Source organism: Camellia sinensis, chromosome 11 (genome assembly GCF_055761805.1).
Source record: "Camellia sinensis isolate YWXY chromosome 11, ASM5576180v1, whole genome shotgun sequence".
Lineage (NCBI taxonomy): Eukaryota > Viridiplantae > Streptophyta > Magnoliopsida > Ericales > Theaceae > Camellia > Camellia sinensis.
In genome coordinates this window covers 53,962,230-54,034,318 of record NC_138971.1, presented here as the reverse complement: position 1 = coordinate 54,034,318, position 72,089 = coordinate 53,962,230, and the positions used below count along the sequence as shown (strand labels likewise).

At 35.9% G+C, this 72,089-nt stretch overlaps 3 protein-coding genes across 3 annotated transcripts; all 3 read right to left on the bottom strand.

The window, feature by feature from the left end:
* Window positions 1-32,441: 32,441 nt before the first annotated feature.
* Window positions 32,442-37,960, bottom strand: LOC114271616 (fructose-bisphosphate aldolase-lysine N-methyltransferase, chloroplastic-like). Its single transcript, XM_082893939.1, has 3 exons — window positions 36,391-37,960; window positions 35,985-36,248; window positions 32,442-33,080 (listed from the first exon to the last, which is right to left on the bottom strand). Exons 1-3 carry the CDS (start codon window positions 36,823-36,825, stop codon window positions 32,712-32,714), a joined length of 1,068 nt encoding a protein of 355 aa, XP_082750065.1. The 5' UTR covers window positions 36,826-37,960; the 3' UTR covers window positions 32,442-32,711.
* Window positions 37,961-40,465: 2,505 nt separating this feature from the next.
* LOC114311762 (uncharacterized) lies at window positions 40,466-49,844 on the bottom strand. Its single transcript, XM_082893938.1, has 5 exons — window positions 48,839-49,844; window positions 46,700-46,866; window positions 43,327-43,626; window positions 42,919-43,182; window positions 40,466-41,041 (listed from the first exon to the last, which is right to left on the bottom strand). The coding sequence occupies exons 1-5, from the start codon at window positions 49,257-49,259 to the stop codon at window positions 40,673-40,675; spliced, it is 1,521 nt and encodes a 506-aa protein (XP_082750064.1). The 5' UTR covers window positions 49,260-49,844; the 3' UTR covers window positions 40,466-40,672.
* Window positions 49,845-55,362: 5,518 nt separating this feature from the next.
* Window positions 55,363-56,673, bottom strand: LOC114311771 (uncharacterized). Its single transcript, XM_028257941.2, has one exon. It carries the CDS (start codon window positions 56,671-56,673, stop codon window positions 55,363-55,365), a length of 1,311 nt encoding a protein of 436 aa, XP_028113742.2.
* Between the last annotated feature and the right edge of the window lie 15,416 nt (window positions 56,674-72,089).

Here is a 72,089-nt window from a genome sequence, read left to right as displayed (position 1 = left end):
CCCGACGCATTTCATGCTCCTAGATCTGGGATTCCGTATCTTTAACTATTATCCATGCCTTTGTCATCTTGTTGGTGGTTGAGTTGAGTTGTTGGTTGTGTTTGAAACAAGTTGGGAGTTAGTTTTTCAAAAGGTTGTTGTCTAGTTTTCTTCTTGTTTGCTCAAGCGGTGTATTGGTTGCTCAAGCAATCTTTGAGATCTCCCATTATTTTGCAGCTCAACAAAAATTCTAAGAGTAGGGTGATCTTCGCTCGAGTAGTCTTTTTTGCACTCAAACAGTCTTCTTCTGTCTGCAAAACCTCTAGGAAGGGGTCATTGTGCGCTCGAGCAGTGTTTTGATCATTCAAGCTATCTCACTTATTGTGTCTGACGTTCAAGTGGTGTTTTAGTCACTCAAACGGTTTGCACGTATATCAGTTCGGGAAAAAGAGTTTTTGGATCACTTTTTTATTTTCTTTCTCTCTCTAAAACCTTTTAAACCCTAATTTCTTCACATACTCTATCTCTAGTTCTTACTTGAAACCTCAAATACTCCATCATTTATTGATTTCTCCACCATTGCTCTTTGGAGAAAAAGGTAGAACTCATTGAAAGTTTCAATCTAATCGAAAAGGATCTCATTTTGGGCTTCACCAAAGTTTCACTCTTGCTCTCTTCCTCTTCTACTCTTAAGGTAGAGATTTCTTCAACCTCTCGTATGATTCTTCGCTTAGTTATTTGCTCTTTGAACGAATTTATTGATTTGGAGATTTTGCGTTAAACTTAAGGTTTGATTTTGAAATGTAAAAGAGGGGTTTTTAAATGGGTGCTCAAGAAAGATTGTGGGAATGTATTTATGGTTGAACGAATTTATGATTCTTAGCTTAGTCATTTGCTCTTTGAACGAATTTATTGATTTGGAGATTTTGCGTTAAACTTAAGGTTTGATTTTGAAATGTAAAAGAGGGGTTTTTAAATGGGTGCTCAAGAAAGATTGTGGGAATGTATTTATGGTTGAAATATGTTGAAATGTTAGAATTTTTTTACTTAAATGTGATTTTGAAAGTAAGAGAGATTTTGTTCAAGAATTATGGATGCTTGGTTTGTGGAAAAAAAAAAAGGGAAAACAGGTTGGGTTTTGAAAAGATGAAATGAATGTACCTATTGATGATGAGGGTGGAGCTATATATGTAATATCACTTCCATTTTGAAAATGATGAGATTATATCTTTTATTTGAAAAATTATATGTTGAGTAGAAATATCTGTTTTGGGCTATCGGTGGAGGATAGTCTTGATTATTGTAGAAATTGCATGAGGATTAGGTTAAATTGAAACAAATTTCTTATACATTGTGCATCAAGCATTGTTTCATACTTGAATATTGAAAATGTATTATTTTTTAGAAAAAAGAGGTGTATACCTTGGTGAATCGGGTTAGGAGATGTGGTTGTGGTTATTATGTTGGCCTATGTGTCCTTTGTGAAAATCCAAAAACTCGCGTGGTTAGGTGTCGATCCTTCTAGTTAGTACCAATAGAATGACTTTGGTTTGTATAGCCTACTAGCAGACAGGTATCTAGAGATTCCTAGCATTTTGTATCCACTGTCCTATTTTCTGATATAAAAGGATATTTTCATAAATTGATATATGAAATCCTGGCATTGCACTATTTTGAGATAGAAAGGAAAAACGTTTGACTAATGGTATGCATATGCATTCACTTTATAACTTTGTTGAGTTTTATACATTGTGTTAAAGTATCTCTACTGGGCTTTAGCTCACCCTATGTGGAAAATAACTTTTAGATGCTAATGATATGCCTCCATCAAATACTTAGCTTGGAAGGATCGTAAAGCCGAAGGCTCATTCTTATTGTAATTATTTTTGCACAAACCTTTGGCTTTAATTGTATTTAGTCGAACTCACTTTTGTTGTAGACAAGCATTGTCTTGGAAATATGTAGCTATTAAGGCATTAACTTATCTATGTAACCTTTTATTTCAATTAACTCATATGTGACATATGCTATAGATTTAGGATTTAGGATTTATGATTTATGAATTATGAATGTATACTTGCTTATGTCACCTTTTGTACGATAAACTTATATAAATGAAAGGTTATTATTTTGCATATTGCGTTTTCATCGAGTATTATGAAATGGGTTGTCATTGTTATTTTGGGGCATTACATTTTTATTCAAAATAAATAAATTTTATTCAACAAGCAGTATGCATTATTTTGTTCATGATTCTAAAAGTCTTGTAGATTTTCTTTAGGAAGTATTTTCAATTTCTTCCTATTTTATAACAATAAGTCGGGGATTCTATTTGAACTCAAATAATAACTTAATACGTCCAATTAAAATTTAAAATTTTAATTCCTATTATAGCATAATATAAATTTACTAATAAGGATAATACATATTAAATCTTAAAATAATTTTTTTTTTCTCACGGTACCTCCAAACCACTTATACATATTCTTCATATTCAACTCTCTTTATTTTTTTTCTCCATATTTCAATTATTTTCTCATTTTCTTCCTCACTCCAAACAACAATATAAACAACAACCACTACAAAAAGCTTTAGGCCGACCGTGGAATAGAAAAAGGAGAGAACAAGTAGAGGGCAATAAATCCCAAATAAATAACTGTAATGAGAAATCTATTTAAAGGTTTTTGAAAGGATTTTTCAAAGTGGTGTAATTTGGGATTTGGATGCACATTGAAGGATAATTTGAAAAAAAAAAAAGGTGTATTAAGAGTAAATTATAATTCTAAATAATTTAATGGAAGTATATTGAAAAATTAGGCGTACTTATGATTTTTAGGTACACATAGAATTATCCTAATAAGTTTAAATACACAAAGTACCAAATATAGAATGAGATCAGGGACAGAACCAGTAATTTATCTGTGGGGGCCAAGACATTTAATAGAAAATAAGGCAAAATATAGTGGTAGTTCTTATATCTTATCCTTGTGTTATTTTAGTCATTCCACTTTCAATTGCCTCAATTTTAATTATTAATTTTTTATTTTGTGTCAATTCAATCCCATTGATAACGTTGTTAGGATTTTTGACAGAAAATTATCACTGAGTTAGTTAAGTTTGACTCATTGAGTTAATCAAATTTATAATTTTATCCTTAAAAAGTGAATGAATGAGTCTCACCTATAAAAATTTTTCCTACATAATTGATTTAAAATATTACATAAATAATGCCACGTGATGTTCCGGAATTAGTTGTAAATTGTAATGCAAGGGGGCCATCTCATTATATGGTGGTCATTTGGAGTGAAGAGTGTATTATGTCTTGAAAAAAGTATTATATAAGCGCAATTCATCACTCCAACAGAGGGGGCCTTGACCCCTCATTGTCTACACATTGTTCCGTCCCTGAATGAGATAAAGATATTTTACAAGTAAGACCTACACGATGTGAAACTTAGTACAACTCGGTCTAGTGTGAATTTGTTACATTTTTTAAAATTCATAAATTTTTATTGTGTAACAGCTTTAAATCTTGACAATTTCTTAGATGTTTCTATCCAAATTCCATGCAATTTATGCTTATATTTTGTTTATACAATACAGACAGTTGCACATGAGTTAATTCACACATTAATTTATATTTTTACTTCACCCAACTTTAATTTATTTTCAAATGATATACATGCAGATAGTACCCCGCATAAGTTGATCTCAAATTTTCTCAAAATTTTGCTTAAATTCATGAACACTACCTACTACAATTGGTTAAAAAATGAATTAGATCAAAATAGTTTGGTGTGTTACACATGTGCTTTAGCTAGTTTACTTCAAAAAAGCTAACTAATTGTATTTAGCCAAAAGTTTAAATCATACTAACTAATTTGACTTTTTTAATTTAGTTGATCCGAAAAAGTAAGACTTTGTTTAAGTCATAATTTGTTGTCTTTTTAACTTATTCGAAACTCGTAACATTATATAGGTAGAAAATTTTAAGTTTTTTAATCATAAGTTTTACGAATTTCTACAAATAAATTATGGAATAACTTATTTCATTAAATATGTCTAATTTATTAATTTTTTCATAAATTATTAGAAACAGCCCTAAACAAATTTATAATTGGTTTTAATTTTTTTTTGTTTTTTAAAATTTATAATTTGAAACTAGTAATTAAAAAGTTATAATCATGAAAACTACTAATTTATAAGTAATACAAAAAGGCCCTATGTTAGGAAAAGTTTAGCATTGTTTACAATGGAGAAATTTTGAATTTTATGTATACATATATATATATATATATATAATTTTGCAACCCCGTTGAAAAAGTCTTTGGGTAACTGGAGATGTAATACCCGCACGTGGCGGGCAATTGCTGAGGCGTGACGCGTAAGGTGCAGGCCGCAACCGACCCCCCACCCAACAAACTTAACCGCATGGAAACCTACTTAAAATTATGTTTATTATTTTAAAAATAAATGTGATATATTATATGATTACAATTATCTAATCAATTCCGTTTTTTATATGGATAATTTGTTTGGAGAACTATATAAAATAAAGGATAAATTACACTTAATTTTTTTTGAGATTTGGAAGAGAATATAGTAAATTTCATCATTTTTAACATAATTTAATTGATATCTTTTTTAATAAGATTAAATTGATTGAAACTAATACAGATAGTGTGAAAATATAAAACAAACAATGTAAAATATATATATTTTCATACAAAAGAGATGATAATATTATTTTTTCATCCATATAATTAATAAAAATTATTGATGAAAAAGAAACTAAAGTGCTACATGAAATAAAATATCGAGAAAGCTCAATATAATTATGTCAAAAATGTAAAACTTATTATATTTTTTTTATACCTCAAGAGATACAATTATAATTTTTTTTTTAAAATAAACTATTTCATTTATTAATAAATTCCATAAAAACCTTGCACGATCCAATTGGAAAATCCGACTAATGACAAATTTTGTCCATATAATAAGATAATAGAGGCCAGTGACCACAAACACAACCACATCAAAATTCTGATAATTTTTACGATATCACTTTCTGATAATTTTTACGCTGCGGATTTGAATCAGCTATCTAGATTTGTGTGGTTAATTTTAGTCTCGTTTGGGAATAGATTTATTTTAATAATTTTTTAATTTTTTATAAAAAATATATAAAAAAAATTTAAGAGAATGATATGATAATTTATAATAATTTTTAAATTTTTTAATTAAAATATATAATTAATAAACGAGACATTAATAAAAATATGACACATGGCCGGGAAAGAATTAAATGACTGAGATAACGCCACATAATAAAACAATATAAGTAGAAGATGTTGATTTGAAGAGTAAGGCATCTTTTTATTTACACGACGCCGTTTTTTGCCCTAAACGGACAAATCAATTCCGATCAATTAATTAATTAATTGATAGGCCCCCCAAACAAATAAATAAATAAATTGGTAGGCTCGCCAGTAAGAATTAAAAAAAAAAACGGAATAATGATAAATGAATAAATAAATAACACATCCACGCTAAATATTTTACATCATATAATTTATGATATAATCATAATCAATATGTATGGTTTCTAATTCTTTTAGGGTAGTCATACGTCCTCAAATACTTCAGCTTCACTTTCGACTAGCTAATAGTTTTCAATACCTGACATAAAATGCTATAAGTTTTGAATATTCAGTAAATGCACGCACACCCCGCCTTTTTTTCCCAATCCAATATGTAATAATGGCATGACCATAATATATAGCAGAAGTAAAAATCAAGCAAAGCTTGTAGTAAATTTCAATTCTCAAGAACAACGGTCAATCAAATTAGTTCTAGACAGCTCCCTGCAAAATTTCGTTCCTACCCAACCACTAATACTAGCCACATGCAATTCTGACTCCCCTTTGGTTAAACAAATACCAATGCATTGCTTATCACAGAACCACCAGTGTGTCACTTATTGCACAATTACTAATGATGCCCACGCACTTAGGTCACATGCTCGAGTTGTGATATCACGGTTTGTCCCAAGGAAACGGGCTTCCAGGAATACTTTCCCTATGTGAGATCTCCACTGCCACCCTTATATCACCTAATTCTGTTAAGTAACAAAAATAGCTCTCATGCCACGTTAGGGTTTGAAAACACACTTGCGCAATGCTTAACCCTCGAATAGGGAACACATCCCACCAATCAATGCTTGAAATCAACATGTCATTATGTCATAAAATTTACCTCAGTAATCGAAAATCTAATACCACCCTTATTAAGTTTCCCGTTATATTAGGAGTATTATGTTAAGGTTGTTACACCCAACAGTGTGTGTGTATGTAAATTAAATGTATAATTAAAATAAACAACACAATAAAATAATTCAAAAAATAATTATATAAATTAAATTTTGAATTAAACGCTTACAGAAATTAAAGTCGAGACTTGTATTGGACACAATTTCCTTAAAGTAGATTTCACTCTCACTCTAGTGCTTCGACTTTTAACTGGCGTCTACTTCCCAGGATGTAACGACTAACACTTGAATTTGCAACACTACAAAATCAAGTCTGGTGAACCAAAACTCTGTTGTGACTCTTTCTTTTTTTTTTTTTCTAAAAATTCAATGCATAACAGATACAGAAACACAAAGAATAACAGAAGGAGAATGACGAAATTCTAAAGGAAAAATCTAATGCCCAGAATTACTGGAATGGCAGGCTTTCTATAGAAGCAATAGTGGCTTTTCCAAACAGGTACAAATCTGTTCGAACAGATTGAATAAGTACAAACTTGTTTGAACAGATACAGATTTGAATTCAACAGGTATGAACCTGTTTTGAATCTGTTCAGATGGGCTTTCACAACTGGACCAATTTATTTGAATTTTGAAACCAAAATTCAAAATTAAATAAATAAAATGCAAATGTTTTTTGTCCAAATAGATAAGTATTGGGCCAGACAAGCCTAACCCAACCTTACACCATACACCCACGCTCAAGCCCAGGCCTAGCCTAGCCTGCCTAGACGGATGGTAGCAGCGGTGGGTGCGTGTAGTTTTTTGTTTTGGGTCTAATGGGTCTAGCCCACTTTACCCATAATCTCACCCTTCCACAAACTTGGGTACCCCTTGAGGCCCATTCCAAGTATCCTAAGCTAAGGTATAGAAACCCATTCAAAACCTTAAGCCTTTCCAATGTGGGACAAACCCATTTCACAAATGTGTAGGAAACCCACCTAGATCCATTTCCATGAACCCGAAAATGCGCACTGAATTCTAATTCATCCGGAAATGGTTTTGAGCAACCAAATTATTCACTACGCGGCATTAAATATTAACCCAATAAAAAACGTTAAAAATAACTCTTGGGTCCGACCTTAATTAATGCTCAAAGTTAGCAAAAAATAAGGATTTTCCAAAGCCATTTTCTAACAATCCTCCACATGAATGGAATTCAAGATAACGGACATGCAACAAGATGCAAACAAAGAAACAGTACATTAAGAAAATACACCACATCAAGATAAGTAGTTTTTGGCTTTGAACCTTTTCTAGTGAAAGCCTATCGGACCTACTGGCTAATCAGTGGACGCGATGCCTTGAACTGTTCAGCTATTTGTGTGTGCCAAGACAATAGACTACACATAGTGTATCCTCAGACACAGTTTGGTTCTTATGATTGTGTTCATTTTGGCCCTGAACAACGTTTGGTAATTGATGAGTGCTCTAGAGAATTTAGCCTTCTCAATTCTCACAGAATCAGCCTAGTTCACACTCATATAGGTGACTTCTTATTAAGAGTATCCTGCTATACCCCACTTGGATGTCAAAGCTATAAGAATCATTAAAAGTAAAGCTTATCCTACTAACGCTACAGGTATCACTCTTCTAATCATAGAAATAGGTAGGAGTAAACCTCCTTAGTGATACGTGAAGTCATCCATAATTCGGTTGTCCCTTTGAACCTAGATCTTGGGATCTCCAGTCAACTAGGTTGGATTGCCATTATGGTGACTTTTAAGTAATAAGCTTTAATCTCATTCCCCTCGATAAATGGTACACTTGATCTCTGGCTAGCCCTTTAGTCAATGGATCCGCAATATTCTCCTTTGACTTTACATATTCTATGAAAATTATTCCATGTGAGAGCAAATGCCTAACGATATTATGTCTTCAACGAATGTATCGAGACTTACCGTTATACATATGATTTTGTACTCGTCCTATTGCTGTTTCACTATCACAGTGAATGCATATAATTGGCACATGTTTAGGCCACATTGAAATATCTTCTAAGAAATTACAAAGCCATTCTACTTCTTCTCCTGTATTATCTAATATGAGAAACTCATATTCCATTGTCGACCTTGCTATGCATGTCTGTTTGGAGGATTTCCAAGAGACTACAACACCTCCCAGGGTAAAGACATATCAACTAGTGGATTTTGAGTCTTTAGTAACTGATATCCAATTTGCATCGTTGTATCCCTCGAGTATTGCTGGATATTTGGTACAATGTAAGCCATAATTCTGGGTATGTCTTAGATACCTAAGTACCCTAATTATTGCTTTTCAATAATCGGACTCTGGATTACTTGTGTACCTACTCAATTTGCTTACAACATAGGCTATATTTGGCCTAGTGCAATTTATTAAATACATCAAGCTTCCGATTATCCGAGAGTACTCTAATTGTGATATGCTTACACTTATATTTTTTGACAAATGAAGACTAATGTTAACAGGTGTTTTAGCAAGACGGTCGTCATGCTTTCCAAATTTCTTTAGAATTTTTTCAACATAGTGAGACTAAGATAAAGCATATCCTTTAGATGTTTTAGTAATTTTTATTCCTAGAATTATATCTACTACTCCTAGATCTTTCATGTCAAACTTTTTGTTCAACATTTTCTTTGTGGATTTAATCATGTCATTATTGTTTCCAATAATGAGCATGTCATCCACATAAAGACAAACTATGACATAGACTTTGTCTGTGCTTTTAACATAGATGTATTTGTCACTTTCGTTTATCTTAAAACCATCCGAAAGCATAGCATGATCAAATTTTTCATGCCATTGTTTTGGAGCTTGTTTTAATCCATAAAAGAGATTTGACAAATTTACAAACCTTTTTCTCTTGGCCGGGAACTTGAAACCCTTCCGGTTGTTCCATATAGATTTTCTCATCTAACTCGCCACTCAAAAACCTGTTTTAATATCCATTTGATGTATTTCCAGATTATACAAAGCTGCAATCGCAATCAACATGCGAATATATGTTATTTTTGTCACTGGTGAATAGGTGTCAAAATAATCAAAGCCTTCCTTTTGCTTGTACTCTTAACAACAAGCCTAGCCTTGTATTTATCTATTGAACCATCTGCTTTCATTTTTCTATTGAATATCCACTTATATCCAAGAGGTTTACACCCTTTGGAAGATCCACCAGTTCCCAAGTATGATTTTGCAGTATTGATTCAATTTTACTATTCACAGCCTTTCTCCACAATGGAGCTTCAAGACTTGACATTGCTTCCATGAAGTTTTGAGACTCATTTTCTAACAGGTATGTCAGAAAATCTAGACCAAATGATTTAGAGATTCTAGCCCTCTTGCTACGTCTAGGTTCATCTGTTTCATTATCATTGTGGTCTTCACTACTACCCATAGCAGTATCAAAAGTTTTTTTTTTTTTGAACTTGTCTTTTCAGTTTCCTTGCATGGAAAAATGTGTTGAAAAAATGACGCATTCCTTGACTCAATAATAGTGTTTACATGCATATTAGGATTTTCATATCTATGAACTAAAAATCTATATGCACTACTATTATTTGCATAACCAATGAACACACAATCAACGATTTTTGGTCCTATCTTAGTCATTTTAGGACTAGAGACTGCCACCTTGGCCAAACACCCCCACACTTTGAGGTAATTATAGGTAGGTCATTGACCTTTCCATAATTCATAAGGTGTTTGATTAATTTTCTTGTGAGGTACCCTGTTAAGGATAAAGTTAGCAGAGAAAATCGTCTCCCCTTACAAGTTCTGAGGTAACCCTGAAATAATCAACATGGCATTCATCATCTCTTTAAGAGTTCGATTCTTTCTCTCAACAACTCCATTTGACGAAGGAGAATAGAGTGTAGTGGTTTGGTGAATAATATTATGTTCAGAACAAAATTCCTCAAAGGGTGCATCATACTCACCACCTCTGTCACTCCTCACTATCTTAATAGTTTCGCCAAGTTGATTTTCGACCTCAAGTTTATATTTCTTAAAAGTTTCTAAGGCTTCATCTTTACTTCTCAATAAGTAAACATAGCAATATCGATTGCAATCTTTAATAAAAGTAATAAAGTACTTCGTACCTCCTCTAGTTTGAATAAATTTTAAATCACAAATATCTGTATGAATTAAACTTAGAGGTGTAGTACTTCTTTCTACTTTATTAAATGATACCTTAGTGAGTTTTTTCTCAACAAAAATCTTACATTTATGATTAGGATCAAACTCTAAGTTTGGTAAACAATCTAAAGCAACAAGTATACGCAAAGAATTAAAATTCACATGTCCTAATCTACCATGCCATAAAAAAGAAGACTCAACAATATAAACAGAATATGTGTTATTATTAATAGCCAAATTAGGTACAACAGTATTTACATTGAGCTTAAAAAGTCCATCACTCATATAACCTCACCCTACATACATTCCACACTTGGAGAGTACAACCTTGTTAGACTCAAAGACTAATTTAAACTCATTCTTGATCAACAATGACCCAGAAATCAAATTCTTGCGAATCTTTGGTATATGGAGTACATTGTTGAGCGTGAGTTCTTTCCCCGAGCTCATTTTTAGCACGATCTTTCATTGTCTTTCCACAGTTGAAGTAGAGGAGTTTCCCATAAAAAGTTGTTCCCCACTTTCCACCACTTTGTAGGTTATGAACATCTTCTTATCTGCACAGATATGGCGGGTTGCTCCAGTATCCACTCACCACTCCTTGGGATTGCCCATCAAATTTGCTTGAGAGACTACTGCAGCAAGATTGATGTTTGCCACTCCATCAGAAAGATAAAAATCCTCGGCTATGTTAGCTTGTGCTGGCTTTTTGCTTGAACTCCCTACGTCCTTGCAAACGTGACAATTGTTAGTGCGATGTCCATCTTTGCCGCACACAAAACACTTGCATTTAATCCTCTTGTTGAACCCGTTGTTGATCCTTTTATTGATCTTACTTGAGGATTTTTGTTTGGGACCATTACCATCATGCTTCCGCTTTTTGTTGTTAAACTTTGACCCATGTTCATGTTCCACAACATTTGCTTTAGCTTGCATGACATGGTTTCCTAACTTCTTGTCGGAACCACGGTTGTCTTCCTCAATTCTGAGCCACACTATCAGTTTCTCCAATTTCATCTCCCTGCGCTTATACTTTAGATAATTCTTGAATTCTTTATAGAATTGTGGCAATTTTTCAATGATTGCCGCTACTTGAAAAGATTCACTAAGAACCATCCTTTCCGCATGTATGTCATGGAGAATTAATTGGAGATCTTGAACCTAGCTAATAACTGCCTTGGAATCTATCATTTTAAAATCCAGAAAAAGGCCGACAACAAATGTCTTTGTACCGGCATCCTTTGTCTTATATTTATGATCTAGAGATTTCCACAATTCTTTAACAGTGCATTGACACTATACACATTGTACAGTGTATTGTCCAACCCATTGAGGATATAATTCCAGCACAAAAAAATCACCATGTTTCCATGCATCGACTGCGGCAACCACTTGCCAATCAGTTTCTCATTCGTTCAGTGGCGGAGCTTTTTTATGAGTGAAGCGAGCCAAATTTAATGTGGTAAAATAAAACATCATTTTTTGTTGCCATCTTTTAAAATCATTTCCATTGAATTTTTTTGGCTTCTTTCCATGATTAACTGGTACTGCTGGAGTCATCACTGGCATAACATGTGTAGGGGTCGGAGTAATAACAGTCTCAGTACTATTTATTTCAGTTGTCATAATTCTGACGAAACAATAATACACCAATCACAAATTTATACAGAAAAGAATTTATACACAAAATATACATCATAATATTTTGTAACAAAATTTCAATGATAAACAGTATATTACTACTATGTTATCAAAGAAATCATTAAACAGTATACGACTACTATTTAATTTTTCGAAACAAAATATTCGTATGTCTAACACAGAAATAAATAAAAAAGAAAATCTACAATAAGATTGTTACACCCAGTGGTGTGTGCGTATGTGTGTAAATTAAATGTATAATTAAAATAAACAACAAAATAAAATAGTTCAAAAAATAATTATATAAATTAAATTCTGAATAAAAACTCTAACAAAAATTAAAGTTGAGGTTTGTGTTGGACACAATCTCCTTAAAGTAGATTTCGTTCTCGCTCTGGTGCTTCGAGTTTTAACCAAAGTTTACTTCCCAGGATGCAATGACTAACACTTGAATTTGCAGCACTATAAAATCAAGTCTGGTGAACCAAAACTCTGTTGTGACTCTTTCTCTTTGTTCCTAAAACTTAAATGCAGAACAGATGCAGAAACATAGAGAAGAACAGAAGGAGAAGAACGAAGTTCTAAGGAAAAAATCCGATGCCCAGAATTGCTAGAATGGCAAGCTTTATATAGGAGCAATGCTAGCTTTTCCGAACAGGTACAAATATGTTTGGACAGATTGAATAGGCACAAACTTGTTTGAACATATACATTTTTGAATTCAATAGGTATGAACCTATTTTGAATCTATTCGGGTGGGCTTTCACAGGTGGGGATCTGTTTGGGTGAAAGGAAAAAAAAAATGGACCAATTTATTTGAATTTTCGAACCGAAATTCAAAATTAAATAAAAATATTTTTGGTCAAAAAAGATAAGTATTAGGTAGGACAAGCCCAACCTAACCTCACACCACTGCCCAAGCCTAGGCCCAGCCTAGTCCGCCAGGACGGCCGGCGTTGGCGGCGCACGCGTGTGATTTTTTGTTTTAGGTCCAACGGGTTTAGCCCACTTTACTCATAACCTCACCCGTCCACAAACTTGGGTATCCCTTGGGACCCATCCCAAGTATCCCAAGCTAAGGTATATAAACTCATTCAAAACCTTAAGCCTTTCCAATATGGGACAAGCACATTTCACAAATGTATAGGAAACTCACCTAGATCCATTTCCATGAACCCGAAAATGTGCGATGAATTCTCGTTCATTTGGAAATGGTTTTGAGCAACCAAATATACGATGTTATTAACTATGCGACATTAAACATGAACCCCATGAAAAACATTAAAAATAACGCTTGGGTTCCACCTTAATTAATGCTCAAAGTTAGCAAAAAATAAGGATTTTCCAAAGCCATTTTCCAACAAAGGTTAGAACAACAATCAAAATAACATTTACTACACAAGTAATTTTCCATGAACCTATTTAAAAAACCTGTTTTTTATACTCCCAAGACCAATCCAAATCAAACCCTTAACTCCCAAACACCACTCTTTCAAGGAACACATAACAAGGCTAAAAATCATACAAAGATGTTAAAGAAATCCCTACCTCAAAGAAGAAAAATAAAGAAAGGGCAATCCCAAAACAACTACCTCTTCGCGTTTTACCTTTTATCTCAAAGCACTAAGGTCACGAGATTCAAGGCTTTGGGTGTATAGGATGGTTTATGTGAGGTTTTAGAGAGAGGAAAAAAGAAATTTCAGGCGGAGAGCTTTTAGAGAGAGAGAGAGAGAGAGAGAAATCAAAAAGTGAAAGAAAAACTCTTTTCCCTATACTGATATACGCACAAACCGTTGGAGCAATCCAAACACCGCTCGAGCGACCAAAACACCGCTAGAGCGTCAGACACAGAACATTACTCGAGCAACCAAACCATGGCTCAAGCAAAGAAACCAAATTCCCAGAACCCTAACCTTACAGTGCAGATTGCTCGAGTGATCTAACCATTGCTCAAGTGAAGAATAACCCCCTTTCAAAATTCAAACCTGTAAAAAGACCACTCGAGAGAAGAACACCCCACTCCCAAAAGTCCAGACCTACAAACACAAATTTTAGAAGAAACAAAAGACTGCTCGAGCAAAGAAAAGATCGCTCGAGTGAACTCAATAACAAACAGATAGAAATTCCTTGGAAACGCTATCTCCCAACATGTTCAAAACCAAACCCAATAACAATCCCAATCTACAACAAGACAATAAAGAGTATAAATAACAACGAGTACTAGATCCTAAATCAAAGAATATAAAAGGGTTGGGCCTTAACTCAGGCCAATATATGTACCAACTAAGGCTATTGACGATGATATAGTTTTCTATCAAGATGATATTGAATATGAAATTATTCCAATTGAAGTTTTGTAGTCTGTTAGAGGTGTAGAAGTCGAGGGTGTTATAGATGATGCCTTCATCTGTGATGATAAATATGAATTGACGAGAGAAGGTGACAATGAAGAAAAAGATGAGCTGCAAAGTGATTTGCATACAGATGTTAACATAGAATCTTGATGTATTTGCTTTTGTGATTTGGATATGACAATGAAGTAAAATACTTGTCTTAATTCATCAAGATCATGTTATAGCTTATTATATCTCTTTCACTTATAATTTAATTAATGTATATCATTTATAATATTAGCTTGTTATATCACATTTTGTAGTGTTTTCTTGTTATATATCTTATCACTTATAATTTAGTTAATGTATATCACGTTTTAGCATCATGGTTCCTAGGTTGAAAACTGCTCGGCATTGAAAATCATCACTCAGGCATACAATAACAAACTCATTGACATTAGTTCCCTTAGGAACAATGGTTGCACCATCTCCCGATGACACTAGCCTACCACTATATATATTTGATCAGACATAGACAACTGGCATAGGTAATATTAGGAATAGCAATTTAAATCCGATCCGCAGGAGTTCGTCCATACCCCCGCTCAAATGGGCGGATTTTACCCGCCCCGGCACTTGTGTAGGGCGGGGGTGGATTATGTTTTGGTCACCCGCAATGGGGGTGGAAGCGGGGGCAGTATCGCTTCTCTCAATCCAAACTCGACCCGATATAATTAAAAATATATAAATAAATAATATATGTATATATATAATATAATTAGATATAAGAAAATAATATTAAAAGTCTATGATTTTGTTTAAATATAGATAAATAATAATCTTAAAAGTCTCACCATTTATAAATATGAAAATAAAAAAAAATATTTAGTGTGCTAAGAATTTAAATGGTTTTTAATTTTTTTTGACTATTTGCAATGTGGTCGGATATCTGCAGGTATCCACGGGGGCAGGGGTGGGATTAAAAAATTCCACCCGTAGCGGGGGTGGGGTGAGGGCGGAAAATGGCAAACCCGTCTCGTGGTCATCCCTAGGTAAGATCATTGTACTTAATAATTGTCAATTATCTCTTGTCATTATTTATAATTTGCTACTTGTTATTTTTGTTACCAAGGGCATCTAGGTCCACTCGTCTATGGGACCTACGCTTGGGAAAGGAGTACAAAAAGCAATTGCATGCAAAAAGGGCGGAAATTGTCAAATTCCATATTTTTAAGGTATTAATATGTTAGTGAACGGTATTGACGATTTATTATAATGGTTTAATGATGAAATTTTTAGATAAGAAACTAACTTATTCTCTTATTTTTATTTTATCTCTTTTATCTTCTCCTCATCATTATTAATATTTTGTTCCCTTTTCTTTCCTTCCTTATTAAGTATATATAAAAAAAAATTAAGAAAAAAAAAATTCCTTAATTTTCGACTGGCTGCCATGCCAAGCCATACCTCCCATTTCAATTGTCATTTCCTTATCTTTCATTACATTTTTTTTAGTCTTCCTTTTTCTCTAAGTTTGCTTCTCTATAAATTCAAAGAGTGAGGGGCGGTTCCTCACTCACCCTTTCAACTTTTCTTTCTCTTGTCATCCTTTCACCCTCTCTCTCTCTCTCTCTCTCTCTCTCTCTCTCTCTCTCTCTCTCTCTCGCCAAATTTTATTTATTAGATTTTAAATTTAAATAGGGAGTATTTAGAATAAGAATTAGTAATTTTACAAAAAAGGATTTGTCAAACCTTATATACCTTAAAATTTTAATCCGCCATGTTTGAAAATCTATGGAGAGCTTTCAGATGATTAAAGTGTTGACCATGTAGGAGATTGTTTCGAGGTAATTCAGGTGGTGTACAATATGCTTCCTTTAAACCTCTTTGCAAAGAGTTTCATTTTAATTACCTTCAATTTGTATTCCTCTTGATTATTCCAATTATGTAGAATCATTCGATGTTGATACGTTTTATTATTCTAATCATTTTATTAAATTATGTGAGCTATTTTGTATTGACAATGTTGATTTGTTTGACTAAATGATGTAAAAATGCTGCGTATATGGATCGAGTGAACCATACCAATAGCTTGCACCAATATGCCTGAATAAGTGGTTGTGCTTGGATGAAGTGGGTGAGACTGATCACTGATCATGTATTGAGTAAGACCGGGTATTTGGTCTTAGAGAGGTTATCATATGTTTAGTTGATTTGTTTGTGTAATTTGATAAGTTGCTTGCTTCTCTATCCGAACCTTGTTATTTCTATACTTCCCAAATTAATTTAGTTTTCAAGTTTGGAGCAAATTTAGTGGCAATTGGATTTGAAGCACTTAAAAGATTTATTGAGTTCGATAGTTGGACCCACCTGTGACGACCCCGACCTCCAAACTAGTGTATAATGATAGTTTACTAAGTCTAATTGCATGATTGTGTGTCTATTTATGTGATTACATGCTTAATTTTGCGATTATCTATCATTACATGGAATATTTGTTTGAATTGACAACTTGGGTATAGAAATTGAGAGCTTAGATGACTTCAGAAACTGAAATTGACTAGCCCAATAAGCTACTTAGAATATTTAGAATTTTATGATAACTTTAATTATAAATTGATTTGGATCAAAATAATTAGAATAAACTGATTGAATTAACTAGATTTAAGGCTAACTAGTTAACCTTAATCATATGTGATTAGGCTAACTTAATCACACCATATAAATAGCTCTAAATAAGCTTATGAGCTCATATATACACACACTTGGCTGAGAATTGAGAGAGAAAGGAGGAGAGTTCAACATTTAGAGGGAGAAAGAGGAGATTGAAGTGAATTGCTAGAGTTTTAGTGAATTGAGCTAGTCCAACACTTGAATTCACACATTAGGTATGAAACTCAAGCCAAATTCTTGGAATCAAGTCATATAGAAACTAAGTTCATGGAGTTAGGGGATCATTTGTTTGAATTTGAATAGGTTGAGCATGAATTACCATGGATATGATGAATTTGAGTTGAATTATGTACTTGCATGCTTAATCTTTCATTTTTGAGCTAAGATTTCTTGAAATTCATACATGCATGAAGCTTAGGAGGCATGAGTTTGAAGATCATCCATGAATTCATGCATTTCATATCACTTAGTGGTGTTTTAACATGAAGAAGGCTCAATCCATAACATGCATGGTTTCAACTTGAAAATTTAAGCTTGAACTTGGACAATTAAAGCATGATTTCGAACGAATGGTTTCAAATTGGAAGTATTTTCATGTTATATAATGATTTTTCAAGTTTTTGTACCAAAAACACAAGTTTTGAGGCTCTGAATATTAACCTTGAAGCTGAAACACAGTTTTGGAAATTTCAGAATTCGTGTTGTCCGCTCGAGCGAGAAAAGCCTTGCTCGAGTGTGAAAATCGAGCTCCTAGAAGTTTTATAAAATTTTATAGGCCGCTCAAGCGACCAAAGTGGCGCTCGAGCGAGGGCCCTTTTTCTCAGTCTTTCGCTCGAACGATCGTCGAGCGGGAAATTCATGTAACCAGTACTTTTGCAAACCACTCGAGCGACCACCTTTGTTTGTGAAACCCCGCTCAAACGAATGAAGTTCGCTTGAGCGGAGTCCCTATTTTCAGCAAAATTTTACCAACTCTTTTAAGTGCATATTTGCATTCTCATGCCACTCCAAGTATTCTTAGGCACCATTTAGACTCACATAATCATAGAATGAGTTAGAAACACATGAGAATAATTAAATTAAATTGAAGTGGTGTTTCAATTGTGCCTTTGTTATATGTTTTGTCTAGGTGGACGTCCAAGGCTTAGGACACCACAAACCACTGTGAGTAGTAACTTTACAAAGATATGTTCACGTTATATCTATTTTGAATTCATTATTGTTATATGTAATCGAATGAATGGTTTATCAAAATGATATTTTTCTAAGGATGAATGAAGTTCACGTTGTTTTGTGGCACCTATTGAACATTGACCCTTGCGTAGGGGAGATTAATACTAAGGCCATTGACCCTTGTTTGGGGGAAATTAATACCAAGACCATTGACCCTTGCTTGGGGGAGATTAATACCAAGGCCATTGACCCTGGCCTGGGGGAGATTAATACTGAGGCCATTGACTTGATTGAAGCACACAGAGATCTCTAGTGTTAGACCCATCGTGGTCCATGGGATTGACCCATTGTAGTCCATTGTTAATGAAATATTATTACTCTAATGGATACGCCACACGTATGAATGAAATGATTATTGATACTAAGACTGGTATTGTAGTTATAATGATAATGAACTTCATTCATAAAACGTCTTTATCCTATTATTACTCATTGGGTATTAGCTCACTGTTTATGTTTATATATATGTAGGTGAGCCTGATGAACATCAAGGATAGAAACCGCCTCGAAGTCACTCAGTGGTTAGCACTTGGACTCATGACGAGCCAAGCAAGGTCTAAACCCCTCTTTTTTGTTTTTGTTGAGAATTATTGGTCGAATCTTGGTATAGGGTTTTTTTTTCTCCTCTTTGTGTATGTCATATATCAAGTTGAATTGTGGCTAAACCTTTGTTTGTTTTGTTTTCTTCCTTTCTTTTGGAAGCTTTTGTAATGTGTATATATATACTTACCTTGGAATGGTTGTATAGTGCTGCTATGAACTCTTTTCATCTATGCACAGCTCGATGGATTTCTTTTGTATTTAATTTGCTACCGCTAAGCCCCGTACTTTATATTAATTGAATATTCGTATAGAGGCCGTAGGTAATTTATAATTACTGGCCGGTCATGAAGCTAAACCTATGGGAGCGAGTTTGGGTTGCAACACCACCACTATATAATATTTTTGGAGAAATTGTATAAATTATAGTTTGAAAACATTTGTGTAATTATTTTTGGTGACATATTTGTACATTTGAGGTTATTAGTTTTTAAAATTATAAATTTGGGATTTATTTAGTTTATTAACAGCTTGAAAGTTAAAGCGTTATAGAAATTACATGTTCATAAAAATCGTCTACTAAATGTGATGATTGGAGGGTATGCCACTCTAGTAGCTAATGAATTAGGGCTTCAGATTAGGAGGTTGTGCCCTTTTAAGGACGTTAAGTCGTGGAAGAAAATTGATGAGATTGCCAAAGCCGCTACTGCTCCTTTGTTTTCTATATATGCTTATTCTTTATTGGAATACTTCATTTGTGATCTATAAAAATATTTGCAATTGGTTATTGTTACTTGTATTATTTATGCTCTGCTTGGGGTGCGGATGAGATACACATCAAGTCTGGTTTTTGTTGGAAATTGGGTCGGATTTGACCTGACTCATTACTGATGAAGCGTCCACATGGGTTGTTAATAATTCACCTATTTAATAAAAAACAACGCCCAATTAGTACACATTAATGTGTGTTTGGGATGTGAAAGATTGAGTACACACATAACTTTTGGCATAATGCACAAAGTGGTGGCCCTAAGACTTGAACTGATAATCTCAAGGTTATTAGGTCAAGTCTTAACCATTGAACCAATGATCACTATTTAATAAATAAGATAATTAATAGATTATCTTTTGAACGTTATTGAGTTGTTGTAGAAGACTACAACACTATTCCTATCTATAGAAAATTTTCCTATATATCAGATATTGAGATACGTATTCTAGGTATGAGTTTACCCAAAAAATCTCCTGCAAAAAAAAATTCTCTTCTACATCACCATAGTTAAACCTAGGAATTTCGAGGGATTTGGAGTGTGGATATAATACTAGGAAACTCAGGTAGCTTCTCAATTGATAGGGAGACTCGTAATTCAAGTATTCTGAGTCAAACCATTTCTACTTGAGGTAATCTGATTACCCATGCTATTATCCTTCAGTTTTTCTATTAGGTTTCGCAACTTATGACGTTTTATACAAGGTGAATAAAATGCCGAAGGCTAAAACGTAGAACTCGTAGAGAAAGAAGTGATTGAGTCATGGCTTAGTTAGTGTTAGTAATGTGCGCCCATGTGGCATGACCATTTGAATTTGAATTTGAATTTGAACCTTATCCAAATAGGTTTTGAAATTGAATTCAAACCTATTTAGGATAACCACTCAGGATACAGATATTATCTCCATTAACTGATATGGATAGATAATAATAACACATTATATATCTGGTATATGGGTTATGGGTGATTAAGAGAGAAACAACGTATGATCTGAGTTTTACCCATATACTGACTCTCTCCCAAAAACAACGATCAAGTCATTTGCACTGTGATTTGTGTGGGTGATATTCATTCTGTAATATCACTTCACTGTTGGGTTGGTTTATCAGATTCTGGAAGCACGTGATTTACCCACGAGATCCTTCAATTCAAACTCTGTTTGAAAGGTATGACCATAATTTTTATTCCGCTGCGTTATACTTTGTTTAGATTGGTATCAGAGCAAGTTGATGGATATTTTCGTGTTTCCTTTAATCATGTATATATTTTTATATGTATATGTATACATTATATACATGAATATTTGTAGAGGAGAAAAAAATCTACTTTTATCAGATTATGAGCATAAATATATTTTTTTATGTTCATTAATGTCTTTTTTTCATACCATAAATGGTTTTATTTTGAAAAAAGGAGTCTGGCAGTACAAAAATCAGACCAGAAAACACCCTGGAAGGCGGCGCGTGCAAACCACGCGCCACCTGACGCCGTGAGCCGTTTTCCACGCGCTCCCACGCGCAGCCACGCGCTCCCACGCGCCAGATGCCTTGCCGACGCGCCTACACGCGCCATCACGCGCGCGTCAGCGGCGCTGTCCACGCGCGCGCCCTCCGCGCCACGCACGCGCGCCGTGCTCTGAGCCGCGGGTTGAGCCGCGCTAAGCCGCTCGCTGAGCCGCGCCGTTTTCCTCTGCCGGCTTGGCTGGCTTGGCTACTGATGTATTAGGCGTTGTTTGTTTCGTTTTTTAATTCTGAATCGCGTTAAATTGCCATAATTAATTCGTTATAGCTTTGTTTTAAGCATGGTTTGTACCGTTAGACTCAGAATTAAATTTTTTATCTTCTGTAAAATTTTGAAAATTTTATGAAAATAAAAAATATTTTTCCTGAAATAATAATTCATTTTTTCTGGTTTAAAATGCATCTGGTGTTGCATAAATAATTTTCTGGGGTTGAATTTTTATTTTTGTAGACTTTTGAAATGTTTTTCTATTTACTGGAATAATTTTTTCAGTTTATCAGTTTCTGGATTTTTTATTTCTAATTTTATGTGTGTTTATTAGTTATTTAAAATTCCAGAAAATTTCAGAAAAATTCCAAAAAATTTCAGAAGTGATATAGTTTCTGTTATGGCATAATTTGAATATTAAATACAGCATATTTTTTTTTTTGCCTAGAGTTTCTAATATGTTGTAATGAGAATAGCATGATTAATTATTATTTGTTTGAATTCCATTATTAAATGAATATAGCATGAGTTATTTGTAAATTTACATTAAGATGCTATTGTTTGGAATTTATCATGCTTTGACATGCCATAGTCAGTGGGAGGTTGTTCGGTTGAGAGAAATCTTTGTAGGTTTACTCCCGAAAACCAATATTTTGCGCATAAATTAAATTAAATTTTGGATAATTGTCACCTGTGGCGCAAGAGATGATTACGAGCATAGCAGATTTTCGATCTTGCGACTTGTGTAATATTGTCACTATTTAATTTAGATTTTTGTGGCAAAATTATATTATGCTAATCAAATTAATCCCAATGCGAATTTCTCTCTAAATTGACTTAGCTTATGGAAGTTAATTGGTTGATCTAGACTTAGTAAAGATGTTCAAATGTGAACAATGTAATCCCATTCTTTAGATGAGCAAAAGTCTTGGAGACTTTAGGTCAAGTCTTAATTGAGCCAAAGTAAGGAAACATGACTCAAAGTCGCCGTAGTTTTGTTGCCTTGTTTGGCATAATAAAAACTAATGTGTGCGCTGTGGTTAGCGGCACGCTACGTAGTTTTGGTTGGCGAGTTTTGGAGTTATGAAATTAGTATGCCCTCAATAGATCTGTATATGATCTTGACTATTGAGCTGCGCGGATTGACTTTGTAATTTGACTTGTAAATAATGTTACATCATTGGATGAAGTAACATTTAAGAGTCACGTCATCCAAGAAATGCGAGCTTAAATAAATTAGTCATTAAGTGTAAGACGAGTAGCCAGTATGAGTAGTATTTTGCTCTCTACCCAATTATTGGGAATGGATGGAGCAAAATTTCATGCACTATAATAGTGTGCGTTGAAATATCATGTGAAGTGAAAAGATTAGCGCTTAGAAGCTACAAAATCTATTAGCATTGCCGACTTGTCTTAGTCTGGACACTTACTGTTTCCACACTTGAGTGTGAGACATGAGGAGGGGCTTCTTTGTATGATTCCTTAGCTAGGCTAACATTTTGAATAACGTTTACCACTAAGCGCAAACGTTGCAGCATAGTAATGAAAAGGTCAAGGCTGACAAGGTTGTTATGACTCTAAAAATTTGACGCATCGCTTGTGAGAACATTGTGTTGAATTAGACTCTTCAGCCTAATTCGCGCTTAAGTTACTTCAGGAGCTGTCATAGATTGATAACTTATTCTCTCCTTCTAGTGTATAGTAGAATTACTTGCAAGTAACTATGAAGCGAGAAATAGAGATGGCAAGAAGAGTATCGTCATCTTTTAACTAGATGCAGTAAAGTGTATGGAGAATAAAATTGACTTGAAGTTGTAGGGGATTAGCACTTACTAGTTAAATTTGCGACTTAGGCGCACTTGATATCTCCATGACATCCCTTTTATGATCTAGTGAATATGACTTAGTCGTGAGTCATTACCTAGTTGGGCCTAAACCTTTTTAAAACTTGTGTTCGAGAACTCACACATTAAGATGATTGGAATTAGTTTATAATATTGGTCATGAACCAGTGGTTTATTATACTTAATCACATTAATGAGATGATGACATGATGGTTTGAGTAGGCCTTCTCGGGCCCACTCGCTTATGACATCCTGCTCTCATGTGAATGTGTAACTTTGTTCGCAATGGGTGCGCACAAGTAAGTAGGAAAGCCGTAGAAGGTCATTTGTTTTGGCGCATTTAGTCCACTATGATATTTGTGACTAGATATGTGTAAGGGTATGATAGCTAAGCCTCAATCTCGACACATTTATAGATTACGATATACATCTGAGTCAAGACTATTTGATCTCCCATAAGTCAAAAGTTTTTGAGATGATTTTTGACATTGCACATATGAGGTTGAGATCAATTAGATAACAGCTTTCGTGCTTTTAGTTTTGACCAAGGTGGCAAATATCTATTTGAGTTATTTTTAGAAAACTCTGTGAAGAGAGATAGATGCTTAGAAAATTGATTATTCCTAGTACTCAACAACACAATGGTGTAGTAGAGATAAGGAATTAAATATTGTTAATGTTAGATGGATAATGGCGCAAAATGTTTCCCAATTGGAAATTGCACTAGTTTGTTGCCTATATCCCTAACTAAGTGCCCTCCATATCAGATTTTACACTCCATTTTGAGTAATAGGTTAGCGGAGAGCCATCTATGGGCGATCTGTAACCGTTAAGCAGCTTATCTTTATTTTATTTCTCATAAGATTGCGAAGTTAAGACCTAGGGTTCTATAGCGCATTATTGTATGCTGTCTTGTAAACACAAAGGGTCGTGTGGCGCATTATTGTGTGCGGTCATGCAAACCCTCCAGGTCATGTGCATATAGGTAAGTAGCTTTGTGGTAGTGTAACTAAGTCACATAAAGTTTTATTAGTAAAGGTGACGTGAATAGAGTTTTTGGAACTCTATAAGATAGAGAATTCTAAGCATAGCGCTCTATGTAGCCTAGTTGAGAATGGAAAGAAATTTCCAATATCTTAGGGACAGTGGGAGCGATGTGCCTACTAATGAATTACTCCATTAGAGAAGAATACTCTACATTTTTAGTTGCGTGGTAGCAAATGTGAAAATTTTCCACGTCATCACTGGGTGATTGAGAGGGAAACATTCATGATTGCTCCGCAAGATGATAAAGAGCCTAGGATAATGCCAAATGCTCTAGTCCCCTGTTTTTAAAAAGTGGATCAATGTTGCGCAGTTTAAGACAAAGTCTTTGAGGATTAACCATTTCTATAATTTGGTTGACATTCCATTATGACGCAAAACTGTTCTAAATTTATGCGTAATTTGGATAGTCATTGTTGAGGCATAAGGCTCGCTAGATACCGAAAAGTCGCACCATTGAGACCATGAGAAGACTTCCTTCTGGGGAGTGAGGTTATTTTGACTTAGGCTATGATTGACATAAGTTCGGAACATTGATTTGTGGACATTGTGACCCGATTTCTCGTTAGAGAATTGGATAAGTATATCCGTAGGGATTTACCTTCTGCTTTTATGGTGAAAAGTTAGGAGCGCAAAAAGGTTGCTAGTTCCAATAAATCTTTTACAGCCTAAAGCAGTTATCCAAACAGTGGTTCTTAGATTTCGTCAAGCCATGATAGGCCAATGATGATCGATGAAGACCACTGAGGCATGATCAATGGTCCAAAAGAAGTTTTTTCCTTACTTAGTCATTATGAGCCAGGAATTTATAAGGTTGTCGCCACCTAGGGTGGGCAGTCCTCTATTTTAGATATGATGGACATGGGTGATGTAATTTATATGCTCGGATGTACGATCCTTAGGGATTGTTTTAGGAAAATTCTCGGTTTGTCTTCGATGACTTACATAAGGAATATCCTAGAACGATTCTAGATGCAAAATTGCAAACCCATTGACTTACCTATCGGTAAAAGCCAGAGCCTTAACTATTGAGTGAATCCTCGGATTATCTTTGGGAAAAACAGATGACCTATATTCCTTGATCTTTTCTTTGTTGTGGGAACCTAAAGTACGCTATGTGGGCGTATTCGGCATGATAAGTGTTATCTTTGATAAATGGTTAACTGAGTTGTTTAGACATTGACCTTGCTCATTAGACTGTGGATAAAATGCTTTACTAGAAGCATATTAATTTGCTCCTTGTAAGATTCAATGCGCTAGTTGGGCGCATCTGCGCTAGTTGGGCGCATTAAGAATGAATGCAAATTGGTCACCAAAATATCTTTAGAGAGGTTATTGCGCAAGAGGTAGTGATCTTAAATTACTTCATGTGAGGCGCACATGGTGGATTCCATTGTATATACTTATCGCAAGAGGTGTTGATAAGGTTTATGTTTGGAATCTATAATTGCGCAAGCTGTGGTCAATTTTTTTTAAATCGATCACTTATTTTGAGATGATAGGATGTTGACACTATTATGGTTTGTGTCATAATGATTAGCAGATGATGATGTCAGCAGGCAAGATTGGCTCACTCACACGAGCAATCGCCCTTGGTACTTGGGAGCGAGCAAGGATGAGACTGGTGGTTTATTTTTATTTGGAGCTAAGAGAGGCTTAAATCATCCACTATGTATGTCGCCTTGGTTATAACCAAGATGAGGTCATGTTAAGGACCAAACATGGATGTTAGTACCCACTTTCCATGTGGTGCCTGTTATGATTAGCCAGATGCGAGATCCCATTTGGCGCCTAGAAGGCGAGCAAATAGAGAATTCGGGTTAGGCGCTAGAAAGCGACTAGACTAATATCTGTACGGTGTATCGAGTATGACGTCACTCTTTATGGAAGAGTTACTCCACCGTAGCATATATTCATAATATATGTGCTTGGCGACCGAGTAATGAGGTGAGAGAATGGATCCCTGTTTCCTCACTGTGTGAGTCTTACATGTCATTATTGATATGACTTTCATTTATGTACCCTTTTGTGACTTTTGACTATGGCATAAGGTAAGGGGTTGATGTTCTGCTACTTTGGTATGTTGCCTACGGTCATGTATGATTCGGCCTTAAGGGACATCACTGGGAAAGCGGTCAATCCTAAACTAAATGGCATGAGAGCAAAGGGAAGATCATCTAGTATTACACCACCGTTGTATATTCACTGTTGGCAACTCACATCGCTCTGTATGAAAAGCGAATTGAGTGCGAATATATTGCAAGAATTGAGAGGGTCAAACATGCTCTTTTTGAGGGATTAGAGATGTTTTTTAGACCGGTGCAATTAGATGAGTTTGGGGTATATGAGACACAATCTCTGTTCTTTTTGGGTTGATGTCTCTATACTGACTCATATTGAGTTTCTACTATAGTGCTCCCACATGCAGGTGTTCTTAATGGTCGCACGGTGCATTGGCTAGTATGAGATTGTTCATTTTGGGGGAGATTGAGATAGAGATGTGGCAGTGTCATGCCAACTCATGTGCGAGTGGGAGATGTTAGTAATAGGCGCCCATGTGGCATGACCATTTGAATTTGAATTTGAACCTTATTCAAATAGGTTTTGAAATTGAATTCAAACCTATTTAGAATAACCACTCAAGATACAGATATTATCTCCATTAACTGATATGGATAGATAATAATAACACATTATATATCTGGTATAGGGGTTATGGGTGATTAAGAGAGAAACAACGTATAATCTGAGTTTTACCCATATACTGACTCTCTTCCAAAAACAACGATCAAGTCATTTGCACTGTGATTTGTGTGAGTGATATTCATTCTGTAATATCACTTCACTGCTGGGTTGGTTTATCAGATTCTAGAAGTACGTGATTTACCCACGAGATCTTTCAATTCAAACTCTGTTTGAAAGGTATGATCATAATTTTTATTTCACTGTATTATACTTTGTTTACAGTTAGACAATAGTGATCCAATATAATAGTAATAGAAGTTCTTTTTGTAACTCGATGAAGTTTTATTGGTTTCATTTTGTAATATCTTTGCCATCAAAGAACATCATAACAAAGCATAAGGAGTAATAAGCATTGACTAATTGTATCCGGAAGGAAGAGTTTGTTAAGCAAGAGTACAGGTTAAAAATTGATCTCAGTAGATGAGCTTGTTTATGGGATCAGTGAAAAGCGTAGTCCTCGTGTTGTTACGAGTGACTGTTTTCCACTGTGGGTCTTGAGATGGAATTTCACTATTACTATGTAAGCGTTGAGAAGAGAATCACTTGAAATTGTTTTAGTGCTCATTGCTGACTGCCCAAGCAATAGTGACTAAGCTTCAATTTTTCCTATCAACTTTTTTGAAACAGCTAGGTGGCGTGTCTAGCTGGGTTGGAAGAGGCAAGATGAACAACTCCCTCATGGTTTTTATTAATCGTTCTTAGAGTTGTAGTAAGACATTTTGGTGTCATTTAGGAGGTAGTTAATTTGGTTTTTTGGTTAAATTAGTCATAAAAAGATAAAATATCCTAAAAAGTTAATAAGACAAAATGTCACATCCAAATATAATTATTTCACTTTTTTCATTCACAAAAGTCAAAAAAATCAACCAAGACGAACTTTTTGGTCGAGGCCAATGTTATTAAACGAGCACCATCCAGGCCCAAGGTTTACGCCTTATAGTGTTTCAGGCTAAGCGACTTCGATAAAACACGCCTAGGTGTGTGCCTCGGCCTAAGTCCCATTCAAGTCAAAGGTTTACGCCTTATAGTGCTCTAGGCTAGGCGACTTCGATAAGGCGCCCGACAAATCCGAGGCATAATAAGGCCCAATGCTTGTGTCTTGAAGGCTTTTTTTTATTGTTACTTTAATTGGTTTTGTTTTAAATCTTACAATTGATTTGATATGGTGAAGTTACAGAAGATCTCAATAAATTGGGCATTCAATCCCAAATTAATGATAGAAAAAAAAAAAAAAAAAACCATAATTCCTAATCTCCAAAAAACGCTAAATATTTAACATTTCATTTTTGTTTATGTTAAACCTTAAATTATTTACTTATATTAATATAATTTTTTTCGTACATGGTGCACCTCACTTCAGTGAAATCTGCGCCTCGCCTTATGCATTGAGTCTAAGTCTCAGGAGACCTTAGTGTACCTATCTCCTTTAATAAAATTGGTCAATGTTAAAATAGCCAAGAAAATTAAAAAATCAATCCAACTTCCTAAACGAAACCACATATTATAGGGTGAGTGTGTTTGATATAACTATCACGTCGACCTAAAAATAGTTGTTCTTGAATTTTTGTTGGACAATTTTGAAAATAAAAAGTTGCACAACTCCAAAAGTATCAAAAGCCAGCATGCTCAATTTGTAGTAAAGTGTAAATGCATGTATATAGACTAATGCGATGCAAACGTGATAATTGCTAAAAATTACTTTTTAAGCAGTTAGTAACATTGACATATTTGAAAGGAAAAAAAAAAAGAAAAAAAATAAATGAATTACAAAATTTCAAAACCTTGTAAGCTCTTTGTATAATGGGAAAATATCAATTCAGTATAAGTTTTAAAACTAAATTACAGATTAGTGGTATATTTTATAAATATTAATAATTAAAGATTTGAATTTTTTATAAATCAATAATAATTTTCTAAAAGTAATCATAATTTTTCGTATATAATATATATATATATATATAGAGAGAGAGAGAGAGAGAGAGAGAGAGAAATTAGTTAGTTAACTATTATGTTGTTGTAGCATTGTTGACGACAGAAACCAGTCAGAGTAAGGAATCATCTAGTAGTGTAGAAGGGGCTGGCCACCCAAACCCATGTTTTTTGACAATTGCTTCTTCCTTCACTCTTTTGACCCCCTCACACCCCCACCAAACTCAAATATTCAATTGCTTGTAGTAATCCTCACAGACTAATCAATCACTAACAGACAACCAATACAAACACCAAACATTAAAATATCTCCATAACACATGCTCCATCTCAATCATCAATTGGTTAAAAAAAATTTATTAAATGATCTCTAAATATTGTCTTATGTGACATTATCTGTGAATGAAAAATTATAAAAATAAAAGGAGATGAGCATCGTTCTACTTATAAAATTTTTCGTTATATCGTTAATTGAAAACTAATCGACACAATACTACATAAAACTCTAAGACTATTAAATAATTACCCTTTTACTAACCTTAAAGGTCAACTAACTATACAAAAATCTTTTCCTTGTTTGCATACGAAATTATTCCAACAAGCAAGGGCATCTTGGTAATTATGATAAAGTAGAGGGGGCATTTAAGGAAAATCATATGCGAATCCATCTCCTCTTGACAATATGTTTTCAAAGAATAAAGAAGAGTCGTCTCAATTAAGAAAAATAGCACCAACCCTTCTTCATTACCTTCTCTCGCTATTCACGATCAAATCATTTATTTCCTTCTAGATGAAGTCATGTATTTCGTTCTAGTAATGCTACATAATCAGACATCAAAATTTAGAATTTAATATCAGTGACTTAGATTTTTTTCATGGATCTGGCTTTGGTTCAGTTCAAGATCGGATTGGACGGTGTTGTTGGGTCTGTGGAAACCCACCACGGATCCCGTTTTGATAATCCGAATCGTTCAATGCGTAGAACTCGTCGAGTGTTATATGTTTCTAAAAAATTGCATTGATCGGATATTAATAGCTATGTGATCAAAATAGTTTTTTGTCAATCGTTAATTTGTTCGCCATCTTTTTTTTTTTAATACAAAACTAATTTGATCACATAGCTATCGATATCCGATCAACGTAATTTTTTACAAGCATATAATACTCGACGAGTTCTACACATTGAAACGGTTCGAATTATCAAAATGGGACCCGTGATGAGCCCCAAAAGCCGAACAAAACCGTACAGTTCGATCTCTGACTAGACCAAAGCCAAACCCTTTTTTCATATATGTTGAAATCATACCGCACTAATTCAATTTTCGCAATACATTCGCTCTACCCAAAACAATCTAGGTAGATATATCATGGTCCATCACATTTTTGATTTCCTTCACACACACATAAATATAAATAGATGTCCATTCATTTGGAACTCCTCATAAAAACAGAGTTATAGGTGTTAAGGTGCACAAAGTGTGGAAATTCTCCCTATGAAACTTGGAATGGATCAGAAAATGATCACCACCACCACCACCAAACATGACATGAAAGAAGATGGGTACTTGGGTGTGGCAATTCATAGCCAAGTGAAGAAGATCAAGCAAGAAATGGAGAAGATCAAGCAACCATCATTGCAACAATCAGAGATAAGACCTGTTCTTCGCGATATCACCTGGCAGCAGGAGCATCAGAGGAAGCGGAGCTGCTCTCGCTCGCCTCTGGGATTGGCGGCGGCACCCATCTCAGTAGGCAATTCATAGAACAAGATCATCACCAATTCTGGTATAAGACGGATGTTTCAGAATCATGGTTAGTTTCACTTTTATCTCTTATATTATTTTCATTTTTTTTTTCTATTGTATTTCTAAATTATTAATTTCATTTATTTAGTCCTGTTGTTTCTGATTTCAATAGAAGAAACAACTGGACTAAATAAATAGAAGAAATTGATAGTTTAGAGATAAAATAGAAAAAAAAAAATGACAAATAATTTAGAAGATAAAAGTGAAATTAATCCTTAGAATTATAGATATAGGTTTTTTTTTGTTCTTTCTTGTGTGTTTTGGGTTCTATCTTTCAGTTGTATATACTTTGATGTAGGAGATGATGAGGACTTTTTTAGTTGAATAATTTCTATTTGCAAAGTCTTCTCTCAGTGTTTGATGGATTAGAGTCTGTAACCTCTGTTTTCATGGCTTCCAATTTTGCAGAAAGGGATGAGATGTTTTTTCTTTCTTCTACTGAGAAAATTCATGTTTTCAATCTCAAAATCTCAAAATGGAAAAATTTTGAAATTTTCTACGATTTGATTTGTTGAGCATATCCAATATTATTTCACAGGAAAATACCCAAATAAACGGAAAGTGAAAAAATTTATTGCAAATCACTAGAAACGTTTTAAAACTTCCATCATCATTTTCAATTTTTTATTTTTTTTTCATTTCTCATTTATCTCATATTTTTCCTTATTTAATAAGTATCTTGAAAATATTTTGTATTAATTTTTCAATTTATTTTTTCATTTCTCATTTATTTCACATTTTTCACTATGTGATATGTATCACGAAAACATTTTGAAAAGATTTGTATTTGTGATAATAGATTCACTCGTGTTACACATAATCATGCAATTATATTTAGATTTGAAGCATGATTGGTTTCACTATAGTCATAACTTACAAAAGAGTTGTTTGATGAAATTAATAAACTTTTTATTTTAAAATTTTATATCAAATTATTTAGTGTAATTTAGACTCGTGTTAAAAAAATAATATTTAAAAATTGGAAAGAGGTGATTTTGTAGCCAAGATTTCAAAATTTGAAAAAGGGACACATGTTTTCACTTATCCACACAATTGAGGGCCATCTATACTGTGGCAAAGTAATCTTATTTAGTTGGGATTTTGCTTTCTATTCTCTTTTTGCTTTTTTGGAATTTAAAACAATAAAAATGTTCTAGAACATTTATTTATTTGTGTGTATGTGTTGTGGTGTGAAACTAGTTTGGGATAATTTGAAAACAACCTTTGATCTTCCCTAAAGTAAATTGTTTTTAGAAACTTTTCTTGAAACTAATTTCGAAAACAGTTATACCAAACAAACTTTACCTATGCAGATTTCTAGGTAGTGCCCTCTCTGAGTTGGGTGTTTGTTTCCAAGTAATTCCATGCCATCATTTATGTAGTTGTGACATTAGATGGGGCAGAAACAGAGAAAAAACATATCAGTGAGTGCAAATATTTACCCACTAATACTGTGTTTGGTTGAAAGATTTAGAGAGAAATTTAGAAAGAAAAATAAAAAAGGTAAGTAAAATTTAAATAAAACATGTCTATATTTCACTTAGGCCAAGTTTGGCAACACCAAAGTAATCCATCTTTTTATCTTTTTATCTTTTTTCCATCACATCACCTCTCTACTTTTCTACACATCTTTTCGTAAAAAGACAAAAAGTACACTTATTTAAGTCATCCCAAACAACTCCTTAGTTTCACACACTTTTTCCTTTTCCTTTTTCAAATTCCTCTCAAAATCTCTCAACCAAACACATCATAAGTAAACAAACTTATATGTAACTTCTATGGAAAAACATAAATGAGCATGGGTTCTCAGCAACCAAACAATACAGCCAAAACTTCAAAAAATTTACTCCAAAAAGAAGACAAAAATACAATAATGCCAGAAAACAATAATGACCAAGCTGCAAAAAAAAAAAAAAAAAACAGAGGGGGATCGGTAAAGGACCATTTGGCAACAATGAGGCATCTAGGAATTGATCAAGGGTATTTTTGTAGACTCTTACATCAGGCAGAATTGGAGCTTAACCTCAAGCACTGACCGATTCCTTTGACAAGAGTAATTTCACCCTCCTAGCGAGATCTCTCATCACATCGATGATCGTGGACTTTTTCTGTATTCTGAACTGCACGGCTAATTCTGTTGAAACCGAAACCCTCTGTTTCAATATGGATTCGTCCTCCATTATTTTGGTGGGGAAGTGACCAAGTGCGATTACGCATAAAGCAATAACAGTGCGTAAAGCAGAAACTTCATTTGATATTCCGAGAGGGGCTTCCACTGATAACGACTTCAGCGTACTCAAATCATGCTTTACCATTTCCATGTCATCTGCAAGCAGTACTCTTAACGCTGCCAACAACCGGTCTTCCACTAATTCTGGACCGCCTATACTCACCTTTAGGGGGGAAAACAAGAAAACAATTAATCAAATGTGGTTGTAATTTTGAATTTCAAAACGTAATGTTTCATGAAAGCAGTTCATGTCTTTTCAAATTAAGGTGATCAGTCTAATACTAAGCCCATGTTGCTGAAGGCAATGGCAAACTGCAACCAGCATAGCCACTCGGAGCTTGTTTTTACGAGCAATACTACTAATGCAGAGTTACGAAGCTAAAAGAAGGCAAAATTCAAAAAAATAATGATACTTAAACATTGGTATGATTTCATAGAGAAATTAATAGAAATCTTCTATAATTATGTTTCTAATATTATCAGTCTCATTTTATTATTATTTTTATATTTTCTAAGATTTTTAAGGTTAGGGGTATTGTGGTAATTTGCAGAATTTATGGGTATGGGTTATAGGGGTCGCCTATGGACCGTTTTGTGGGTCATGTTATTTAATTAGATTTTATTTACGTTTCACATTTATGTTTTAAATTGGTTTTAGAAGTCAAAAATATTTTAATAGTTTCATTTTTTGGTTCTAGTGTTTTAGAAAGTCTCCTAGTCTATATAAAGTCATGTAATGCAAATAATTTGATGGAGTTAATATTTTAAAGAATTTTGAGAGTTTTGAAATCTCTTTGGGTTTGTGTGATGCAACCCTAACCCTAGGTGTGATGCCTACGGAATCTATGTTTGATGCCTAGACCTATCTTCTTCTTTTCCTTCATTTCTTCCATAAATTTCAGCACTTCCACAGCCTAATTATTGTTCACGTGTACTGTTCACCGCACCCAGAACAAACCCAAAAATCTTTCTTCCTTCTTGTTACATTAAGCCTAAACCTAATTCTGCCATACACTAATAGAAGCCCTAAAGTTTCCTTTACTTTTCATCTTGAAACCACAACAAAAAACCACAAAAACTCAGCATTACAACTCTCACACTATGAAGCACGGACACGGACACGGACACGCATACGGATACGGACACGGACACAGGACACGGCAATTTCTAAAAAATGGGGACACGGACACGGCAGGGGACACGGCAAATTTTTTAATTTTTTTATAAATATTTTTATTTTAATACATATTAATTATTTTATTTATTTATTATATTTTTAAATAATGTGTTGTAATTAATTATTTTATTTTACATACATGTATTTATTTTTTTATTTATTAATATGTATAAGTATATATTATCTTATAATATGTATTATCCATTATGTAATGAGTATATTTATGTTATATAATAACTATTATATAATATATAATAAAATAATAATAGTTATTAGTTATATATATTATAGATAATAGTTATTAGTTATATATATTATAGATAGTTATTATATAATAAAATAATAATAGGTATTAGTTATATATATTATATATGAATATATAATAATTATAATAGTTATAATATCAAGAGATAAGACAGACGGGAGAGAACCGAGAGGGAGGGGGACAAGCAAGGAGACGATCGCGAGGGAGACGATCGCGATGATCGCGATCGCGATCAGGATCAGAAGCGAGGGAGAGAGAGAAGGCGAGAGAGAGAGAGAGCTCTGCGAAGGCAAAGGCGAGACAGAGAGAGAGCTCTGCGAAGGCGAAGGGGCTGGATCGTCGAAGTAGAATGGGGCTCTGGATCGTCGAAGTAGAATGGGGCTCTGGATCGTCGAAGTAGAATGGGGCTCTGGATCGTCGATCGAAGTCGAAGGGCTCTAGATCGTCGTCGACCAGGTTTGTTCTCGTTTTCCCCCTTTCAGTTACTCTTCTCGCCGTGTCCATGGCGTGTCCAGATTCGGACACGCGTGTCCCCTGCAAAAAAATAAATTAAATTAAGGGGACACGCCAGATGCCGTGTCCCGTACGTGTCCCCGACGTGTCCCCGTGTCCCCGGCGTGTCCCCGTATCCGACACCGCCACGGCTTCCATTTTGCCGTGTCTATGCTTCATAGCTCTCACATGTCTCTAATCGTCCTGCATCAACTACATACCTAGAAGTTTAGCCAGAAATATCAATATGATCCAGATTTAGTCTATACATGAACCCTACAACATACCAACTAAATCTCAACCGTTCTTTTTCATTCTGGTAATTTTCTTGACATAGAATTAACCTGTTTTAAGCCATTTGCAGCTTGCAGTTTTTAGGGTAAGACTGAACAGTGATCGGAGACTAGTCATTCTAGAGATGTTGGCAAATTTCTGCACAAGCCATAAGCCACTAGAGCTCTCAGTCACTCAGAATACAGTACGCAGGCAGTAGGGTGAATGCCGGAAAAAAAATTTTTAAAAAATTGTGAAACGATCCAGAGCAATGAGCAGTGCAGGAGACTTCTGGCAATTTGGATATTTGCTTAGGCTGAGTTTCAATCAAGGATTTGATAGGGGACTTGGGGAGGGGAAAAGTGAAAAAATAAAAAATAAATTCAAGGGCGATGAGTCGTGAAATACTGAGGTAGTATTTGATTCACTGGAATGAAATGATGATCATTCCATCAAAATATTCATTCCAATATTTGGTTGACTAACAAAATAGTGGCAAAATGCATTACAAATGAAATCATCATTCACCATTTCAAGGGAATGATTATTCCATATGAGAGCATGAGAAATGATCATTTCATTCTATTGCCACTCATTCCAGTGAACCAAATGGAGCCTGAAAGTAATGGAAAGTTGTACTGCAAGGCTCAAGGTCCATCAAAGTCGCATCATAAAATGCAACTGAATCGAACAAAAGTGTTTTCCTAATTTTGAGATTGAGAAAGTGCACACAAGAAGGAAGCTTGATTTAAGAAATGGTATGCATGATGAATGCAATCAATACCCTTATATCATCAGTTGAGAAAGGACAATACATATATATATATATATATATTTATGTGAAGAGGGAAGCAAGAAACCTTGAGAAGAGGAGCTTCTCCATCTAAATTTAGCTGGGACAAAATCTGCTGCTGCCATGGAGCTGGTGAAGAGAAGTTGGGGGATGAAACCCCAGCAGCCATGCTTGCTGCATCCAGAAGTGCTCCGTCATACTTGAGTTCAATGCAGTCATAGGGATTTGAGGGTACGACAAAACCATAATCTAAAAGGAAAAAATCGTTATTCAAACAACCATAGTTAAGTACTAAAGGTTCATCTTGTTTGATCTGTGTTCCCGCCACAACCTGGTAAAGAAATCAAATTGAATAATATGAGTAGTAGTAGCAGACTAGAAGTAAAAGAAGCACGAGTATTTGTTTTGATGTTCAGCCGAATGAAAAATACTTGATATTCAAGAGAGAGAGAGAGAGCGAGCGAGGAACTTGCCTTTATTAGCATCTTTGGGTTCCCGATATTTCTTTCCTGTACAATTTTGGCATTCGGACTGAAACTGTGATTGCACATATCAATGAGTGGAAGCATCATGGGTACATTGATGTGGGTTCCACCTGGGAGTTCCTTTCCATACAAGCGGAATGCCCGGGATGAGACTGCTGACATTGCCCATCCTAAGGAGGATGAATCTACGTCTTGGCCTCCAAAAGGATGATCATCTGGTTTCAAATTTTCAAGTGCTTGTTTGATTTCTTTCTCAAATTCAAGCAGAAAGCGGCATCTCTTGTTTACCTGGTGTAAGGAAATAATAACTATCGTCAAAAGTCGCCATAAAAATTGAAGGGTACTTTGGGAGACTACGATTTGGCTCAAAATCATGTACAATTGAGCTGGCACATTTAGAGAAACCCAAGCACAAGACGACATTCTAGATGTCAATTGCAGGTGTTGTTGGTTACTCAGTTATCATAATCTAAGAAGCACGGACACGGATACGGATGCAGATAAGGAACATGTGATTTCAAAAGAATGCGAATATGGACACGGACATAGCAGGGACACGACAATAAAATATATTTTTATTTGCTATTTAGATTAATATTACCTCTACAACAAAAAAAAAAAACAAACTTACTTTTAAATTAATACTTACAATTTATATATATATATATATATATTTTTATGAATGATTTATCAAGTATTTAAATCTAAGAAAAAATAATAAACATTCAATATTTAACATTCATCAAAAGCACTAAAGAAAATGAGAGAAAAGACAAGTTGACATGTCTTTAGTGTGTCCCCGAAGTGTCCTCGATGTGTCCCCTGAAAATAAAATTAATTAACTAAAGAGACACGCCGTGTCCATGCCGTGTTCGCATATCCCTGCGGTGTCCATGTGTTCGACACGGCTATGACACTTTTTTGAATTGTTGGTGCTTCATAGATCATAATCTTACAATTCACAATTCAAATATAGACTAATGTGAATCTATTGGTGTATCTATTTTGATATAGATGAATTGCATGATTCATGATTCGATTTACATTTTACGATTCATGTAACTTTTAAAACTATCAGGTCTGACAGTTTCCAACCCTTTTTATCTCTTTTTTCTTTTTTCTTTTCTTGAAAATGTTAGAATATAACTTTTAAGAGTGTTTATTACAAACATAATCAATACCTAAGCATGCTTTGTTGTTACTTTCATTATTTGAGTGTTCAATAGGTTCCAATCAAATCCATTCAAACCCAATAGGTTTTTTCTCTCTTTTTTTTTCTTCTTTGTTTTGTTTTGTTATGTTTTGATTTTTTGATTTTTTTTTTGTTTTTAAAAAAAAATATCAAAATACATCTTTGAATGATGTTTAAGGCTAAAGTAACTTGCACCCATGAGTTATCTAATGTTAATTTGGCGAAACAAATATGGTTTAATATAACATACATCAGATTAGTCAAACTCATCAATGCCACAAGTTCTTTTTCTTTTCTTTTAACAATAAGCATAAAATAAATAAATAAATAAAAAGTGGAAGTATAATACATTTTAAAATAAAGGAATCCCATTTACATTTTCTTCTTATTCTACTCCATTTAGGGTTTGTAGGTCTATGTTTTGAATGTCAAAAAGAAATATATTGTATTTTGTAAATAATTTATGGTTGTTGAGATTTGGACCCACATCTTTCTTCTTTTTTTTATTTTTTTATTTTTTTATTTTCCTGATAATTGGGTATTTGGGTAAACCGCAAATAATTCCGCAACCCACACAAAGCAACCCCTCTATATGAATCAGGCAAATCTTTTGGTATGAATGTATTCTCAATTAGGTAATGTAGTTGTGTCATGATATAAGAACTTTTGTATAACATGTGCCAAAATCAATTTTTCTTATTTCATATATATGATTGTTCAATATCATCTTTTCTATAGTTTGTACCGAATCTTACGATTCTTGATTTATTTTGATTCATGAATCTCAAAATTAGGATTTTAGTTCACGATACGATTCTCAATGACAACTATGGTTGGTAAAGATAAAACACAAACCATGAAGGATACACAACACAAGAATAAAGGTTTCTCCTTCTTGTTTACCAAAGAAAGCTTTTTTACTTTTCAAGGAAAATGTTTGAGACCCCTAAAAAGCCTCCCCTAATTTGGAAAGGTTATTTGGTGGTCTTAAAGCAATGCTTCACCCCTAAGATTTTGAAAAGCGGTTACGGTCACTGTAACGGTAATGGTGGCAGTGGCGCGGTTGCGGTTGCGGTTGCGGTTGTGGGGTGTAAAGGCCGTACCTTAACGGTTGCGGTAACTGGAACCGTGATTTTTTTTTTTTTTGGCACAATTTGAAAAAAAACTTACCGATACGCATATTTTTTTTTTCTATGCTCATATTTATTGGGTTTAAAATAAATATTGATCAATTTTTGTAAATTTTTAAGTATAATCCAATATATTTCATATTTTTAAATCACTATAAATTGAGTTTTTTACATTTTATTTTAATAATTAATGACTTCATATTATACAAAAAATCAATCACTAAATTATATATAAGATAAACAATGATAAACGTAAGAGAATAAATAAGAGCCTAAATATATATATATATCTATACATATTTTAACCAAGCTAAATAGAAAATGACCACACTTATTATTATTATTATTATTATTATTATTATATTATTATTATTATTATTATCAAACAATATATAGATAGACACACAAGCAAAATAGTTGAGTGATAACAGCTGAATAAAATAGCATAGGTCTTGCAGTTTCAACAAATCAATAACATGTTCTTCATTTTTCCTCTTCTCTCTCTATTTCTTGCTCCTCCATCTTCTCTCTTTATCTTCCCTCTTTTCTCTATCCCTTTTCCCCCATTTTCATTTTTTTTTTTTTTGTGTGTTTTTTCGAAAGAAGCAGTTCGGAACCGTTATGTAACGGTGCGTAACAGGCCGTAACAACCGCTACGGCAGCAGCTACGGCCGAAGCACCTGTGAATCTCAATCACACTGCAAAAGCGGCCGTAACGGGTGGCGGTAACCACCACAACAGTTAAGTATCTTGAAAATATTTTGTATTAATTTTTCAATTTATTTTTTCATTTCTCATTTATTTCACATTTTTCACTATGTGATATGTATCACGAAAACATTTTGAAAAGATTTGTATTTGTGATAATAGATTCACTCGTGTTACACATAATCATGCAATTATATTTAGATTTGAAGCATGATTGGTTTCACTATAGTCATAACTTACAAAAGAGTTGTTTGATGAAATTAATAAACTTTTTATTTTAAAATTTTATATCAAATTATTTAGTGTAATTTAGACTCGTGTTAAAAAAATAATATTTAAAAATTGGAAAGAGGTGATTTTGTAGCCAAGATTTCAAAATTTGAAAAAGGGACACATGTTTTCACTTATCCACACAATTGAGGGTCATCTATACTGTGGCAAAGTAATCTTATTTAGTTGGGATTTTGCTTTCTATTCTCTTTTTGCTTTTTTGGAATTTAAAACAATAAAAATGTTCTAGAACATTTATTTATTTGTGTGTATGTGTTGTGGTGTGAAACTAGTTTGGGATAATTTGAAAACAACCTTTGATCTTCCCTAAAGTAAATTGTTTTTAGAAACTTTTCTTGAAACTAATTTCGAAAACAGTTATACCAAACAAACTTTACCTATGCAAATTTCTAGGTAGTGCCCTCTCTGAGTTGGGTGTTTGTTTCCAAGTAATTCCATGCCATCATTTATGTAGTTGTGACATTAGATGGGGCAGAAACAGAGAAAAAACATTTCAGTGAGTGCAAATATTTACTCACTAACACTGTGTTTAGTTGAAAGATTTAGAAAAAAATTTAAAAAGAAAAATAAATAAAATGTGAATAAAACATGTCTATATTTCACTTAGTTTCACACACTTTTTTCCTTTCTTTTTTCAAATCTCTCTCCAAATCTCCTAACCAAACACAGTATAAGTCAACAAACTTATATGTAACTTTTATGGAAAAACATAAATGAGCACGAGTTCTCAGCAACCAAACAATACAACCAAAACTTCAAAAAAATTACTCCAAAAAGAAGACAAAAATACAATAATGCCAGAAAACAATAATGACCAAGCTCCAAAAAAAAAAAAAAAAAAAAAAAAAGAGGGGGATCGGTAAAGGACCATTTGGCAACAATGAGGCATCTAGGAATGATCAAGGGTATTTTTGTAGACTCTTACATCAGGCAGAATTGGAGCTTAACCTCAAGCACTGACCGATTCCTTTGACAAGAGTAATTTCACCCTCCTAGTGAGATCTCTCATCACATCGATGATCGTGGACTTTTTCTGTATTCTGAACTGCACGGCTAATTCTGTTGAAACCGAAACCCTCTGTTTCAATATGGATTCGTCCTCCATTATTTTGGTGGGGAAGTGACCAAGTGCGATTACGCATAAAGCAATAACAGTGCGTAAAGCAGAAACTTCATTTGATATTCCGAGAGGGGCTTCCACTGATAACGACTTCAGCGTACTCAAATCATGCTTTACCATTTCCATGTCATCCGCAAGCAGTACTCTTAACGCTGCCAACAACCGGTCTTCCACTAATTCTGGACCGCCTATACTCACCTTTAGCGGGGGAAAACAAGAAAACAATTAATCAAATGTGGTTGTAATTTTGAATTTCAAAACGTAATGTTTCATGAAAGCAGTTCATGTCTTTTCAAATTAAGGTGATCAGTCTAATACTAAGCCCATGTTGCTGAAGGCAATGGCAAACTGCAACCAGCATAGCCACTCGGAGCTTGTTTTTACGAGCAATACTACTAATGCAGAGTATAAGAAGCTAAAAGAAGGCAAAATTCAAAGAAATGATGATACTTAAACACTGGTATGATTTCATAGAGAAATTAATAGAAATCTTCTATAATTATGTTTCTAGTATTATCAGTCTCATTTTATTATTATTTTTATATTTTCTAGGATTTTTAAGGTTAGGGGTATTGTGGTAATTTGCAGAATTTATGGGTATGGGTTATAGGGGTTGCCTATGGACCGTTTTGTGGGTCATGTTATTTAATTAGATTTTACTTACGTTTCATATTTATGTTTTAAATTGGTTTTAGAAGTCAACAATATTTTAATAGTTTCATTTTTTGGTTATAGTGTTTTAGAAAGTCTCCTAGTCTATATAAAGTCATGTAATGCAAATAATTTGATGGAGTTAATATTTTAAAGAATTTTGAGAGTTTTGAAACCTCTTTGGGTTTGTGTGATGCAACCCTAACCCTAGGTGTGATGCCTACGGAATCTATGTTCGATGCCTAGACCTATCTTCTTCTTTTCCTTCATTTCTTCCATAAATTTCAGCACTTCCACAGCCTAATTATTGTTCACGTGTACTGTTCACCGCACCCAGAACAAACCCAAAAATCTTTCTTCCTTCTTGTTACATTAAGCCTAAACCTAATTCTGCCATACACTAATAGAAGCCCTAAAGTTTCCTTTACTTTTCATCTTGAAACCACAACAAAAAACCACAAAAACTCAGCATTACAACTCTCACATATCTCTAATCGTCCTGCATCAACTACATACCTAGAAGTTTAGCCACAAATATCAATATGATCCAGATTTAGTCTATACATGAACCCTACAACATACCAACTAAATCTCAACCATTCTTTTTCATTCTGGTAATTTTCTTGACATAGCGTTAACCTGTTTTAAGCCATTTGCAGCTTGCAGTTTTTAGGGTAAGACTGAACAGTGATCGGAGACTAGTCATTCTAGAGATGTTGGCAAATTTCTGCACAAGCCATAAGCCACTAGAGCTCTCAGTCACTCAGAATACAGTACGCAGGCAGTAGGGTGAATGCCGTAAAAAAAAATTTAAAAAAATTGTGAAACGATCCAGAGCAATGAGCAGTGCAGGAGACTTCTGGCAATTTGGATATTTGCTTAGGCTGAGTTTCAATCAAGGATTTGATAGGGGACTTGGGGAGGGGAAAAGTGAAAAAATAAAAAATAAATTCAAGGGCGATGAGTCGTGAAATACTGAGATAGTATTTGATTCACTGGAATGAAATGATGATCATTCCATCAAAATATTCATTCCAATATTTGGTTGACTAACAAAATAGTGGCAAAATGCATTACAAATGAAATCATCATTCACCATTTCAAGGGAATGATTATTCCATATGAGAGCATGAGAAATGATCATTTCATTCTATTGCCACTCATTCCAGTGAACCAAATGGAGCCTGAAAGTAATGGAAAGTTGTACTGCAAAGCTCAAGGTCCATCAAAGTCGCATCATAAAATGCAACTGAATCAAACAAAAGTGTTTTCCTAATTTTGAGATTGAGAAAGTGCACACAAGAAGGAAGCTTGATTTAAGAAATGGTATGCATGATGAATGCAATCAATACCCTTATATCATCAGTTGAGAAAGGACAATACATATATATATATATATTTATGTGAAGAGGGAAGCAAGAAACCTTGAGAAGAGGAGCTTCTCCATCTAAATTTAGCTGGGACAAAATAATCTGCTGCCATGGAGCTGGTGAAGAGAAGTTGGGGGATGAAACCCCAGCAGCCATGCTTGCAGCATCCAGAAGTGCTCCGTCATACTTGAGTTCAATGCAGTCATAGGGATTTGAGGGTACGACAAAACCATAATCTAAAAGGAAAAAATCGTTATTCAAACAACCATAGTTAAGTACTAAAGGTTCATCTTGTTTGATCTGTGTTCCCGCCACAACCTGGTAAAGAAATCAAATTGAATAATATGAGTAGTAGTAGCAGACTAGAAGTAAAAGAAGCACGAGTATTTGTTTTGATGTTCAGCCGAATGAAAAATACTTGATATTCAAGAGAGAGAGAGAGAGAGCGAGCAAGGAACTTGCCTTTATTAGCATCTTTGGGTTCCCGATATTTCTTTCCTGTACAATTTTGGCATTCGGACTGAAACTGTGATTGCACATATCAATGAGTGGAAGCATCATGGGTACATTGATGTGGGTTCCACCTGGGAGTTCCTTTCCATACAAGCGGAATGCCCGGGATGAGACTGCTGACATTGCCCATCCTAAGGAGGATGAATCTACGTCTTGGCCTCCAAAAGGATGATCATCTGGTTTCAAATTTTCAAGTGCTTGTTTGATTTCTTTCTCAAATTCAAGCAGAAAGCGGCATCTCTTGTTTACCTGGTGTAAGGAAATAATAACTATCGTCAAAAGTCGCCATAAAAATTGAAGGGTACTTTGGGAGACTACGCTTTGGCTCAAAATCATGTACAATTGAGCTGGCACATTTAGAGAAACCCAAGCACAAGACGACATTCTAGATGTCAATTGCAGGTGTTGTTGGTTACTCAGTTATCATAATCTAAGAAGCACGGACACGGATACGGATACAGATAAGGAACATGTGATTTCAAAAGAATGTGAATATGGACACGGACATAGCAGGGACACGACAATAAAATATATTTTTATTTGCTATTTAGATTAATATTACCTCTACAAAAAAAAAAAAAAAAAAAAAAAAAAAAAAAAAAAAACGAACTTACTTTTAAATTAATACTTACAATATATATATATATATATTTTTATGAATGATTTATCAAGTATTTAAATCTAAGAAAAAATAATAAACATTCAATATTTAACATTCATCAAAAGCACTAAAGAAAATAGGAGAAAAGACAAGTTGACATGTCTTTAGTGTGGCCCCGAAGTGTCCTCGGCGTGTCCCCTGAAAATAAAATTAATTAACTAAAGAGACACGCCGTGTCCATGCCGTGTCCACATATCCCTGCAGTGTCCATGTGTTCGACACGGCTACGACACTTTTTTGAAGTGTTGGTGCTTCATAGATCATAATCTTACAATTCACAATTCAAATATAGACTAATGTGAATCTATTGGTGTATCTATTTTGATATAGATGAATTGCATGATTCATGATTCAATTTACATTTTACGATTCATGTAACTTCTAAAACTATCAGGTCTGACAGTTTCCAACCCTTTTTATCTCTTTTTTCTTTTTTCTTTTCTTGAAAATGTTAGAATATAACTTTTAAGAGTGTTTATTACAAACATAATCAATACCTAAGCATGCTTTGTTGTTACTTTCATTATTTGAGTGTTCAATAGGTTCCAATCAAATCCATTCAAACCCAATAGGTTTTTTCTCTTTTTTTTTTCTTCTTTGTTTTGTTTTGTTATGTTTTGATTTTTTTTTTTTTTTTTGGTTTTAAAAAAAAATATCAAAATACATCTTTGAATGATGTTTAAGGCTAAAGTAACTTGCACCCATGAGTTATCTAATGTTAATTTGGCGAAACAAATATGGTTTAATATAACATACATCAGATTAGTCAAACTCATCAATGCCACAAGTTCTTTTTCTTTTCTTTTAACAATAAGCATAAAATAAATAAATAAATAAAAAGTGGAAGTATAATACATTTTAAAATAAAGGAATCCCATTTACATTTTCTTCTTATTCTACTCTATTTAGGGTTTGTAGGTCTATGTTTTGAATGTCAAAAAGAAATATATTGTATTTTGTAAATAATTAATGGTTGTTGAGATTTGGACCCACATCTTTCTTCTTCTTTTTTATTTTTTTATTTTTTTTTTCTAATAATTGGGTATCTGGGTAAATCGCAAATAATTCCGTGACCCACACAAAGCAACCCCTCTATATGAATCAGGCAAATCTTTTGGTATGAATGTATTCTCAATTAGGTAATGTAGTTGTGTCATGATATAAGAACTTTTGTATAACATGTGCCAAAATCAATTTTTCTTATTTCATATATATGATTGTTCAATATCATCTTTTCTATAGTTTGTACCGAATCTTACGATTCTTGATTTATTTTGATTCATGAATCTCAAAATTAGGATTTTAGTTCACGATACGATTCTCAATGACAACTATGGTTGGTAAAGATAAAACACAAACCATGAAGGATACACAACACAAGAATAAAGTTTTCTCCTTCTTGTTTACCAAAGAAAACTTTTTTACTTTTCAAGGAAAATGTTTGAGACCCCTAAAAAGCCTCCCCTAATTTGGAAAGGTTATTTGGTGGTCTTGAAGCAATGCTTCACCCCTAAGATTTTGAAAAGCGGTTATGGTCACTGTAATGGTAACGGTGGCGGTGGCGCGGTTGCGGTTGCGGGGTGTAAAGGCCGTAGCTTAACGGTTGCGGTAACTGGAACCGTGATTTTTTTTTTTTTGGCACAATTTGAAAAAAAAATTACCGATATGCATATTTTTTTTTCTATGCTCATATTTATTAGGTTTAAAATAAATATTGATCAATTTTTGTAAATTTTTAAGTATGATCTAATATATTTCATATTTTTAAATCACTATAAATTGAGTTTTTACATTTTATTTTAATAATTAATGACTTCATATTATACAAAAAATCAATCACTAAATTATATATAAGATAAACAATAACAAAAATAAGAGAATAAATAAGAGCCTAAATATATATATATATATACATATTTTAACCAAGCTAAATAGAAAATGGCCACACTTATTATTATTATTATTATTATTATTATTATTATTATCAAACAATATATAGATAGACACACAAACAAACAAAATAGTTGAGTGATAACAGCTGAATAGAATAGCATAGGTCTTGCAGCTTCAATAAATCAATAACATGTTCTTCATTTTCCCTCTTCTCTCTCCATTTCTTGCTCCTCCATCTTCTCTCTTTATCTTCCCTCTTCTCTCTATCCCTTTTCCCCATTTTCATTTTTTTTTTTTTGTGTTTTTTCGAAAGAAGCAGTTCGGAACCGTTATGTAACGGTGCGTAACAGGCCATTACGACCGCTACGGCGGCAGTAGCTACGGCCGACGCACCTGTGAATCTCAATCACACTGCAAAAGCGGCCGTAACGGATGGCGGTAACCACCACAACAGTTACGTAACGGCGTTACGTAACGGTTGCGGCCGCTTTTTAAAACTTTGCTCACACCATTCACCTGATGAAACTTGTCATGTTGTCTCCCAAAAACCAACAAAAATGCGTGGGTCCCACTGTTTTAAGAAATAAAAATCAAGTTAGTGCACCGCATGTCACAAACTCAACCCTATAAGGCCCAAATCCCTTGCCACGTCATTGTGGGTGAATTTGGGGATTTAAATTGTGAGTTTTAACATCTCTTCTTTTTTCAAGCAGTTAAAATAATTTAGTTAAGCAAGAAATCTCAGCCCTAATCTGGAAATGCGGATACCTGATAAAGAAGAGGAGCATACTGTAAGTTCTTTATATCCTCTCTGGGAAAGAAAATGGGTACACTGTAGGTTTCTGGAAGGTTACTGATGTACGGCCACCAGAATGAACCTGACTTTGCTCTTTCTTGCAGCAGCTTCAAACCAAGTCTCATAGCCCACAGCTCCTCTGCCAAATGCTCCAAGTGTCCAGTTTACCCCTTATATTCAAAACACAATCTAGCCTAATTTATGGAAACTAGAGTTACTGACCTATACAAAGAAAAGGAAAACCTACACAAACATACATGAGTTTGGTTTTCACACTAATCATGAAAATGCCTCAGTATTCTGTTTTTGTGAAGCAAACACATAAACACAAAAAAAGAAGAAGCTTTTTAATGCTCAAGTGTGACATTGTGTATCCTTTATGTTCATGCAGCAGGTATTGTGGGTGTTCCTTATTCTGATGAAAGTGTTTGAGACATAATTGCTGCGAAACAACATCCACGCACACACACAAAGAGAAATAAATCAAACAAAAAATTGCATTCTCATTCCCATCTCATGATGACATATATATTCATCAAAATTCAATTTCTTTTACACTATTTCAGATGAAATGGAAATTTGACTTTCTAGTGTGAGCAATCTACAACCTGTTTTCTTGTTGACATTTTTCTCATAGACTCCATTTCGCTCTATGACCATTCCATGACAGTTTAGCAAATAGTATTCGTATCTCTTCTTCACTTCAGCTAATTACAGGAAAAATTAGTACTGCACACCGTATATTCATTTTTTACCTTTTGTTCATCTTTAGTAAATAGTTACTAATAAATTTTCTTAGCCTTTTTTCTTCAAACATCTAATTATCTACAAGAATGCTTTCCCATGATGCTTGGGGGATATCAATAATGTCTCTTCTCATAACTTCATGAAAAAAATATTAGTTTGCACCTTCAAGGAATTTTTCTGGGAAATTTTTTTGACAAGAAATGTTCTAGGTAACAAACCTTGGAAAAATAATACTATCATTTTAGTTGACAACACAAAAGGAGCTGGGAATGCTGCTGAACAAAAGTCGGTATAAGTTGTTCAAAATACCAACAAAATGAAAAGGAAAAAAAAAAAAAGAAGAGAAAGAAATCCATCAAATTAAACACACAATGTGAAGGAATGATACTGAACAAAAGTCAAAATAAATTGTCACATCATTTTCTCTACTTTTCTGCACATCTTTTCATAAAAAGCCAACTAAAATAGCCAATTCCCAAACGAGGCCAAAATTATTGAACAGAAGTATAAACCACACTCAATGACAAATGCACCCATTCTTTTAACCAAATTACTCCACAGCATGAAGTCTTTTCCACAAATCTATTAAAGTTAGTTTATATAACAACGATGTCTAATATCGACTGCCAAATTTTCTCAAAAACACTACGTATTCCACAAATAAACTAACTAATTCTTATTATAGTAACAACACAATATAACTGCTAATCAAATTATGGTAAAAGATGTGTCACAGAACCAAACTAACTTGACAACCTCTTGCGTGAAGAATATGCAGAATATGCATTGAACACTTGACCTAATAAGCATAATGGGGCTGAAAGAAGAAAACCCAATATAGAGACCATGAATATACCCATAAAACCAGCCATTCGAAAGTTTGGATTGAGTGACTCGAAAAGAAAGAAATGCATTTCTCTTACTTCATATCATCTGTTCACAATTAGTAAACATGACAGAAATGATAAGCAATTGGAATGATCCAATTTCTCTTAAAACCCTCATTTTGAATAAATGGAGAGAAAAAAGAAACCAACATACTACAATTTTCGTAATACTAAAAATATAACAAACCTAACATCTATAAAAGATTACTTAAGAAATATAACATAGAATAATTTCTCTCTTATTTTCTCACTTTTAACCAAGCCAGAGAGAAGAAAAATCATTCAATTTTCTCTTATTTTCTCTCCTAACTAATAATTTTTTCTTTTCTTTTCTCACCTGAATTCCCAAAACAGAGTGTAAAACCAACCCAATTGCTCCATACTCACAAATGCACAACCCCCATTAACCAAAATCATTCAAAACAACTAAACCATAAAACTTGAACTATTTGAATGCAGGATAGTGAAAACTCATACCAGGAACTTGACGGGCCAAATTGACCAATACAGAATGAGCAGCATCTCCACCGTCCAATTCAAGGGACCCAAACTGCAAGGGTATGTGGTCAGGGAGGGCAATTAGGTCTGACCCCTTTGGGATTTCTTCAGAGGCCACTAACCCAAGACCGTAGGGATCAACCTGTGATATCTTCACAGCCTGGTGCACAAAACCCCCTTCTCTTCTGACCCAATTGATGAGGTCAGGTGGGTGTGGCACCAGCCGAGGAGCAGGAAGAGAAGATGAGGACGTGGGCATGGCGGCGCAGGTTAGAGGGCGGAAGTGGGTGAGAGAGGAAGTGGTGGTGGTGGTGCTGATGGAGGATAGAAAGTAGAAGTAGTCTCGGGTCGCCATTGACACCATCTTGGTCGTACTTGAGCTTATCATCATCATCTTCATCGCCTTCCTCGTATTTCACAGACACATAATAAGAGTACCTCCTCTTAGACTACTAGCCGTGAAGAGCAAAAAAAAATTATCACACGCGCCGCCCATATCCTACGTGTGTGGTATTTACTTGTAGTTTTATTAGAGCATCTCTTACTAAATATTTCATTAAATTTGTGAAAAAATATGACTAATTTCTCTATTTGATATAGATATTTCAACGGAACTTTCATCAAATTGCAGGACCTCTGAAAAATCAACCGACAAGAGAATTTTTTTTTAAATTTTATTTCCTTCATTTTTGGAAGATTGAGGAATTGCAAATTAATATCCACAGTGAGAATTTTTCAGAATACTTATATATACAAATTATATATCTTTACATAATTTAATTGTTAATCAAGAAGATTGGAAGATTGAAGAATTGAAAAAGATTGAACAACTATAGATCAGAAATTGAGTGATGATCAGAGAGAGAGAAAGAAACTTAATGGATCAGAAATTAAGAGAGAAAAAGAGAAAGATCAAGAAGTTTGAGAGGTTTGGTAGGAAGAGTGGATCAGAGATGAGAATTGAGAAAGAGAACATGATGTAAATGGATTCAGGAAAAAAATGAAAATGGAGTTAAAGAAGAAACTGTAGTGGTCGACCGGGGAGTCGACCTGTCACGCCCCAAACCTGCCCCTAAAAGTTTGGTCATGACCTATTCAGAAACGGACATGTAACCTGGTATACATAAACTACGGGGCCTTATCGGAAATACTAACATAACATAGATACAAGCATACTCCAATGAGCTATTTCTAATATGCTAGGATCTCAACATCACATACATCATCAAAGTCAGATAAAGTTTAAAACTATACCCCTGGATAACGGTTACGTACACCTACCCTTACAGTCCTAGCCCCATGATAGGGCGTATACAAAAAACATAAAAGTTATGTACATCAACCTTAGATGGACACTTAAATAGCAAGCCAACATCTTAACCACTTCACAAAATGGATGGCCTTGTATAGTGCCTGGACACGTAAATGTTGACAAAAGAAAGCGGCGTCAAGGCTATGACTGACCTCCTGATTGATGACCTACTGAAACAGACATAATAGAGAGTGAGCCGGGCTCAGTGAATAGTAATACATAATAAACGATGTTTAACTTGAAACATAAAACACATCAATACATATAAAGATGCAGAGTTCACATGGTTAGTCTGATTCTGTGCTGAGTACATAACGACCTTAGGCACAATCCTGCAACATAAACATATGGCTATAAGCCCTTGAAACGTGATGGCACGAGGCCCTTGAAACGTGATGGCACGAGGCTCTTGAAACATGTGGCACGAGGCCCTTGAAACATATGGCACAAGGCCCTTGAAACATACTTGAAACATATGGCACGAGGCCCTTGAAACATACTTGAAACTTATGGCACGAGGCCCTTGAAACATATGGCACGAGGCCTTTGAAACATACTTGAAACTTATGGCACGAGGCCCTTGAAACATACTTGAAACTTATGGCACGAGGCCCTTGAAACATGTTGGCATTACAGCCCTTGGAATCATGAGAGTAGGCAAAATGTTCACCTTTTTATCATCATACATTTACATTAAGTACAGGTGCATAATTATCATCAACAAAATGCCAAGGGCAATCATTATCTGTAGTAAAGCGTACTACTACTCACAGTGTTAAGATGACGTGTTACTTCCTCCTGGAGTGTGTCCTGCACACACGCAAAACTTGCACATTAGTTCTCTTTTCTTTCTTAAATCATTTCCTGAATCATTACACTTTGCATGAATTTACAACCCTCTTAAACTCATCAGAAAATATTCTAAAAAATACCAGTGAGTCAAGCACGCAAAACTAAGCGAACCACTTTTCCAGCCCAGGCCGCACGTGCGGCCGGACCCTCCGCTCGAGCGGCCAAGCACCGCACGTGCGGTCATCCCCCTCTGCTCGAGCGGCCGTAGACAGTAGGCATTTCCAGGTTTTTCTTGTTTCTCCGCTCGAGCGCCCAAGGCCTCCGCTCGAGTGGCCATGGCCCTATTTTGGGGTAGCTCGGTTTCAACTCAATTTTAAGCATCATCACTTCATTTCTTATGCAACCCAAGATGAAATTAAGGCAATACTTGAACCCAACTTCACTATAACATAATTTATCATTGAAATATCACAAGGTAACATGATTAAAAGCTTGATCAAGTCACTATTCTTCCAAATTTCATCCTTTATGTTAACTTCCTTTTGTTCATAAAACATAACACATTATAATATGGCATAAAAACCAAGGATTGACGTATAAATTTCACCATAGCATGTACTAGAACTTGAGCATCATAAAATACACATGAATAGAAGCTTATTCAAGTTACAAACCTTCTAAATTCTATCTTTAATTCAAGTTCCTCATGTTTATCAAAACATCATACATTACTTAAATATAGTTTCATGGGTTTATCATGAGAAACAAAGATTGAGGTATAAATTTCATGTCAAAGCAACCAATTGATAAGTATCGTTTTCAATCAACATAAATTATGAACAATTCTCCATTATAACACTAAATCATCAAACATAAATCATAAACAAATCCTTCTTCACAATTAAAAGGAGAATTCTCATATACACTAAATTTAACATACCTTGAGCTTTAAAAATGGCAAGGATCTCCTAATTTAATCTCAATTCCCTTCCTTGTTGAACCTTGCCCTTGTTCCCCTTTTTTTCCTCTTTTTTCCATTTTTTTTCCTCTCCAGGAGATATGTCAAATTGTTTTTGATCAAGCTTAAGAGAACTTGGACTTTGATATATATACAAAGGCATATAAGACAAAATTCCATCGTTTAATCATTCCGAAATTGAAATTTTGTAAACATGCTTAATATTACGTAAAAATTATGCTAATCACAGATATATAATCAATTTCAAATAATTCAGCCGTTAAGGCTTCCAATTTCTAATTCAAACGTGCTAATGGTAACAAATAGTTTTCTTATGCAACAGATAGGCATTCATAAACATGGATTTCACTTACTTAACCATAATTTTTCATGGAAGTTTACAGTAAGCATTTAAAAGTACCAATCAAGGACTGAGAATACATCAGAAATCATGTGCGAGGGTCGGGTTCTTACACTCTCCCCCCCTTAAATAAGTTTGGTCCTCCAAACTTGTTGTACCTTAAGGCAAAAACAAATGTGGGTATTGGTGTTGCATGTCCTCTTCTTTTTCCCAAGTTGCGTCGGTTCCGTAATGTTCTTGCCACTCAACTTTGACCATTAGAATTTCTCGGTATCGTAATTGTTTCACTTGTCGGTCCAAAATGCGGATTGGTTTTTCCTCGTAAATTAGCTTGTCGTCCAACTCAATTTGGTGGTAATCAATGACATGTGACGGATCCGGAAGGTATCTGCGAAGCATAGAGACATGAAACACATTATGTACTTGACTCATATGTGGTGGAAGGGCAACTCGGTAAGCTACCAGACCCACTCTTTCCAGAATCTGAAAGTGACCAATATACCGGGGTGTCAACTTACCTCTCTTTCCGAATCTTGAATGTCCTTTCATCAGAGTAACTTTCACAAAGACATGACTATCCATTTCAAATTCCAAATCTCTCCGTCGGTTATCCGCATAACTTTTCTGTCTACTTTGAGCAGTTCTCAATCTTTCCCGAATAACTTGAACTTTTTCAGTTGTCAATTGAACAATTTCAGGCCCTAACAAGGATTTATCTCCAACTTCAGCCCAACACACGGGAGAACGACATGGTCTTCCATATAAAGCTTCATAGGGTGCCATGTCTATACTCGAATGGTAGCTATTATTGTACGCAAATTCTACCAAAGGTAGATGAGTTTCCCAACTTTCTCGAAACTCTAGCACACACATTCGGAGCATATCCTCAAGAGTTTGTATCGTTCTCTCGGATTGACCGTCGGTCTGAGGGTGGAAAGCTGTGCTGAACCTTAATTCTGTACCTATTGCTTCTTGTAAACTCTGCTAGAATCTAGAAACAAACTTAGGATCCCTATCTAACACAATGGAGACCGGAACACCATGAAGCCTCACAATTTCATTCACATAAATTACCGCCAATTTATCTGCATTATACTGAGTCTTTACTGGTAGGAAGTGAGCGGACTTAGTTAATCGGTGCACACCCATATCGAATTCATACCCCGAGGAGTCCGCGGTAACCCTACAACAAAATCCATGGTTCAATGTTCTCATTTCCATTCCGGGATGGGAAGAGGTTGTAACAAACTGGCAGGTCTTTGATGCTCCGCTTTTACTTGCTGACATTGCAAACACTTAGAGACAAACTCTGAGATCTCCTTCTTCATACTGGGCCACCAAAAATTTTGCTTCAAATCTCGGTACATTTTAGTACTCCTTGGATGCATTGAAAACCTTGAGGTATGTGCGTCTTCTATCAGTTTTTGCTTAAGGTTCAACACATTGGGGACACATACTCGGTTTTGAAACTTGAGTACCGCATCTACTAAACTGAATCCCGAGTTCGGCTTAGTTCCTAACTCATCACATATCTTCCTTAGAGCTTCATCCTCTATCTGATGCAATTTAATTTCCTCAAGTAAGGTTGGTTGGGCCATCACTACTGCCATTAAAGCTTCTTGGCCATGTAACACAAAGTCTAATTCAATCTTACCCAATTCAATTGCCAATTTCTTTTTCCCTGTAACCATACTTGCCATAGTCCCCATACTTTTCCGACTGAGCGCATCTGCAACTATGTTGGCTTTACCAAGATGGTAATGAATTTGCAAATCATAATCTTTAAGAAGTTCCAACCACCGTCACTGCCGCATATTCAACTTTTTTTGAGTAAAAAGGTACTTGAGACTCTTGTGATCAGTATATACTTCGCAGGTAGTGCCATACAAATAGTGTCTCCATATCTTTAAAACAAAGACTACTGCAGCTAGCTCCAGATCATGCGTAGGATAATTCTTCTCATGGGGTTTCAGCTGCCGAGAAGCATAAACGATGACTCTTCCATTTTGCATAAGTACACAACCAAGCCCTTTATGCGAAGCATCACTGTAGATTACAAATCCTTCTGTACCGGGTGGCAAAGCCAAAACTGGTGCTGTTGTCAACCTTGTCTTCAATTCCTGGAAGGCAAATTCCTGCTCTTCTGACCATTCGAATGCAACTCCCTTTCGAGTCAGTTGTGTAAGTGGCACAGCAATTTTAGAAAAATCTTGAACAAATCTCCTGTAATAGCCAGCTAACCCCATAAAACTACGCACCTTAGTCACATTAGTAGGAGTTGGCCATTTCACAATTGTTTCAATCTTGTGTGGGTCGATGGAAACTCCTTCCTTTGTAATAACGTGCCCAAAAAATGCCACTTCTCGTAGCCAGAATTCACATTTCTTCAGTTTTGCATACAGTTTCTTCTCCCGAAGGGTTTGAAGGATCAAGCGAAGATGGTTCTCATGAGCTTCTACATTCTTTGAATAAATGAGAATATCGTCGATAAAGACCACCACAAATTCATCCAAATAGGGCTTGAAAACACGGTTCATCAAATCCATAAAAGCTGCTGGAGCGTTTGTGACTCCGAAGGGCATAACCAAAAATTCATAATGACCGTACCAGGTTCGAAAAGCTATCTTCTCAACATCATCAGCCTTGACCTTTAATTGATGGTATCCAGACCGTAGATCAATCTTGGAAAAGACTTGTGCCCCTTGAAGCTGATCAAATAGGTCATCGATTCTTGGCAATGGATACTTATTCTTGATTGTAGCTTTATTAAGTTCCCTGTAATCGATACAAAGCCGGAGTGTTCCATCCTTCTCCTTTACAAACAGAACTGGGGCACCCCACGGAGACACACTCAGACGGATAAATCCCTTGTCCAGTAACTCTTGCAACTGCATTTTCAATTCCTTCATCTCAACTGGTGACATTCTATACGGAGTCTTCGAAATGGGTTGAGTTCCCGGTGCCACTTCAATTGTAAATTCAATTTCCCTGTTTATCAATTGCCCTGGTAACTCTTCTGGAAAAACGTCCGAAAATTCACGAACAACTGGAATTACGCCAATACCCTCATTCATTATTTGCTATTCCAAGACACTACACAAATATCCTTCGCACCCTTTCTGAATTAACCTACAAGCCCTTGCCGTAGAAATCAAATACGGTGGGGAAGTCACCTCCTGTCCTTGAAATGTAGATTCTGCTTGACCCGGAGGGTGGAAATTAACTTGCTTCATCAAACAATTTATAGTTGCACCATGTTCACTCAGCCAGTCCATTCCCAGTACAATATCAAAATGCATCATGTCGAGAGGTAACAGATTGGCATATACCCGAATATCTCCAAGGTGGAGTTCACAAGCAACATATACAGAGGTACAGATCATAGAATCCTCCAAGGGTGAGGACACACACAATGTATACGATAATACTTCTTCTGGTTTATCTAAATTAGGAGCAAATAGTTTTGACACAAAAGAATGGGTAGAACCAGAATCAAATAAGACAAAAGCAGAATGATCGTGAACCATAAATGTACCTGACACCACTGTTGCTACATTTTGCACATCTCCCGGAACCAATGCAAACACCCTGCCTTGCCTCGCAGTGTCTTTATTGTTGTTAGGTTTGACCGGTGTCTTGGTGTTAGTAGTTGGTGCAGATTCCGCTGAACTAGTAGCAGGCCTATTGCCATATCGTTGATTCCTCTGAGGGCAATCCCTTATCAAATGACCTGTTTTGCCACACTGATAACAGGCTCCAGACTTCCAATGGAACGTCCCACAATGCCTCCTTCCACATTCCGAGCAAACAGGAATCGTACCCTGACTAGGGGCAGAAGTATTTGAAGTCCCTGAGTTTTGTTTCTTGTTTGGTGGAGTAGTCGCTCCCTTTGACCATTGATTATTTTGCCTCTTTCCTTTCCACTCGGAAATCCGGTTCTGAACACCAAGGTTTCCCTCAGCTATAACAGCCCTCTCCAGCACATCTACATAAGTAGGCAACTTTAACATATTAACTCGGTCTAGGATAGCACCCCGTAAGCCCTCTTCAAATTTTCGTGCCTTCTTATAGTCCGTGTCCACCATGTGCGGTGCAAACCGGGCTAGCTTTGCAAATTGGGCCTCATATTCAGCAACAGTCTTGTTCCCTTGTCTGAGAGTTTCAAATTCAGTCACCTTTTTATCTCGCATGCTTTGAGGGAAGTATTTATCATAAAACAACTCCAGAAATCTGTCCCATGTTAACCCTGGATGGATTGTTCTCGTAAGCATCCACCACCTCCGTGCCTCGTCCTCAAGAGTGAAGGCAGCTAGTTGCACCTTTTGAGCTTCGGTGCAAGGAAAGACTTCGAATAACTTCTCTATGCCCAGCACCCAGGCCTCAGCTTTCATCGGTTCTATCCCTCATTTGAAAGATGGTGGTTTCATCTTTTTAAACTCCTTAGTGAGAGTGATAGTTCGGTCTTTAGCATGGAACTTTGGTACTACCGGTGGAGGTACCGGTGGCAGTGATGGTTGTTCTTATGGTTGTTGTCGTTGTTGTGGCTGTTGCTGTTGTTCCCATAAGGTCTCCGCCATTTCCATAATCATTGTCACGTCCCTAACCCGCACCTAGAAGTTTGGGCATGACCACTTCAGAAACGAACACTTAACCTGTTTTATATCTATATATGTGGGGCCTGAACGGAAGCACTAAATATCAAAATTTGACACTGGAAACAAACTCCATTGAGCTACTACTATTATGCCAGGATCACAACTTTTAACAAACAAATAAAATCTAAAACATACACTTGAACATCGGATATATACATACATATATACAGACCCAGCCCTATCATTGGGCATATACAAAAACACGAAAGCTATATACATCACTCTTAGATAGACATTCAAAAAGCGAGCCAACATCTTATCAGCTTAATAAAATCAATGGCTGTGTATAGTGCCTGGTCATACGAAGGTTAACAAAATAAAGCGGCGTCACGGCTGGGACTGATCACCTAATTGGTGACCTACAGAAACAGACATAACAGAGAGTGAGCGGGGCTCAGTGAATAGTAATACATAAATAAAACGATGCTTAACTTGAAACATAACACATAGCAATGTATATAAAGATGTAGAGTTCACATAGTTAGTCTGATTCTGTGCTAAGTACATAACGGCCTTAGGTTCAATCTTGCAACATAAACATGGTGGCTATAAGCCCTTGAAACATAGTGGCACGAGGCCCTTGAAACATGGTGGCTATAAGCCCTTGAAACTTGTGGCATAAAGCCCTTGTAACATATGGCACTAAGGCCCTTGAAACATGTGGCATAAAGCCCTCGTAACATATGGCACTAAGGCCCTTGAAACATGTGGCATAAAGCCCTCGTAACATATGGCACTAAGGCCCTTGAAACATGTGGCATAAAGCCCTTGTAACATATTTGACCTTGTAGCATATTTAAACTTGTAACATATAATTGAAACATACCTGAACATACTTGAACTTGTAACATACTGGAAACATACTTGAACATCATTCATTAATTCAAACGGAACATATCATGACTAGAGCATTTCTTATTGTATCATGTCATTATCATACGCTTAACAATGAGAGACAATGAGAGACTAATTCACATCCTCATGAGGGTCACACAATGATGCTAAACTTTGCACTTATATCGTAGATTCTGAATAACTTCCAAGTTATAAGCAACATAGCAAAATAACTTCAATTCATATGGATACACACAGCTACTCTTATATTTACTAAGAATCCATTCTTCAAGAATGAACATAAATTCTTTTGGGTAAATGACTTACTTTACGTGCTCTATTAATCAATAGCATACACCTTTGTTTAATCATTCTTATATGTTAACGTAGTTGCCTTGCCTTGTAATTAACAGAGTTCTAATGGTAACCGTTACACCATTCCCATGAGTTGACATAATTAACGTAAAGTTAACAGGACATTCCTAATAAGTAGTAACGAAAAGTAAGCACATTTTCATTAGATTACAGATGACTTTATTGGTTTCACAATTTCACAGTTCGGCCCTTGGCCTGAGGGGTTCACACATTCACAATAGCCTTTGGGTTTCATAGATTCACAACTTATCACATCGGCCTTCGGCCCTTTGGATTCACAAGTTCACAAATTTGGCCCTTGGCCTCATAGCTTCATAAGTCACAAGTCGGCCCTTGGCCACATAGGTTTGATCTTCACAAATGGCCCTTGGTCACATAACTTCATATTTCACAAGTTCTTTTGATGTTTTCATAATTTCATAATGTTTCTCACATAACTTCACAAATTATTTTGAAGTTTCCATAATGTCACAGTGTTTCTCACATAGCATACACAACATATATGTCAGCATAATTCTTACAACGAAGATTTAACATCAATAACGATATACGATTAAAGGTACATCAAAGTACTACTACTCACAGCGTTCAGGTGCTTGATCCGCCCCTGTAGCTGACCCTCAAGAATCAAGCAAAGGAGCAAATATTGAGAAGAATCCTCCAAAAATTCGAATTTCAATCGGTTGGAAATGTTGACCCTTTCTTGTTCTCCATCCTTGATGCAAGATCTATGGTGGATTTGTTGATAAAAGTGGAGGAAATCAAGGTTTTGGGGGCTAGGGTTTCGGACATGGAAGAGGGGAGAAGAAGAGAGGAAAAGAAAATGTAAGAAATGAGCCAAAAATCTCGTTTTTGAGCTACTGTCCCGCACAGCCCACACGTGCGGCACTATTCCCCGCATGTGCGGCTCTGTTTCCAACACAGATGTAAAAACTTCAAACGGGTATAACTCTCTCATCGGGACTCCGTTCTAGGTCGTTCTTGTGTCCAAATTGAAGCCCCAGAAATAAGCTTTCCAATGGTTCTAATCTCATATTCAAATTCAAAGTGTAGAAAAAGAAAATGGCAAATGAGTGACGGCTGATTGTAGAATAACTATCCGGATTATATTCTTTGGTCCAATCTTACTTTACCATCATACCACCACCTCAATCAATACCCCAAAATAAGATAAAAACATTCTCAATTCCAATAGATATAGTTGAATTAAAACACATTAACCCCTAATTAAATAAGGATGACTTTTGGGGTTATTACAATCATTCTCTCCATCCTGTCCAACCGTGCGGCAGTAGCATCTTCCTGCTCCTCTGCCCTTGTTCTCACCATGATCTACACAACAATCAATTATATACAATAGACATAGTCCAAAATTGTTAACATTATCAGAGTACACTTAATGTTGCCATCAAACTTGTCTTATACTTTTAGGATGTCATACATGATGCCTAAATCTTTTCTAGACACCCTACAGCTCAATGGTTCCGTGTATGAGATAGCAACTCATGCTCTGATACCACTTGTCATGCCCCAAACCTACCTCTAGAAGTTTGGGCATGACCTATTCAGAAACGGACATGTAACCTGGTATACATAAACTACGGGGCCTTATCGGAAGCTTAAAATACTAACATAACATAGATACAAGCATACTCCATTGAGCTATTTCTAATATGCCAGGATCTCAACATCACATACATCATCAAAGTCAGATAAAGTTTAAAACTATACCCCTGGATAATGGTTACGTACACCTACCCTTACAGTCCTAGCCCCATGATAGGGCATACACAAAAAACATAAAAGTTATGTACATCAACCTTAGATGGACACTTAAATAGCAAGCCAACATCATAACCACTTCACAAAATGGATGGCCTTGTATAGTGCCTGGACACGTAAAGGTTGACAAAAGAAAGCGGCGTCAAGGCTATGACTGACCTCCTGATTGATGACCTACAGAAACAGACATAATAGAGAGTGAGCCGGGCTCAGTGAATAGTAATACATAATAAATGATGTTTAACTTGAAACATAAAACACATCAATACATATAAAGATGCAGAGTTCACATGGTTAGTCTGATTCTATGCTAAGTACATAACAGCCTTAGGCCCAATCCTGCAACATAAACATATGGCTATAAGCCCTTGAAACGTGATGGCACGAGGCCCTTGAAACATACTTGAAACTTATGGCACGAGGCCCTTGAAACATGTTGGCATTATAGCCCTTGGAATCGTGAGAGTAGGCAAAATGTTCACCTTCTTATCATCATACATTTACATTAAGTACAGGTGCATAATTATCATCAACAAAACGCTAAGGGCAATCATTATCTGTAGTAAAGCGTACTACTACTCACAGTGTTGAGATGACGTGTTACTTCCTCCCGGAGTGTGTCCTGCACACACGCAAAACTTGCACATTAGTTCTCTTTTCTTTCTTAAATCATTTCCTGAATCATTACACTTTGCATGAATTTACAACCCTCTTAAAATCATTAGAAAATATTCTAAAAATACCAGTGAGTCAAGCACGCAAAACTAAGCGAACCACTTTTCTAGCCCAGGCCGCACGTGCGGCCGGACCCTCCACTCAAGCGACCAAGCACCGCACGTGTGGTCATCCCCCTCCGCTCGAGCGGCTGTAGACAGTAGGCATTTCCAGGTTTTTCTTCTTTCTCTGCTCGAGCGCCCAAGGCCTCCGCTCGAGCGGCCATGGCCCTGTTTTGGGGCAGCTCGGTTTCAACTCAATTTTAAGCATCATCACTTCATTTCTCATGCAACCCAAGATGAAATTAAGGCAATACTTGAACCCAACTTCACTATAACATAATTTATCATTGCAATATCACAAGGTAACATGATTAAAAGCTTGATCAAGTCACTATGCTTCCAAATTTCATCCTTTAAGTTAACTTCCTTTTGTTTATAAAACATAACACATTATAATATGGCATAAAAACCAAGGATTGACGTATAAATTTCACCATAGCATGTACTAGAACTTGAGCATCATAAAATACACATGAATAGAAGCTTATTCAAGTTACAAACCTTCTAAATTCTATCTTTAATTCAAGTTCCTCTGGTTTATCAAAACATCATACATTACTTAAATATAGTTTCATGGGTTTATCATGAGAAACAAAGATTGAGGTATAAATTTCATGTCAAAGCAACCAATTGATAAGTATCCTCTTCAATCAAACATAAATTATGAACAATTCTCCATTACAACCCTAAATCATCAAGCATAAATCATAAACAAATCCTTCTTCACAATTAAAAGGAGAATTCCCATATACACTAAATTTAACATACCTTGAGCTTTAAAAATGGCAAGGATCTCCTAATTTAATATCAATTCCCTTCCTCGTTGAACCTTGCCCTTGTTCTCCTTTTTTTCCTCTTTTTTCGTTTTTTTTCCTCTCCAGGAGATATGTCAAATTGTTTTTGATTAAGCTTAAGAGAACTTGGACTTTGATATATATATATAAAGGCATATAAGACAAAATTCCATCGTTTAATTATTCCGAAATTGAAATTTTGTAAACATGCTTAATATTACGTAAAAATTATGCTAATCACAGATATATAATCAATTTCAGGTAATTCAACCGTTAAGGCTTCCAATTTCTAATTCAAGCGTGCTAATGGTAACAGATAGTTTTCTTATGCAACAGATAGGCATTCATAAACATGAATTTCACTTACTTAACCGTAATTTTTCATGGAAGTTTACAGTAAGCATTTAAAAGTACCAATCAAGGACTGAGAATATATCAGAAATCATGTGCGAGGGTCGGGTTCTTACACGACATGTCAATGCAAATTTTTACAAATTTTTGCCATAAAGTGGTCATCTGACGGGACATTTGACCAGATGTCCGGTGGGTTCAACTCAACGGTTATGCACAGTAAATTGCTGAAAGGTGTAAGCCATTCTTAGTTTGGTGAAACATTTAATATTTTCTCAGTTGGATACCGTTTTGGTGCAACCATTGAAGCACAAAAAGTACCTCTTTTTCACCAAATTTAAATTTGATAATGAATTTGGTAAACGATTAGAGATGGTCTTAGTTATGCTTACTTACCTACCCTTTTTTGTTTTGTTTTTTTTTTTCCTCTTATTACATAAATAATTCCTAATGAAAAGCATTCCCCTATAACAGATTCCTTGTTTTAACCATCATAAAAAAATTAAAACAAAATAAAAATAGAGTAATGTTAGTGGGTAAAAAAAAAAAAAAAATTATTAATGTTTTTACCAAATAATCTTATGGATGTGTTGGGTATTCTTGGAGCAAGGTTAAGTGGTGCTTTAGAATATTATGATTGATAGAAAATGTGAGACTTATGATTTTATATTTAATGATTAAGGAATATGAGAAGATGTGGTGAATGATTTGGTGTTTCGAGAATAACTAATAACTTCTCATAAGACTCACATTATATGAGTATTTGGTAAAAGAATTAGGATGAATAGATCCAATCTACTATGATCTCTACGAGAAGAAAAAAAGAATTTCATGTTCTTCCTTTCAAAAAAACATTAGCAAAATCCTATTGTAGATTTCTCCATACATCCGGGAAAGCATGATAAAAAAAAAAAAAAAACACTCTCTAGCATTTTTGATAAAAATAAAATGAAAATTCTATTCATTAATAATCGTAGTTGCGTTTGTCTCAAAAACAAAAAAGAAATTACACGTCAGTAGGCGTAAAAAAAAAATTCATACAACAGTAATAAATATTAATAATTATAATTATAATTTTTTCACTAATACATAATAATTTTCAAAAACTCTCCTTGAATGGTTATTTCTCCTACAAAAATAGTGGATTATTTATTTTTTAAATTATATTGAAAAAAGTACCCCCCTCCCCCCCCCCCAAAAAAAACAGGGGGACCTTTTAACAAATTTATTTTTTTTAATTTTGTCAATTTAAATTTAAAATTTTTGATTTGTTTTCAATTTAAACCATCTATTTATTTTTGTTAAGTAAAATCGTCATACAACTAATATTTTAATCATTAAACACAACGAAAAAAAGAGTATTTTAGACATGGGGTTTTTATTGATAAGTCCAATTTAGAATTGTTTTAACCCAAGAAGTCCATGAAGGAATTTTTTAACCCATTTAGTCCCATGTATGTATAGTTTTATTCCATAAAGTCCATTTTCTTGATTTACACTATTTTCTTGGACACTTATGCCCTTATATTTAATTTTGATACCCTTATAAATATTTTTTCAACGATTAGCAATTTAATGATGTGAACATTTATATTTTAAAATTAACATTTATAGGAATGTAAATTGGCCCGTGGACGGCTCGAAACCCGCCCGCGAGCCAGGGCGGGCCCGGCCCGTTGACAATGTGAATATTCACATTGACATATTAAAATTCACATTAATAGGAGTGTAAAATTGGCCCCCGTCCCGTGGCGACGCGAAACCCGCCCGCGGCCCATGGGCGGCCCGGAGCGGGCCCGGTTCGGCCCGTTGACAATGTGAATATTCACATTGACATGTTAACATTCAAATTGATAAGAGTATAAAATTGGGCCGCGGCCCATGGGCGGCCAAAAGCTCGCCCGCAGCCCGGAGCGGGCCCGGTCCGGCCCGTTGACAATGTGAATATTCACATTGACATGTTAACATTCACATTGATAGGAGTGTAAAATTAGCCCGAGCCTCGTAACTGCCCGAAACCCACCCACGGCCCGTGGGCGGGCCCGGCCCGGCCTGTTGACAATGTGAATGTTCACATTGACATGTTAACATTCACATTGATAAGAGTATAAAACTAGACAGCAGCCCAGGGCGGGCCTGACTCGGCTCGGCCCGGCCCGTTGACAATGTGAATATTCACATTGACATGTTAACATTCACATTAATAGGAGTGTAAAATTGGCCCCCGTCCCGTGGCGACGCGAAAGCCGCCCGCTGCCCATGGGCGGCCCGGGCGCGGGCCCAGTCTGGCCCGTTGACAATGTGAATATTCACATTGACATGTTAACATTCACATTAATAAGAGTATAAAATTGGTCCGTAGCCCATGGACGGCCAAAAGACCGCCCGTTGCCCGGGGCGGGCCCGGCCCGGCCTGTTGACAATGTGAATATTCACATTGACATGTTAACATTCACATTGATAAGAGTGTAAAATTGGCCCACAGCCCGTGGGCGGCCCGAAACCCGACCGCAGCCCGAGGCGGGCTTGGCCCGACCCGTGACAATGTGAATATTCACATTGACATGTTAACATGCACATTGATAGGAGTGTAAAATTAGCCCGCGCCCTGTGGCTGCCCGAAACCCGTCCACGGCCCGTGGGTGGCCCGGGACTGGCCCGGCCCGGCCTGTTGACAATGTGAATATTCACATTGCCATGTTAACATTCACATTGATAAGAGTGTACAATTGGGCCGTGACCCGTGGGTAGCTCGTAGCCCGACCTCGGGCCAGGGCGGGCCCGGCCCGTTGGTAATGTGAATATTCACATTGACATGTTAACATTCACATTGATAGGAGTGTAAAATTGGCCCGCAGCCCGTGGGCGGCCCGAAGCCCGATCGTAGCTCGAGGCGGGCTTGGCCCGACCCGTGACAATGTGAATATTTACATTGACATGTTAACATTAACATTGATAGGAGTGTAAAACTTGTCCGTTGCTCGAAACTCGCCCGCGGCCCGGGGTAGGCCCGGACCCAAACCCGGGCCACCCCAATCCGTCCACGGGCTTCGAGCTGCCCATGGGACGCGAGTCAATTTTACACTCTTATCAATGTGAATGTTAACATGTCAATGTGAATATCCACATTGTCAACAGGCTGGGCCGGCCCCGCCTCGGGCTGCCCACGGGCCGTGGGCGTGTTTCGGGCAGCCACGGGGCACGGGCTAATGTTACACTCTTATCAATGTGAATGTTAACATGTCAATGTGAATATTCACGTTGTCAACGTGCCGGGGCCACGTCGGCCCGGGGCCGGGCTTCGGGCTGCCCACGGGTCACGGGCTAATTTTACACTCTTATCAATGTTAATGTTAATATATCAATGTGAATATTCACATTGTCAACGAGCTGGGCCGGGCCCGCCCTGGTCAGCGGGCGGGTTTCGGGCAGCCCACGGGCCACGGGCCAATTTTATACTCCTATCAATGTGAATGTTAATATGTCAATGTGAATATTCACATTGTCAACGGGCTCGCCCCGGGCCGCCCATGGGACGTGAGTCAATTTTACACTCTTATCAATGTGAATGTTAATATGTCAATGTGAATATTCACATTGTCAACAGGCCGGGTCGGGCCCGCCCCAAGCCGCCCACTGGCCGTGGGCTAGTTTCGGGCAGCCACGGGGCGCGGGCTAATTTTATACTCTTATCAATGTGAATATTTACATTATCAACGGGTCGGGCCGGGCCCGCCCAGGGCAGCCCACGAGCCGCAGGCGGGTTTCGGGCCGGCCACAGGCCGCGGGCTAATTTTACACTCCTATCAATGTGAATGTTAACATGTCAATGTGAATATTCACATTGTCAACGGGCCGGGCCGGGCCGGGCCGGGCCCACCCTGACCCGGGCCCGGGGCCCGGGCTTCGAGCTGCCCACGAGTCATGGGCCAATTTTACACTCTTGTCAATGTTAATGTTAATGTTAATATGTCAATGTGAATATTCATATTGTGAACGGGCCGGCCTGGGCCCGCCCCGGGCGACGGGCTAGTTTCGGGCCGCCCACGGGCCGTAGGCCAATTTTACACTCCTATCAATGTGAATGTTAACTTGTCAATGTGAATATTTATATTATCAACGGGCCGGGTCGGGCCTATTTTTTTGGCTTGTGGGCCGGCCCGGCTCGACTCGAATTTTTCCCGGCACCCACGAGGATCGACATGAGCCGGGCCCCTACACATTGACGATATAAACATTTATATTGACGGTGTGAACATTCACATTAAGGGTATTTTGGTAATTATGTCACCCATAGGACTTATTGAAACATAAGAAAATAATGTGAACTAAATGGAACATAAGTAGATGAAAAGGGTATTTTGGTCTTCTTATCTCAAATTGGACCTAATGGAATTGTCAAAAAGAATATGGATTGGATGGAATAAAGCTCCTAGAAAATGGATTTATCAAAAAAGCTCCCTTTAGACATTTTATATACACTTGCATTGAGTTTGATAATTAAAATATCCATTTTTATCGGTTTTACTTAACAAAAATAGGCAAATAATTTATATTGAAAATAATTCAAAGATTAGGATTTAAATCGATAAAATTAAAAATTTAATATTTATTTTATTACAAAAGTCAAATTTTGAGATTTATTTATTTATTTATTTTTTTGGGGATAAATTTCTTCAATTATATTTATTGCCTATTTCTTTTTAAAATAAATATAATATAATCATCTTGCTATGATTATTCAATTGAGGTGAATTTTATATGGATGATCATCATGAAATATCTTACAAAATGGTGGGCTTTATAATGGGCCCACGATGGCTCAACAGTACCACCTATTTGAATTACTTAGCCGAAGAAAGCTTGATTAATAAAAAAATGGATTTGGGGATCCTACTGGAGTCTTACCCGAGGACTCTAATAAATTACAAACTAAATTGATGGGGGTGTAGATTTCATATTCATATTTATATTCATATCTCATTATGAATATTGTGCAAAATATTTAATAATTCATTTAAAATCCTATTAGTAAAAATTATGTTGGCCCAGATCGACAACAACCAAACAATAATCTTAAACTTAAAAAAAAAAAAAAAAACAGTCAAGCAATTATGGTTCTGGTTCGAACGTCTCAAAAAAACGAGAACTTCTATGGATCAATGGTAACAAAGTAAACAAGAAGAAATAACAAACTTTTTATATCAACTGATGGAAACAAAGTAGATTAAATAAAGAGAAGTAATTTCAGATTGAAGTTACTAAAGTCCACTCAGAAAGTAGAAGCTACAATGGAACAAACTACTCCTAAGTTACAATTGAAACTACTCCGTAGTCTAAAAGCTAAGTTGTTGTGTTGTTGTTCATGTGCCTCTCTCTGTAAACTTTTTGGCCTTTATAGCTCTTCTTTCCCATGACTCCATCATCTCTTCAATCTGCAACTGCTGCTTTGTAACTGCTACAATTGCACTCTTACTTCCAAGTTTTCAAACTACATCAAGCCTTCACTTCCACTTGTCAAAATTCACTTCCTTTGAGTTGACACGTGTCCCTAGGTCATTTTGTGTCACGACCCAAACCTGTCCCTAAAAGTTTGGACATGACCGGCTTAACTTAAGGCCTCAACTTTGCTATAATAGATTTTACTCAATATTAGGGCCAGAACGAAAGCAAAATAATAGAATAAAACATTCATTGAGCCGTGACTACATGCTAGGATCTTAATGCATTACCATACATAAGTACATAACATTTCATACACTATTTACATTATTGTTATGTGGAAAATGTAACAACCCAAAAGTTAGGTAATGCCAAAGCATATTTACATATGTCTATTCCTCCTATTTCCAACAAAACATGACAACATACAGATTTTTCCAAAATTAAACAAAAGAGTCACTTCGAGTGACCCAGCAAAACGGTTTAGTAAAAGACTCCTGGGCTAACCTACGGTTGCCCCGCGAACTGATTACCTACAAAATATCCATAAAAGAAAATGAAGTGAGCAAGGCTCAGTGAATGATAGCAATACAAACAGATTAAGGGTACGAGCATAATTCAGCAGTGCATATTCATAAATCACAGGTTGGACTTATTCATGTTTCTTTACATAAGACAGAACGACTTTAGGTCCAACATAATACAGAACGACCTTAGGCCCATTGTAATACAGAATGGCCTTAGGCCCATCATAATAGCAAAACGGCCTCGGCCCAACTAAATACAAAACGACCTTAGGTCCATTATTTTAGCAAAACGCCCTTGGGCCTATCTTAATAGCAATCAGAACGACCTCGGATCTATATCTCATGTGTCAAAGTTCAAACATATCTCTTATAACATAAGTTAATTACCAAAAGAGTGAATAAGATATCGAATCACACATATGAACATAATACATGAATGAAACATGACATTACGCTACTATCACTCACAGTGATGCGGGTGAATGATGGTCCCCTCCTGTATGTGCCCTACACATAGCACACAACTCGTAAGCATACCACCTTTCCTTAGTTTCTTATTATTTCTCAATTATTCGATTCGTTAAGCTCCATGTAATTAAATGCAGTAAAGGAACATCGAATGGCCATAATAACACATTCAGAGGGTTGAAAAGAGCGAAAGAAAATTACAAAATTTTTTAGCTTGGGCTGCACATGTGAAAGTCCCCACCGCACGTGCTTTTATTACAGTGTAGCCCAATCTTTCTCCCTTGTTTTCCGCACATGCGGCTGTGAGCCCTGCATGTGCGGTTGTACCTCCCGCATGTGCGACCATGAGCTCCGCACGTGCGGTCGTATACCCTGTTTTGGGCAGTCCAAAACTCCATCAAAATCAAACTTTCCAAGGGCATTTCTAAGGGCAAATATGAGCAACACCTTCTCAATATCATATTATGTGAACATAATAAACAAGACTTCACACATAACTAGATCATAATTCATTTTAAGTAGTTTATCCAATTTTACAACCATATTTCTTTTCATCTTTTCATGATTAAGCCAAGTAGATACAAACATATGTGCAAAGACTAAAGATTAACTAACACAAGAATCAACCCTCAACTAGATTAAAACAATGGATCTTGATGTCTTCCATGGATATTTACCAATCAAAGTGAGTAGCTCAAAAACCCCAACTCAAGCTTGATACACAACAATTGGAGTGAAATTTAGGGTATTTGAGTTAGATTACACATATCTTGTTCTTTATACTTTGAATCTTCTAGCAAAACCCTTCAATTCTTCAAGCTCTAATTGCTCTTTCCTTCCTCTCTTCTTTCTCTTCCTTTAAGTCTCATCCAGGAGATAATTTATATTTGTTTTGATGCTAAGTGTTGCCTTGAGTCTCTTATATCATAGGCTTATATAAGACTAGCCCAATTAAAACACTTTAATTCATTACGAATCAAATTTTTACAAAACTTCATATTATGACCTAAAAATTATGTTGATCATAACCGTAAAGTCAATTTTGGGTTATCGCGCTTCTAAGGCTTTCAATTTCAAGTTCAAACATCCTAATTTTAACAGATTTTCTCCAATAACTCATAGATAGAATGACATAATTAAATAATTAGTATATATAAGCACAACTCCACATGGAATTTCACATTAAACATGTAATTACTCAAATAACTAGAGATGTGTAAAGCATATAAGAGGGTTGGGTTATTACATTTTGTCCTTCCTTTGACATAGAAAAATCCCCACCTTATTCATGCTTTCCTCTGCAAGTCACCCATTAAGCCCATGACTTGGCAAAAAACTGCTCCATTATCTGCACTGTTCAATGTAGATTCTCAACCTCTCTCAAATTGCTTGCCCCCTTAAACAACCATTGAACCCTCGCTTGTCTCTACCACATGTCACACTCTAGCTGGTCCACTTGTCGACAGGGCCCAGCAAAAATGGGTGCAAACAATGCCCTCTTGTTTAAGTTAAATAAATACCAAATGTTTTTAACTTAAACAAACCTGCTTATTTGGGCCAAACTTGGACTTGGAATAAAAAAACTTGTCTCCTTAGACCCGAAATCAGAAAGAAAAACAACTACTTGCTTTGGGCCAAAAAAATAAAAAGACCATGGCCCAAAATAGGAATAATTTAAAATGTTGGGCCCATCATAAACTATAAAAGACCAACCTTTTCAACTTCAAATCACTTCAGCTTCATCTCATTTTATATTGGATCCCTCAAACTGTACTTCTTTTCAACACTTCCACTTGAAATCTAAGCACTGCAAAACCCTAAGTCATGGCACCCAAAACATCGAAACCAGTTCAAGAAGAAGATGCCAATGAGGACCTCCTTCGTTTTCCCAACTCCATTACAACCCTTATGAAACTTGATGTTACGCTGCTGCCAAGCACCAACTCCGTTGCCAAAGCAACCTTAGGCCCCTCATTCTTATCCCATTCTCCAGGTGAACTATCCCTATACTATCCTCTTGCCAATGAGGAAAACTTACTCTTCAACTAACCCAGACTTAACTGGACTAACTGGAATACTAGCAAAAACCCCCTCAGGCCTTGGAGAAAACTAGGCCCTTTATAACAAAGTTGGGTCAAAAGGATTGAAGCCCATGATTTTGAAGTGTGGAAGCACCAAGGCATCAGTGAGGTAATCAGACTGTTGACTATGAAGTATGACATGGACAAGTGGCTAATTGCTGTTGCCACATGCTTCTGGTTCCAGTCCTGCAACTCTCTTCTCCTACGATTTGGAATGATTGCTCCCACCATTCTAGATGTAGCTCATTTAATTGGCCTCCCAATTTTAGGCGATCAAATTCATGCCCTACTTCAACCTCTAAAAGTGACCTTTTCATTGAATACCGACATGAGCTATACTAAATTCACCAAAAAATATAAGGGCAAGCTTGACTCACATGTCAAAGACAAGAAAAAGGTTTGCCTTCTACTTAGTTTGGCTCTACCAATTTATGTTCTGTGTTCCTGGGTATAAAATTACCAAGGAATATCTTCCTCTTGCCTTATGTATTCAAGATGGCCAAGCCATGGCCTTTCCACTCTACTTTCTTGCTACCCTTTACAAGGGTTAATTTTCTTTTGTTGAAAAGAGGATCTTTACTAACTGTGGTGGACCTTTTTGGTTTTTCCAAGCCTGGCTATATGCCTACTTTCCTGAGATACAACCCCCACAACCTAACACCATGAGGCCAATCCACCACTCTTATATTGAACAACTCCTCACTTTTGTTAGCCAACCAACCCACAATTTTTTTAACTACCTCACCATGTTTTACAACCTCCTTTTCAATAGACTTCCTACGCTTTACAGGCCATTCCATAATTGTCAATTCTCATCCTCTAGACTACAATTCCTTTTCACAGACCTCTTTGACCTAACCAATGACCAGGTCCTAGCACAAACTGAGACTTGGAGACACATTTTAACCTATAGACACATCTTGGTTGGCTGCTCTATCTCTTCCACTAAGCTGTCCAGTTGTAGCTTTGAAACCTACTACTCCAACCTAGGTCTAGACAATTTGGCCTTTCCCAATGCATACTATTTCCTTTCTTCCACCCAACCATTCATGAAGAAATTGGGTCCAGAATAAGCATCAAAGAGGACACCCAAGCTAACTCCATCTTGCTAGAAAGAACCAAACTTCTCAAAAACTTCAGTCCCTTCTTTTTCTTACCTACCTTAGATTGCACCACCACTTTTGATCACTGGTGGAACCTCATGGCTGCCATAATCTTCTTCAAACCACTTGAGGTATGTCTTCAAGACACCTTTATTGACAATCAAGGCCCCACATCACCACCTTCGAAGCTTAAAGCCACAGGTAACATTTGCATTTCTATTTTTACACACCTCTTAACACTGTCCAATTTTAAAAATACTGACTTCTTTGATTTTGGCAGCCAATGTTGAACCTACTGCTGAGCCCCTAGTTAGGGACCAACACAAAGACAAGGCCCCAATGGATCCAACCATCCAACCAAGGGACAGCTCCAGTCCCTAAGCTGATGGGGGACTACCTCTTAGCCCTCCAAACACAAGAACAAAGGGTGCAAAGGAGAATCACCATCTCTCCTCCTGTCGACAAAGAAAGCAGGACCAAGAAGAGGCAAGAACCTCCAGCCACCCTTGTCTCTGAAGTAAATCCTAATGAATGGGATATCCCACTTAGCCAAGTAATTGGCCAAACAATCTCACACCCACAGAACAACTGTACCAAGTATACTTCCCCACCATTTTCT

What these genes read in the sequence shown, in the direction of transcription:
- LOC114271616 (XM_082893939.1), bottom strand. Translation starts at nt 36,825, where the DNA reads ATGTCGTCTTGTGCTTGGGTTTCTCTAAATGTGCCAGCTCAATTGTAC. An exon ending in ACCCAAAGATGCTAATAAAG is followed by an intron (nt 36,249 to 36,390) that starts GCAAGTTCCTCG and finishes TTTCTTTACCAG; the next exon opens with GTTGTGGCGGGAACACAGAT. An exon ending in GAGAAGCTCCTCTTCTCAAG is followed by an intron (nt 33,081 to 35,984) that starts GTTTCTTGCTTC and finishes TCCCCCCTAAAG; the next exon opens with GTGAGTATAGGCGGTCCAGA.
- LOC114311771 (XM_028257941.2), bottom strand. Translation starts at nt 56,673, where the DNA reads ATGAAAGCTGAGGCCTGGGTGCTGGGCATAGAGAAGTTATTCGAAGTC.
- LOC114311762 (XM_082893938.1), bottom strand. Translation starts at nt 49,259, where the DNA reads ATGAAGATGATGATGATAAGCTCAAGTACGACCAAGATGGTGTCAATG. An exon ending in TTTGGCCCGTCAAGTTCCTG is followed by an intron (nt 46,867 to 48,838) that starts GTATGAGTTTTC and finishes AGCATTTGGCAG; the next exon opens with AGGAGCTGTGGGCTATGAGA. An exon ending in ATGCTCCTCTTCTTTATCAG is followed by an intron (nt 43,627 to 46,699) that starts GTATCCGCATTT and finishes TCCTTACACCAG; the next exon opens with GTAAACAAGAGATGCCGCTT.